Genomic DNA, 60,347 nt, shown 5'->3' on the forward strand with positions numbered 1-60,347 from the left:
TTTCCAAGGAGTAACGATCAGGAACGATCTCCACATTGTAGGCGAATCGTTCGATGAAGTCTTTAGCTAGAGCGTTCCAGCTAGACCACTGTCTCGTTTCATGAGACGTAAACCATTCTAGAGCCTTTCCACTCAGACTTCGGCTAAAAAGTCGCATTAACAAAACTTCGTCTCTCCCAACTCCCACGTGTTGGTCACAGTAGGCCCTCAAGTGTGCTAAGGGGTTCCCCGTTCCTTCGAAGATGTCAAATTTTGGCACCTTGAACCCTTTCGGGAGGTCCAAATTCGAATGAATGCACAGGTCTTCGTAACTCAACCCGGCTACCTCGGGAATGCAGTTCAACTCTTTCATGGTTTTTCTAATTTCCTCCTTCATATTTATCTTAGCGGTCTCTTCCTTTTACCTTCACTCTCTCTCCCTCTCCTCATAGTGGTCGAGCTCTGAACCATGGGCGTCATGTTCGTTGGGGACCGGTATTTGGAAGGTGGCTTTTTGCGGTAGTGGTGGAGCAATAGAGGGACTCTGGCCATTTAAAGTGACTTGGTAATTTTGAGGGAAAGTCTGGGGGTTGGTATGTTGATTTTGGTGATGGAGGGAAATGTGCGGGCGGTTAACATTTTGGCTTTGAGGGGTAGGACAATTTGCTGGTTTGCATTGGGGGAAGGGAGTGGTGCTTGAAGGTTGGTATTTTGAGGAGGGGGTGGTGTTTGATAAGAGGCTGAGGCGTAGTAGGGGTTTTGGGTGGTAACGTCAATGATGGAGGGATTACGAGCAGGACTTGAAGGCGGGTTCTGAGCTTGTTCCACATTAGGAGGGGGAATTTGAGCTGGAGGTCTTCCGTCTGGTTGAGTGTTGACAGAAAAAATTGGAAGAGGCAAATATTATTTTTTCTGCATCTCGACCCTCATCTCATCAATTTGTTGCATCAACTGCAGGATCAGTTCATTCTGATCGGCAAGGACGGGCTGAGCCACCACGACATCAGTAAGGCCGGTTTCTTCGTTGTTATCACCCATTGCTGCTTTTCCTTTTTGTGAACTTTGACTAGGGAATGAATCTGTAAGACCTTTATATCTAGTGAAATAAGGATGATCGGCTAGTGTATCAACACAGATCTGTTCTAACTATCTGTAGAGAAAAACAACTCAAAGGCAAATATGCCAGTATTAGTTCTGGATGAATAATGCAAGATATCACATAGAAAGCAGTTAAACACATAAAAGTTGCTTTGTCTGAGAACATGTTAACCCACGAATAATGGGGATTGACTTTTGAACGACTAGGAATTTGCTCATTTTTATGTTGAGGTTGGTGACTCAGAAATGTTAAATTGCGTTGAGCTAAGTTCTTCTTGCTGCATCTCTCGGCATCTGTTGATGTGAATTCAATGTTCCTTGTAGAATGAAAGGGGGAAAAGAAAATTTGAAAAAGATAAGGGTCGGGCCTTGAAAGGCTGCCTACGTATCTCCGAAGAAAAATCCAGGCCCTACGTAGTTCGAATACAAAGGAAAAAATTCATTTCCATTCATTCATTTCTGGTGATTACAAGGAAACTGAAAAACAAATAGTAAAGCTCCTAAAGATAGATGGTGTCTTCACCGAAGCTTCTTCCTCTGACTGTCGTATTATCCACGGGGGACAAACTCAACTTGAATCTTTCCTATGTTGACTAGGGTTTCCACGTCATAGCGAAACCTGAGGCACCTTCCAATGTTGTGATCTATGGCATCATGATAAGGGCAGGGTTTCCAGATCTTAATTCCAACGGGATCGATTGCTTTGTCATCCTTTATGATAGAGGCCAAGACTCATTTTTGAACTAACAGACTGTAGATATTCAACAATGTTTTCTTGAAAGGCATAAAGTAGTGACAATAAAACAAAGTGTGCTTAGTGATCGACATACTGGGCTCCGGTTGGTCACAGGTAAGGACGGTGTTCTCACCCCTCATATACGGGATCTCCCCAATGTTGATCAAGTTGCGGATTGCTGCCTTAAGCTCCACACATTCCTCTATAGTGTGTCCTATTTGGTTCGGGTGGTAGGCACATGTCTTTTAAGAGCTTTCATGCCCAAACCTAAAAGTGGTTCCTTCGAGAGGCTTCAGCATACCTGACGCCTTAAGGTGCTCGTAAATGAGAGCACACGACACGACTCTTGCCCCCACGCTACCTGTCCGCTCATAAGCCGGGAGAGTGATCTTTTTGTCTCCTCCTTTCAGACGTCCCAGGAAGGGAGGCATATAGATGATTTCCTCATCGGTATCTTCTTCAGTAGCTCCAAGGTGAGTGTCTTCGGGACCACTATTTGCTTCTTGATTGAAGAAAGAGCGTTTCTCGCGTATCTTCTGAAGTCTCATAGTTATATCATTCTTGAAGACGTCATGTTCCTTCCGCACATCAACTGTCTTTTTACTTATAACATCACATTTTGTCATCTTTGTTGCCAATTCTGCGTCTAGTGCTGCATTTGCTGCTCGTGCGACCGCGCTGACAAACTCCACTTCTATTCTCCTTTCTCTGGTTTCTTGGATCTCTTGCCTGAGCCGCTGCAATTCCATCCTCAATCCTCCTCGGTTAGCTCTATGTCGATACCCTTGCCTTTTTCCATCTTAGCAGCAATTTCACCTTTCCTGAGATAATAGGGTAATATTTTAGGATTTGGTATTAAGATTTTATTTCTGGCTAAAAAACTCAAGACTCGTGGAATTTTGGTCGGACATCTTGGTAGTGACTTGTGTTTGATATTGTAGGAATTTTTTGAAAAGAAGTGGGCTAAGGATGTCCTCATTCAAAGCAACGTACCCCATAAACAATTAAAGAACACAAGTAAACAGACAAATATCGCGTCCTAAACATGCATGTGACCCTTTTGTGTCAAGGGTAAGCCTAGCGAATTGAAGGATGTATATGTCTTTTTAAGCAAATTCATTATCTACAAAATATTTCATTAATAGCATTCAAAAATGTTTGACAAACATAAAATTGGGGAAAAGAGTTCGAAAAATAAATTACAAGACAAAGTACAAATAAAGCAATCCCACGCAGAGGATGATAACAAACTTCAAGCTCATCCTGATCTTTCACTAAGTCTGCTCCTCTTGGCTATACTGACCTCTTCCCACATAGCATATTTGTTTGCCCATAGGTGATCTCTAGCCAACCGAGCCCCTTCTTTATGTCTAAACCTCTCGACCGACTGAATCTGCTGCTCCATGCTATCATCTAATTCTGACATACATTGCCTGGATTTTTGTAGCTCTTGCTTCAACTGAGCTATGACATTAACGTCTTCTGAGTATCGACGTTGATGCTCTAACTCATTCCTATCAAACTTCTGTTGGAGTTGATGAAGTCGGATTTGATGCTTGGCTCCAACATCTGCAATAATATGGGGAATGTTTGGACCGGGTTCAATAGTTCCGGCGAGACTCTTCTTTAACCATTCTTTGTAATCCTTAGAACATTTCGGACGAAACCTATTTGGCACCGGCTCACCCAATACCCTTCGAGTCTTCCATAATTGAAGCATCTTTTTAGTAAAAGTGACTTCGCCATTTTCATGATCCGTCACAAATCTTGTCATGTCTTCGATATAAGAAAGCTCTTGTTTCCCTCCTAGCTGTCTAAGTACTCGAGAAGGAGCATATGGCCGAGTTCCTCTCAACCCAGCAAATATCAAGTAGGGGACCTTTCCACTTAGGATCACAATTTGTTTTGTTACAACCAAGCATTGAATCGACCACTGCACATTTTCCTCTCTCAAACCCTAAAGTCTCGAGTACCAAAACTCTTGGCCTCCAGTCCTGTTGAAATGATTACGTTGCACCCACTAATCGTGACTTTCGAGTCTATTTGGTCTTTCTAAGGGATCTGGTTCTGTTGGATCATGAGCTTTGATCAAGTGTCTCATCATCCACCATTGAAGTATCAGGTTGCACCCTTGAAAGAAACATGCGACACTTTTACATCTATCCAATGCCCTGTAAATGTTGGCAAGGATCATAGGGCCAAATTATAGTACTTTCTTGCAGACCCGTAGCCTACTTCATAAAAAATAGCATGAGTGACCATTACTATGCTTGGATGACTGGTGTAGTTTGGTCCTTGGGGAAACACCATTGTCCTAAATAGGCATATCGCAAAAGCAAATGGGCGTGTTTTTTTCCACTTTTCTTCTGAAACAAACTCTTCTTTGAACTTCTCGTAAGCTCTTGTGCGTCCAAATCAATAATACAACTTTCAAAGTGGAATATGTTATCCGGGAAGCCTATCCATCCATTCAGCTTTGACGAGTGACAATTTTTCTTTGATTTCGGCAAAATCCCATACTTTTGGAAAGAGAAGATTAGTATCAGGTTGGTGTTTCCTCTTGTTGCACATGTCGACACTCTCGTAACTTGCAAGAATTTCATCTATAGTCGGGGTCAACTCTACTTCCCCAAGTTGAAATACCATGTTGTCGCTGTCCCAAAATTTCACCATCATTCCAATCAAGTCGGGGTAAGCCACCATTTCCATTAATGACAGGAGATGCCTTATGTATCTTTGAATTTTCTTCTTATCTTCCTTATTCATGATTTTTCACCAAACATGGAGGTAAGGATCAGGTATAGTCACCATTCGGGTTCTCAACGGCTCATATGTCGGATTCATCCTACAAGAAAACAAACAAAGGTAAGTTAACCCCCACCCCCACTTGATAATTGATTTGTTTAAAAATGACATATGCATCATTCAATTAAAACACATAAGTATGATTGTATTTTATTGACCAAAATGGGTCAAAGAGACACAAGATGGGCTTCTAATGGGCCCAACACGCCTTGGGTGTTGGGTCGACCTAGTTCAAAATGCGCTAAAAATTGGGAGTTGGTTTCGCTCTATGCTAATTGACTAAGAGTGGCTTTGAAAGACCGGGAACCCAAGTGGATAACTTAGGCTGGAATTCACGACAATCATTGGACGCATGACGTACCAATAAATTGCCGATCCTTCTGAAAAAGGGTTGAGTATAAAAAGTTCGATTGCGATTATGCAGAAACCGTCCTTAATATATTATACATATAATAGGAAGATGTCATGAATGCAATGACAGTTATAACAAATTAAACACGTTGAGAGCAGATAAACAATTTAGCAATAAATACAATTAGTCAAATAAGTCAAATCTTATGGTTAGAACTTAATTAGATCCCCAGCAGAGTCGTCATTTCTGTTTTACTCGAAAATAGATGTAAAAGGAAAATGACTGAGTTTTCAGAAAAATCGATTAAATTTATGATTTAAGAAAAATTGAATTTCCAAAAGAACAGAATCACCACTTAATTTCCTGAGATTTCCGCCCTATTTCGAAAGAGGAAAGGGCGAGATGGAGGGCTATGCTCCATTCATCGTCCTTGAGAAGCTACGTGGTTTGATCTCACGCTATGAGGGTAAATTTACGTGTTCTTGCTGCTCTGCTGCGACATATGCTTTTGCCGAAAATCCCAGTTGGACAGTATTGTGGAGAGAGGGATGTGAGGAAGAAGATGGGGCGCGTGAGTTGATTTCCTTGGCTGTTCGCAATTCTGCTCGCTGAGGAAGAGGAAAGCGCGTATGGAAGTGGGTCGAGTATTGTTGTCGTATGATGTATGTAATGTTATGTGTTTGGACTGCTGGGAACGTTTGAGAGGGTTCTGGGTTTCTTTTGAGCAAGATTGGGCCGGGTCGGGAGGAGGAATGGGTTGGGATGGCGAGCTACTGAATTGGGAAGGGGTTGGGTTGATTGCTAGGAATTGGAGAGGAATTTGGGCCGGTTGGGATTGAAGAAATAGGCCCAGAGCTTGGTCTCAATGGGATTAAAACAATTGGTGGGGAATGAATTGGATTTGTAACTTAAGATTTGGCTTAATGAGTTGCAAAATTAATCAACTAAAGTCAAAAAACTTAAACAAATTGAGCTTAACTAATGAATTTGGCAAAAATTTAAATAATACGAATTAGTATAATTAACTAACAAGTTTCTTGATTTCAACAAAATAAAATAATAAACTCAATTAAACTTAAATGACTCAAAATAAAAATCATAATTTAAACTAAACTAATTTAATAAGATACTTACTGAAATTAAAATCTTTTTGAGATGATTCTCGAAATATTTATAAAATATATACTAATTATATACAAAGTTATATAAAACATATATATTTCTAAAAAATTATAAAAAGCGACTAAAATTACTTTAAAATAAGTTGAAAAATGTTTTGAATGTTATAAAAGTAATTATCTCAAATCGTTCAAAATTAAGAGGCTCGAAAGTTAATTTTTATCGGGGAAGGTCAAAATTGGGTGTCAACAGTGACTATAAATTATTTCATTATGAAGAAAATGGGCATTTTAAAATTAAATTATTACCAAATATAGAAATATAACAATCTTATGAAGACCGACTAAAAAGAAAAGTGAGTAGTATAAATTGAAACAGTTAAGCTAACGATCCTAACATTGTTAAGTATAATATTTTTTTCAGTTGGAAATGGTTAGAATATGGGCTTTAAGTAAAGCCAGCCCAATATAGCTTATATCAGTTTCACGTACCCAGAGAAAGTCGACGGCGATTCCCTTTACCGACTCCGGCGACGGCGGAAAACCATCTCTGACGGCAATAATGGGTAAGAAATCATCGAGGAAGAAGGAGTTGGTAAAGCACCTGGTTCAATTACATTAAGAGAAGAAACAGGTGTGAAGAAGAAACAAACTCATGTTAATGCGAAATCGATGCTGAAATTGGAGCATATAAAGGATATTTTTCATATTTTTTATTAATCAATTACTCATTTTTGGGATTTATCATAAAAAATAAAAATTTAAAAAAATTATTGAAATTGTTGAATTTAAGGTTACTATATTTATCTGTGAATTTTTGGCGTTAATTTTCTATTTTTTCATACTTTTCCTATTTTTTATTAATCAATTACTTATTTTCGAAATTTACCAAAAAAAAAAATTAAAACAAAATTGTTGAAAATGGGTCAGGTAGTTTATTTAAAGGGGGGTTGATTTATGGGTCGTATTAGGTGTTTATGAGTTCGAATTTTTAGGGTCATAATTGATCCCTTTCCATTTTCATGTAAATGTCATGTGGTAAGGTCAAAATGACATGGCAATTCCATGTGACATTTAAAGAAATGGAAAATGAGGTGGATATGTCCAGCATACCAACTAACGTCCATAAGGGCATATCTATGCCAAAAGTTGGACGGCGAGGGCCGAGGGCATGAGTGAGCCAAATTTTAAACGGGGGTGTATCTAGACCTTTTCGAATAGTTTAGGGGCATATTTGACCCTTTTCCCATATTTTTTGGAATGCTGGAGAAGAATACAGATGATTCTAGAAATTAGATGCGTCAGTGTAAAATTACTAAAATAGCCTTGGTCGTCCTCATTCTTCATGCTTCTATAGAGTAGAAATAGAAATGTATTAATATATTGATGAATGTATCAATATATATTTCTGATATCAGTGTATCCTAAATACATAAATTATGTTTGAATTTGATATTGGGCATAAAGTACACCTAATTTGACTTGAATGGTATTTGTGATACTTGTATCGTTGTTCAATCAGATATATATATCTTAAATAATATTTTTCAATTTGATATTGGGGATAATATACACCTAGTTTTACTCAAATGGTATCTGTGATACTTATCTTTGTTCACTCAGATATATGTATCTTAAATAATATTTTCTTATCGAAAATGTAACTAGAGAAATAATTATTTTGACATGTAATTAGCATCAATGATATTGTGATTTGTGTTGTTTCTTCTAATTATTATCATAGACTGCTATAAATATTGATAATTATAACTATTACTTCCTCTGTTTTAATTAGTCTATTCTATTTTGACTTGACATAGAGTTTAAGAAAATAAAGAATTTGTTTTGAATATTATGATCTTAAATTAAATATATTCAAATATATCAAAAAATTCTTTAATTTTGTAATCTCAAACACGTTATGTGAAAAGTTGAGATTAAAAAATTGATTTAAAAAAAAAACATTATTTTCAAATGAATTAAAGAGAAAAGCAGGACAAACAAATTGAAACAGATAAGATATTATTATCATCTACTTTTTGTAGAAGAAAAAAGCAGTACAAAAATTGTTACAAAATTTAAAGGACGGGTAAGGTATAATTATAGGGATGGCAATGGGATAGGGCTGGACAATTGCGAAGCAAACCCACATAAACCTAATAAAATTTCAATCCGCCCCGCCCCGCCCTATTCCACATATCACTATTTGCTGTTTTCAACCCTCCCCACTCTAAAGATGGATATAAATTAGGGATCCCTACAAATTATTAGTGTTCCATAAACAATCTAATAACGATGAATATCTCGCTTTGTTTATGTTTTTGAATGATCACTTCATTATATAAGTTTCTTTTATATTAAATGAAATTATGAAATATAAATATGAAAATTATAAAAATAATGGATCAAGTTAGATTATGAACATTGTTTAATTACCAATCGTAACTTAACCCATCTTATATCATCTCAACTTTCAATAGAATATAATAACTCATTTACTTTAACATATTTTGATTCGTTCAAGTTAATTTAAATAATTCATTTGCCACTCTCCTACTCACTTGTTTTGTGATGGATCTTCATTATTATTTTTTGTAGTTATGAAATACTAAATATTTAGAAGTTTTGTAACAGTTTTTTTTTAATTTTATTTTTTTATTTTAAGTTATTCGTCATATTTTGTTTTTAATCTGTTTCAATAAAAGAATGTTTTAAAAAAAAAATTAATTTCAATTTTTTTACTTGATAGTTGAGCATCACCATACCGAAGATAATTTAAGATCATTAATTTTTTTTAAAAAAATATTTTCTTAAATTTTATATCACATGATAGAACAAACAAATTAAAATAAAGCGAATGGTAATTAATAAATATAAAACATATTTTAAATTAAATAATTTTTATGTTAAAATAAGTCAAAATCTATAATCTAAATGGTCCAAGTTCCAACCGTAGGTTAAAATATAGTGTTTTGATAATAATTAAAACATGAAAACGTGAAGGGGTGTGGGGAACACGTGCTAGTTAGCACTTCATTCCTTGTCATGCCCATACTTGCCCTCATGGCTTCACGTGCTCGTTACAGAGACTCGACTAATTCATATTCATTTCAAAAAATTAATTTTAAACGTAAAATATTCTTTAAAATAAAATCAATTTCGTATTCGTTAAAGTTCGTACGAGCTTCAAAATCTTTGATACGTACCATTTGGTCGTAATGTTTACGGAAACACATGCAATTGTTTCTAGTTCAAAGACGAAGTTAGAAACTTAATTACGCGAAATCCTTATTTTCCCACCTTTCTAAAATACCCTAATAGGTCGTAAATTACCCTAGAAACCTGAGAAAGTTATTCCAAGTTGGGAAAAGGAGAAGGGGCTTTCTAACATGGAGATGGTGGAATCTTGCAAGTTCTTGGCCAATTTCACCGTAGCGAATCCGGAAAAGCTGGAAATGGAATCAAAACCTTTTGAAATTGTTTGGCACCCAGGTAGGTTAGGTTTATGCATTGAGTAGTCATAAATCTGTGCTCGCCATGTAATATATGAATGAAATAATAGGAGATATATATAGACCCCTCGTGCACCGAGTAAATTTGGAGAGGAGTTGCTATAAAATCTATATATGTGGGTTAGTGTTAAATTGAGACTTAGTAATTGGTCGAGGCTTTCGTGGCGAGGTTCTTGAATAGATATTCTTTGTTAACCAAGGCATCCGGTAGAAGGGAATAGATGTCAGTATGTGTTATTTTGACCCGTTGTTGTAGTAAATTGATGAATGTTGGTGATTAGTTTAAGGATCCTAGTAACGAACATTAATTAATGAAGAGCTAGGGCTGAATGTGTCTATTTTTGTGATAAGTACGGAGGGAAATTCGTAGGTGATTATGTATTGTGTGATATATGTTGTTCTTGTTTCTTTGTGATACTTGTTTATGCATGGACAATACAATATTCCTAGGGATTTTCCTAGAGATTAATATGAAAATCTGCAGAAAACTTATTTTCCTGCAAATTTTCATACTAATCCCCAGGAAATTTCCCATGTGATTCACCCTTTTCTTATAGTGGAAATTGAAGATATACGATTGTCAATACCATGAAATCATAATTTAAAGGTGCGATCTTGATGTGTTCTTGTGATTGTGATTGGGGATCGGATTGCCACGTTCTGGCAAGCTAACTATTGGATCGGGTTGCCACGTTTCGGCACAACTTTGGGATCGGATTGCCACGTTCCGGCAAGCTAACAGTGTGACTTTGGATTTCATGAGAGAACCATTGATTTGGGTCCCTTGAGAGGACTGGTGATGTGTTAATTCATATGGAAGGTATGGTTGATTGTTTATATTGATAACATTGTGTATGTGATGATTCGCTTGTGAGAATAGGGTGTTTGACTTGTATGTTGTACCAAATGGGAGTGCTATGTGACGATCTAGAATTGGGGTCTTTGAGTATTGTAAGGGCGAGAGTAGAGATAGGGAATGCGGTGAGAATTGCTTAGGTGGATTGTACCTTGGGGAAAAGAGATTAAGTTTAGTGTTATGAAGGCTTGAATTAAAGTGTGACAGACTGTGGTTGGTAGAGGAACGAGGGAGTAAGGTAGGCGTGTGGGGTTAGTTGAGTGCTAATAATTGTGCTTGGGATTTGACTACGGGGTTAGAATGGTTAAGCTATGATCGAACAAAAAAGGGGTAAATGGGTTGACCGAATTAGAGGGAAGGTGGAGAAGCGAGTGGTCCATGCATGACTCTATTATTCTTTTTTATATTATGAGGTGGGCATCGGGTTGACCGCTACCAGTACGTGTGGTTGTACTGATACTACTCTTGCTATGTCATTTTTTACATAGTCTGGATGCAGGATTGGTGATGTTTCATTAGGCAAAGACGAAGAATTCTCTAGCAGCTCCGACTTTTCTTTCCGAATGGTGGAACCTGTCTCTTGGTTATTTAGTTCCGTTGTTACTCTTAGTAGCTCTTGTATTTGTTAGACTAGGTCCTTGGGGGTTGTTAAGTTATTTTAGAAATTTCACAAAGTATGTATGTATTCCGGATGGATTAATCATTAAGTTCGTTAACTTGCCTTTCGTTTTCTTTAATTTTTCCGCATGTTTCCTAGTTATTGGGATATGAAGGTTCTCCTACTTAGGTGTTAGAGTGGATGCCCGCACGACCTGGTGGATTGGGTCGTGACAAAAACTATCTTAGTAGACATATATCATAAGATCATACTATATATTAATTCTATACTTTCAAATAATTATGCATATTACCATCAAATAATAATTTTCTATTATATATTGAGGAAAATATGCTTAGATATATGTATTTTTGCTATCAGATATACTAAAATAGAATGGAGAGAGTGATAGTCGTGTATCCCGTATACATTAGGAGAGTGACGAATGAGATTTGTCTATGTATCCGATACATATAAATCCACTTGAATACAGTGTATCTAGAAGAAGTTACATCTAAATACATATATTTTTGCTACAATGTATGTATCACAAACTAGTGTATATCTAAGTAATTAACTTCTAAATTAATGAAATTTCGGTAAATTTTTCTCCTATTAAATTGCTATGATGGGCGTCTTAAGTTTGAAAGAAGATATTGAGCCTAATGTCATCATTCAGATCCGTCAATATGTTTGAGCCCAATTTAAAACTTTAGTCACTTAGGATTCTTGTTTCAATTTCTTGTAGGAAAATATACTATTTAATTTTATATTTTATTATTATTATTATTATGTATTTATTAATAATGAATTACAGATAAAATTAGTTAGTTACAATAAATTCTTTTATTAGTTCAATATATATAAAAATAAAAAGAATTCACTCGTTCAATAACTAGTGGCAAGAACTCCGTGCTTTGTACGGGCCCAAATTATACATAATTTTGGGTAAATTACATAAATCCCATACTTTTAATATGAAATTACAATTTATCCCTAATAAGTTTCTAATACATTAATTCCTTAAAAATTAAAAAACTCAGATACAATAATTGAAGCTCGGATACATTAATATGTAGCTCGAATACATTAAAAATTAGCTTGAATACATAATATGTAGCTCGGATACATTAAATACTTACTCAAATACATTAATATGTAGCTCAGACACATAATATTTAGCTCAAATACATTAAATACTGGCTCAAATACATTAATATGCAGTTCGGATACATTAAAGAAATAAGAGATTTTGGAGATTTTTAAAAGTAATAGGGGATAATGGAAATAAGTGAAACAAAAGGTGTGTATTTCTGTAATTTCTCCCATAATTTTTAGTAGGACTTACAAAAATTTCATTAGTTTAGGAGCTAATTATTTAGATATACTCTCTCATTTGTAATATTACGAATCTTATTAGATTTTTGTGCGTCCAAATTGTTCAGATACATGTACCTGGAAAACATGAAGTCAAAATTAAGTGTAATTTGTTTTAGATACAATGTATCCAAATGAATTCACATGTATCTGGAATACATAACAAATCTCCCTCGCATCCCTCTCATGTTGCTCGTCACTCTCCCTATTTTAGTATATTTGGTAGTAAAAATAAATGTATCTAGATGTATCTTCATCAATATATGATGGAAAACTCTTAATTAGTGGTAAAATATGTAACTATTTAAAAATATAAGTAGAATTAGTATATATAATATGAATGTATATCTAATAATACACACACATATATATATAAAATCTCTTATTATATAAGAGCGAGTTACTGTTGAAGCAAGCACGTCTTCGTCGACGTGCCTAATTCAGCGTCTTTCTGAAGAAAAAATTTTTAAAATATTTCTTTTGTTCTACTTTAATTTAATTAAGATATTTTTTTGAAATTATGGAATCCTTTTAGTTATGATTTTTAGTTTTAAATTCAAGATTTCACGTTGAAACAGACACGTCTTCGTCGACGTACCTGCTTTAGCGTGTTTCAAAATTATTTTTTTTTAAAAATCACTTTTTTTGTTCTACTATAATTTAATTTGTGTATAATTTTTTCGAAATTATGGAATCCGTTTTAGCTATGACTTTTAGTTTTAAATTCATATTCTTTAGCTATTGCTTTATTATTTTGAATGTCGGTAATATTTGTTTATATCTTGTAACTACTTTGAGTAAAAAATTAAAGGTCGATGACGAAAAATATTTTAATTATAGACATCTTAATGGACCTCTTCACAATAAATTTGCGCAAACAAAAATTAATTAACCACTTATATATCTAAAAATCATATTAAATTTATTCAACCTTTTTAATTCTACATATATCACATAAATTAAAATAAAAAAATATTAAAATATTAAACCCGTGCTAGTACGGACACCTATATCTAGAATATATATATATATATATATATATATATATATATGTTATAATTGATGAAGAAAAAGACAAAGTCACCTCCAATATTAGTTCAAATAAGATATTCCTTACTGCCATATTTGTCATCTTATTTATTATTTATTTTACATACTTAGAGAGATAAGGGAGTAATATAGACCTTTTGTCTAGGAAAGTGCAACCAATGGTGAGAAATATCTCCAATACTAACACAAGTTGTGAAATGCCATTTTAACCATAAGATGGGGCTCAGATTACATATGCTCTCTGTACACATTTCTTCTTCTATTACAAGTAAGTAAGATTTCATACTATTATTCTTGTGTTTTTCGTTATATTTACTTGTTGGAATTCAGTAGCTCCATCAACAATAACATTTACGTACTTTTTATTTTCAATTTCCATTTACAGATTATAATAAATATTACAATAAAAAATGGAGCAAATTGAACCATGAAAATTAAGAATAGCATATTGGGGTAGGGTTATGAGAAATGGGGAGGGGCATTAGACGAATCGAATCCTTACCAATTTAATTTGATGTTATTTACTCCCTCTTTCTAAATTTATGTGTCACAATTTGAGTCAAATTTCTTAATTTAACCATAAATTCGGATTTTGGCTTTTTTATTTTTTTTTGGAATTGAACTTTGAGAAGCACATTTAGCTATAAAATTTTGAAGTTGAATTTTAGCTTTTGAAAAACAACAAAATGGTGTTTTCACTTTTTCCATTCCAAATATTCACAAAAAAAAATAAAAAATTTATCTCCAATTTGTATTCATAGCCGAACTCAAATTTATACTATTTTTTATCATCAAATTTTACTTTTAATGTACTTCCTTTGTTGCTTTCCGTGACTTGCTATTCGATTTTCCTATTCTAACATATTGTCTAGTAGAATTTTTTCCTATAGCTTAACTTGCTTTTAATCTTTGAAGCAACTGGAACATTGAAATCTAGAGATTGCAATGCCTTGTGTACAAGCATTTATCCTTGTGGTTCTACCAAATCAAAAGAACCTGCTAGAAGAGTGCTCAAGGTATCTTCCGCGGTTCTAGAAACAGCAGCATCTATTGCAGTTGCTGCTACTGTTGTTGGGGCTGCAGCAAGTATTCTTGCAAGGAGAAATAAAGCTTCTGAAACAATCGAGGTGTGTTGAAATATAAAAAATAGTTATTTCTTTCGATAGAAATACTTGTTCATATCCTTGAGAATGATATTACACTAAGGGTATTTTCTGATATTGATCTTGAAGTATCGAGAAAGAGTGACCTATCCGACCATGGTTTGCTGACATTTATGTCTTTCAAGAAAAAAAGAGGAAAGATATTTGTTGTTGATGTGTTTTGGTGATCGCACCTTGCTGTTGTTGTTATGGCTCCTTTTGTTGGGTTATGAAGGTGATTAGAACGTCATGCGAAAGTTTATAATTGCAAATCATAAAGTTGATAAATCAGATGATAAATAAAAGCATACTAAAGATATATTATTAATATGGTTTGGTCAAGCGACCTACATATTGAAAACTAATACTAAAAAAAACATAAATATGTTTAGGAGAAAATCTCCGCATAAACAAGACTCTTAAAGGACTACATTATGGATTCTATTGTGTTCTTAGTGTGAGAAGAGGGGTCTTCTATTTATAAGATTTCATACGTTTCCTCTAAGGAAAGAATAAACCAAATATGGAAGTGAATTATATTTACCTTCAGAAAAAGTTTAAGCATTTATGGTAATACTTTAACTTTTCTTTGTAAGGAAAAAATAAACTTCAAATAAGATAAGAAAATCAGAACACAACTCTAACACCTTTCATATATGTTACGCACTACTTTTCTTTGTACTAGCCGTAGTATTGAAGTTTTTTTTGTTATATCTAGCATCGTCAGTTGTTTATTGTGTGTTTCGATTATCACACTTTTTTGTTGTTCTTGTACCTTTCTACACTGTTTTGTTTCTAGCCATTCAGTGAGGTTAACTGTTAGCCTAAGGTACCAATCTGTAGTAGGTTATTTGCTGCTCCTATTTCCTCTATTTCAATCTGTTTGTCTGATTTTGATTTGGCACAAAGTTGAAGGAAGTTTTTCAAACTAACCAGAAAAAAGGAAAATCATTATGGAGAGTTGTGAAGTAGGGGGAAAATCAATAGTTAATTTGTTGCTCAAATGTGCTTGTTTTTATGCTCTTATACAACCCACTTTGATCGTTGTTTTTATCAATAGACAGGCCCCGCTGAGAATCTGTGAGGATTGTGGTGGCTCTGGAGTTTGCGCAGAATGCAGAGGGGAAGGATTTGTGCTAAAAAAGATGTCGGATGAAAATGCTGAAAGAGCAAGACTGATGGCAAAAAATGCAGCTACCAGATATACAGCAGGGTATGTTTCCAATTCCGTTAAGCCTCTCATTCATATGCAACGAGCTCTAGATACACGAATTCATATCATGCATTTCGCAGGCTTCCGAAAAAGTGGGGATACTGTATGAAATGCAATGCTGCCCGATCCTGTAGTTCATGTGGCGGCGTTGGCAAGTTGAACTAAGTGTTCTTCATTAGACAGACATTTGTCACGGACTTAGAGTCTCACTAATGTTCCAAGTGGTGGGACATGACACATTGCCACAACACAAATTCAATTGTGTCTCAGTGTCTTCTTCATCAGAAACATATTGTGGCAATGCACTGGGAAGAGAAATGAAGAATATATAGGCTTAATACATATTCAAATACTTTATCAATCATTCAGGTCTAGTTTGTACTTAATGAAAGTATGAATTCGAATGATTTAGACATTAGATTATTAAGTACATTTGTTTTCATTAAAATTTTAAGCACTTAAGGGTCATTTTGTAGGGTGTATTTGGAGATATAGACCATGGATTATGTATGGTACTATTTAGTACTATGTTTGGTGGAAATTTTGGATCTATGTATAACTAATCCATACATTAGTTATACACCCTACATGGTATTACAGTGTGTATCTATAACTAATACCTTCCATTTGGTGGTATTAGTAATATATACGATTTAATACTATGCGATTAATATATGTAAAGACAAAAATACTCCTCAAATCTTTTTAATCATTTTGTTTATTTAAATAAATTAATTTACAAATTTTATTATTTAGAGAGAGTTGTTTGTTGCTTAATCCAATACAATATTTGAAATGTGCGTTGTTTAATATTTACTATTTAAAAAGGTAAATATATGGCCACATGGCGTATGTGATCTTAATTGAATGTATTATTTGTTGATATATATGCAATTTTCTGATTATTTATATTAATTTATAAAATTGCATACAAAGTAAATTTAGCAAAGAAGTTGCTTGCACAGTATGAATCCCATGTTTCTCTAGTTATATATACATAATAAGCACCTAATTATTGATAATTGATGATGTATACAATAGCGCCAATCACTATCTGTGAATTATTGAGGAAATAATGAAATCACAAAGTAAAATAAACAGTTCTTTGCTTTTTAAAAATTTAATCAAAGTTTATTAGAATTTAAACGTAATTAGTCAAAATTAATAACCTGAAAAACCAAAATATTTTCACTAATACAAATTAAAGAGCTTAAGCTACCATTTGTCAATCTTCTTAATTTCCCCCTTAACAGGAGGACAACCAACACATATTTTCTACGAAAAATATTTTCCCTGGTACCAAACACACCCTTAATTGTAATGCTTGTTGATAAGCTTTTGTTGTTTCTCTTTTCATTTTATATTTCTAAAATTTTGCTATTAATTAAGATAGGCATAATACATAAACGTACTTTTTAACTTAGTTTTATTTTGTATTTATGCTCTGTAATTTTGGGATGTGCATAAATAGACACTCAAACTTGTCTAAAGCTGAACAGGTAAATACACACACACATCCTACTTGGCGTCCTACATGACAATTCACGTCTGACGTGGCATCATATATGACGTCCTATGTGTATTATGTCATGTAGAATGTGTGATTCTACTTATTAATTATATACAAGTTTAAGTGTTTACTTGTGCACATCCAAAATTGGAGGGCATAGTTATGAACTGAAGTTAAGTTAAAAGACATATTTATATATTATATTATTAAGTCAACTAGAGCCCGTGTGAGATATTCAAAATCAATTATTTAGGTAAAAGTAATAACAAGGGTAAAAATATAAAATTAGCTTTTAATATTTAAATTGGACAAGTAAAAAAATAAATATATTTTTAATATAGTGAATAAGTAAAAATAAACAGAGTAAATATTTTAAATTAGTGATTTTTTTTAGTAAATACCACTACCATTAGTTCATGCAGTGCCATCTTTCTATTTCTCCATAAATTTTTTATGTGTAAAAATAAAAATCTCTCGAAGCCATTTCAAATAATTCGAGTTCCTTAAAATTTATTTTCAGAATATTTTAACTATGGAAAAATTGGACTGCGTACCAAATATACCCTACATGTAGTATTGACATAAATCATTAATTTCCACTAGGATGAGTGGATCAAATCATTCATCATGCCACCAACTACACATATATCATTAATTATTATTGACATAATAGTCACTTTTAATATAGAAAAAAAATTATTTTTTTCATATTTCACTCACAGCATTAATTACTTATGCTTCTCAAATCATTTTTCAAGGTCTTTTCATCCATATAATTACTTATTCTTCTCAAATCATTTTTCAAGGTCTTTTCATCCATATAATTACTTATTCTTCTCAAATCATTTTTCAAGGTCTTTTCATCCATAAATAAATTAGGTGGAGTTCAACGCTCTCCACATGCTCAAAATCAGACATTTGGAGGGTTGATAACGTAAAAATAGAGGTTCAACATCGATAAATATATTGGGTTGGACTTAACTTTAATTGATAATAAACTGAGATGAATTTAACTCTAATATCATGATAAATATTAATTTTAAGCTTATATCAACCTTAAAATCAACTTATAAAGAGAGGATTGTCCAAAATACAACAAATAATATTATTCTCTCTGTTCCAATTTATATTAGTTAAATTTATTTGACACAGAGTTTAAGAAATAAATAAAAAAAATTGAAATATGTGGTTTAAAATTAGTGATTGATATTTGTGTTACTAGAAATCATTTAATTAAGGGTAACATGAACATTTTAAAATTAAATTATTACTTCCTCCGTCCCAATTTATGTGACACATTTCAGATTTCGAAATTCAAACTAATCTATTTTTTACCGTAAATTTTTCATATATCTTTTAAATATTATGGATTGTCAATTATTGTGACTTATAGTACTTTTTACGTAGTTTACAAATATATAAATTTCATTTCAAAAAAATTGATACGCAAATTCCCGATCAAACTTAAACTGTTTGACTTTCGAAAAATGAAATATGTCACATAAATTAAAACAGAGGGGATACTAAATATTGAAATGTGTCATTTTTGTTGGGATCGACTAAATAAAAAGTCAGCCATGTAAATTGAAACAGATAGAGTAATATTTTTCTCCCTTTTGGCAATTATTAATTCTTTTTAAAAAAAAAAAAAAAAAAAAAGAGGAAAAGGATTCTATAAATCAATTGGATGCTTCATTAAAAACTTGTCTAAAACCCATTTTTCAAGTCTTGTGCACTAGTAGTTATGGCAGCAGGAAGATGGAATCTTGAAGGCTGCACTGCCCTTGTTACCGGTGGTTCTAGAGGCATAGGGTCAGTTTTTTATTTATTTATTTAAATGATTATTTATGAGATTCTTGATTTATTCAACAAAATTTTGCAATTTAAATTAATTTCATCTATATAGTAATAATATGTATATACGTTGTTCAGACTTTTCAAAAATATTGTCGTGAGGAATTTCTGTACATATAATGCATTTTTAGAGAATTTTAAGTAGAAATATTTTTGAAGAATCTGAACAACCTAAAGAACGAAAAATATTTTACTTAAAGTTAAAATATCCTTTTTTCGAGAAAGGAATATAGAAATGAAGTTTGAGAAAAAAATCTAATTGCAATAGCAAAAAGGAAGGATATATGTCTTTTTTTTCTCTACGAGCACAAAGTATGATGAAAGTTGTGAGTTGTGTTAGAGCAAGGGTTATTGTTAGGAGACTTGAGAGGGGTAGTTTACCCTACTGGATGTTAGTGGTTCGAGTCTGTTTATCTCCAATTCGTGAACTTAATTGATACAAAACTTTATTATAGCACTTAATTTTTTTGATTCGATGATTTGATCTTTGGGATGATGAAATTGATGATTAATTTAGGTATGGGATAGTAGAGGAACTAGCAAGTCTTGGTGCATCAGTTTATACATGTTCACGTAATCAAAAGGAGCTTAATGAGTGTTTGATTCAATGGAGAAGTAAAGGTTTTAAAGTTGAAGCTTCTGTTTGTGATTTATCATCAAGATCTGAAAGAGAGGAGTTTATCAAGACTGTTGCTAATCATTTTGATGGAAAACTCAATATTTTGGTAAGTTTAATACACATTTCTAAGATGAGAATCGTAACGATCCAACCCGCTAGTGATATTGTCCACTCTGAATCTAGGCCCATATGGCTTTAAAATGCGTCACTAGTTGGTAAGGTCTGCTTATTTATATACCCAACATCTCTTTTGTGTTTTTATCGATGTGAGACTTCTAATCTTAAGTTGGGGCGTCACAAAAATATTTAATTACTTTATAACCCCTTTATTCCCGTTTATGTGATTTTTATTCCGATTCCAAAAGAATATTGGGGATATTGAACCCCTTTTGTGTTTGCTTGATCAGGGAAGGCGGTTCTGAGACGTTAGTGTGATAACCTAATTGATTATTTTGAAGAAAAGGCTTATCCCTATTTATGTTATTTTTATTCTGACTCAAAAAGAATGTAGTGGATGAACACTTTCATGTCTGCTCAATAAGGAAAGTGCTAAAGTCTTTTCTAAATGTGTGCAGGATGTTAACCTAATTTATTATTCCGAAGAAAAGGCTTATCCCCATTTATGTAAGAATGTGATTGATCTTATTATGTTTGAAAATAATTTAACTTTAAACTTTCTATTTAACTTTTAATCACAAAAATATCTATACCACATTTTAGATTACAAATTTCAAAAGTCATTTTCTGTTAAACTATGCAACCTCAATTGAGATGGAGGAAACATCAAGTTCTATATGCTTTTCTTAATGCTTCTCAAGCCAAATGGCATCTTAAATTGAACAAATGATCTACTAGAAATTATAATGTTAGCGATTCTTCATCCACCGATAGAATAAATATTTTCGAGTTTTATTTATAACATATCAACACAAAATGTTGTTCAAACATGAGACGATCACTCGTTATCGAAACATGTACTCTTCTTTTAGAGAAAGATGACATTTTGAACCATTTCTTTTTTTCTCCCTAGGTTAATAATGCTGGAATTGTCATATACAAAGAAGCTAAAGATTACACTATGGAAGATTACTCTCTAATTATGAGTATCAACTTTGAGGCTGCTTACCACTTATCTGTACTTGCACACCCCTTTTTGAAAGCATCACAAAGGGGCAATGTTGTCTTTATTTCTTCTATTTCTGGGGCTTCAGCATTACCATATGAAGCTGTTTATGGAGCAACCAAAGGTAAAACGTTCTCAGAAATTTCGTTAAGGGTGTTCAAGAAATACAAAAGTTATACAGTATAATTTTCTGACGAAGAATGTTCAACTGACTACCTTTATTGTCAATAGGAGCAATGGATCAACTCACAAGATGTTTGGCGTTTGAATGGGCAAAGGACAACATTCGTGTCAATGGCGTTGCACCGGGGGTTATTGCATCTTCTATGGTCGAAATGACTATTGTAAATATCGTCTTTACTATCTCAGTTGAACACTTCAAATAACAAAATGATCATAATACCTCCAAAAAAACATGTGTCACATCAACGTTGACTATCCATAGGACACAATTGAGCTGAGTTAGATGTGTTCAGTTGTCAGTTGAGATGTCTGAATGTTTACATGTCAGCTAAAGCTGAATTTGAATGTTTTCTTTATGTATTATGTCTAGAAGTTATTTATGCTGTCAGTGTATATAAGTTAAAGCGTTCTAATTTTCATTTTTTGATGTGTTTTTTGCAGCAAGATCCAGAACAAAAAGAAAATTTGGACAAGTTGATTGATAGATGTGCTCTACATAGAATGGGAGAGCCTAAAGAACTTGCAGCAGTTGTTGCATTTCTCTGTTTTCCTGCTGCTTCATATGTCACTGGCCAAATTATATATGTTGATGGTGGATTTATGGCTAATGGTGGCTTTTAATCATCCTTTAATTAATTTGTCTATGGTTTTGTAAGTTTATCAAATAATTATTTAGAGTAATCTTTTTTATAAAGGATTATTATGTCGGGTGAATTGCCTAAGTCCATATAATTCTAGAAGAATTTTAAATTCGACTTTTTGCTAGTATATGTAAGAATTTTAAGTGTGACTTTTTGCTAGTATATGTGTTTCTTAATTATGATTATTGTTGTATGATCCCTTTCAAGGGGATTAGTATATTTAGAGGGGTTTGAACCTACACCACTAGTGTGAAAGGTATTTTCGGCCCCCTTTTTAATACTGAGTTGTCAATCAATTTTATAAGGGGTTCACAAGTTAATATTACATATATATTTATTCAATTTTTTAATGTATATACAGGATCTACGAAAAAAGTAATGAATTTATTCAAATCCACGAACCCCTAGCTCCGCCTCTAAGTATATTACTTTTGTTCCTTCTAGCATTTGATCAAGCAAAGAAAACATATTTTAATTGCCAAAAACCATATCTTATAATCTTATGCAATATTTTAATGTAACCTATAACCGAAGGACGTTGATGGCTTTAGACGACCTTTGGCAAATGAAAAATAAATAAATTATATTGTATAGTCGTTCATCATAATAATAATAGTTGAAATATTTTATATATATATATATATATATATATATATATATATATATATATATATTATACAAAAATATGATTACGTAGGTGCTTTATATGACTACTAGATACAACGTCATGTGTCAGTACGAGCTCAACAAATAATATTAAGAGTAGTATTAATGTGTTTTTTCTACTTTAATTTATGTGACATATTTTCATTTTTATTAATAAAGGACACAATTCTTTATTTGATAAATAATTAGTGAGTTAATCAAACATTTTACTCGTATTGAATCTCACTTATTCTGTCGGCAAATCTTTTTTATTAATGTGAAATCAAACTATCAGTAGAAAAACATATGTAAAACACCTTTAAAGTATAGATATTGAAATTTTAATAATATTCTTAAGTACGATACAAATACGTCAATAAAAAGATTTAAAATTCAAAAAAACACACTCAACATAAATCATACACGTCAATAAAGAGGTATCTACTTCTAGTACGATATCTAGTTCCTCAATCATTGAAAACATGATTACGTTGGTCCTTGAAAAATGTATAAAAAGACAAAAGGAAAAGATACGATATTTTTTAACTTGTTTTTTTGTTTCTTATATATTTATAAAAAAATCTATCAAGAGCAATATAAATAATTTTTAAAACCAGAAAGCAAGCGGCAGTATTCACATAGAATCTTTAAACTTCAAAAAAGAAAGGGGCATGATCAGATTTGATGACTGAGCCTTTATCATGTATTGACAAAAACATATGTTTGGAAATAATAATCTAGGATAATGATATATATATATCGGTGTAGTGTACGTATTTTGCATGTGTCACACGTCAATTAATAAAATTATATACAATATGCAGTTTGATATATATTGATGTACAAGAGGATATACAGATTATATAGTGGAGATAGATTAGAGTCATTTTCATCCTCAAAAATTTTAATCTAAAATTCAGTTCGATTTAGCTTCAAATCATCTTCAAACACCTCCAAAATTCATATCTAAACTTATTAGGATGTTCCTAACAAAATGAAATATCATTCAATCGAGACAAATTATAGATGTGCAGATAAAAAGATTGAATCAAGCTTTAATGATCTTGGATGGTACTTTTACTAAAAAATCGATGGAGAATTCGAAAAATAAAAAAATATTTCAACTCAACAACAAAATCGATGAGAAAATATTGATATTGCGACACTAACATAAAATCTTTTTTTTGAGACCAACATAAAATCAATGAAGAATTAATGAAGATTTTATTAGTCAAAAAATAAAGTACAGAGATTTGATAGAAAATATTGAAATTTTTTGGTTGAATACTAAATACTTTTTATTATTTTTATGACAAATAAGTCATTAGATGAAAAATGTTTTAGATAAATATTGAATTTGGGATACCGAATATCATATTGTAATGAAAGTATGGATTTATTTATTTCAATTATTACACACAATTATAATTTATCACTGTGCTAATTTCTCATTTTGGAAAACCATATACATATTTAAATTATATCATTAATTTAATTATATTAGCATATAATATTTATTGAGATCGATATATCTTGAATTAAAATATAATTAAGATTTTTTAATGAATTTAAATTTAATAGTACTATTGGAATCCATTGGTCTAAAAGTTCTTTTTATTCTTAATTCAGCATTTAAAAGTACTTTTGAAAAGTTCGGTACACAAATTACAGTACAAAAGTCCTTTTGAATTGAGGTTCAACCATGATTTGTTTATTTTCAAACGCATTTTCCTAAAAAAATAAAAATCAAAATAAGTTGATATTAAAAGTTACTGACTAGATAAATTATATGTCTGTGACACATATATTTGAGCAGTATTTTAAAAGACGAGGTATGAAGCAGTGTTGGTATTACTATTTATCATACGGTAAAGTGTAAGCTCTGAGGCATAGAATATACGATTTATCGATAGTTAAATTTTTAGTTTTTTGACATAACAAAATATATATGTCCAAAGTTTTAAAATTGCCTTTTAAAACACTCAGTTTGAGTTGAGGATTCACTTTGACAACATTATTGACTTGGTCATCAATTAAGGTTTGTTTCTTTCTATTATAGTCTTTGAAATTGATAAATGATTTATTGGAAATGTTTGTTGCCCATTTGACAATCTTTTAATACTCTCTTTTGACCAGAAAAAAATAATAATACAAAAGTCAACTTTAAAACATTAACATGTGCAGGACCAAAAAGCTTTACACACTATCTTGCTTGGAAGTTTGAACATTCAATAAATTATTTGTTCTTTAGGTCAATCGTAATTCTTAGTTTCTATGGTTTAAAATAAGATTATTCAAAAATTATAATTTCACCTCTAATATGAGACAGATAACATCTAATTTTGATATCAAATTTAGGCATCATACATAAATACGCTCTTTTATTTAGCTCTAATTTACATTTATGCACTCTAACTTTGGGTATGTATAAGTAGAAACTTAAACTTGTACAAAGTTAAACAAATAGATACATGTGTTGTCCTACGTGACATTCGATCTATACAACAATTTGCATCCAACATGGTGTCCTACGTATATTATGTCACGTAGGACTCATGTACTTATTCAACTTTCAACAAGTTAAATGTCTACTTATACACATTCTAAATTGATGAATATAAATATAAAACGAGATCAAGTTAAAAGGCATACAGAATTAGGACCCAAATTTAACACATGAAGAAGCAAATTCTAAAGACTCCTCCATATTATGAAGTCTCTTGAATAAACAATTAGCGCTTACCTTATTAACGTCAATGACAATATTTCCATTTATTAATAATATTATTATTTTTCTTTTAGACGAACATTAACTTAGTCATGAACACTATATCAAAAATGATTTTTAGCGATAATTAATTAATGGCAATAACTTAATTACCGCTAAATACTATGCATTTTTATCGGCGATTAGCACTTTTTGTATATGTCCCTAAAGCCTTTAACGACATTGAATCTAATGACACTTAACTAATGTTGATAAAGACTTTATCACTTTTTATTAATGTGTATATTTATTATCACTAAAAGTTATTTTTATTATAGTGAAACATGATTTTGAGATGTGATCTAATGAGTTGATCGATCTATTCATAGAGCGCGGAGCTATAAGCTTGTCTATATATCGACAAAACTTAATAATTTTGGGTTCAAACTTTATATTTGTACAAAATACGGAGAGAATTTGATAATATTTGTTTCATAAATTCTCCTCCTAAACGAGACTTTCAAATGTCTTAAAGCTACATTGTAGATACGGCCAAGTTAAAAAAAAATTGAGTCTCAATTTATAAATATCTTAAAAAGAATTTTCTCCAAGAAAAAGAATTAGCCACCTAAAAAAATATTGTATTTTTCTTTTAAAAAATAAATCAATTATGATAAAAAATAAATCAGTGCAAAAATTGTCAAAACCTAACATCATATTCATACTTGTCTATTATCAAGTTCATTGAATGATATGAACACCATATTTATTGAGGAGTTGAAAAGTCTAGTGAAACTCTACTCCAACAGTCCCATGCTAAAAAGATCACTATTTTTCTATTTAGAAATTAGATTTTTCACTAAAAAATATTTAGTCACTATTTGATCTATTTCTATAAATATTTTTTGATTGAATTATAAGAAAAGAAAAAAAATAGTACTAGTATTTTCATATGCAAAAATTAAGAATTTCTCAATATTTTAATAAAAATTTATTTTTTACTATGCTTTTTTTCGATAAGCTGATTCAATGGGTAATGAATGGAAATATATATTTTATAACACAAATTTATCATATATAATTGAGTATACTTCTCTACACATTTGTTGATGTACTGGCCCAAATTGTGTGGGTCTTTTAACTTTTTTTCCTTCGTCTTATTCATAATACATGACTATGTTCTTTAACTAATTAACCTCAACTGATATCTATATCCTTCAATTTTAAGTGTATATAATTAGACACTTAAATGTGAATAAAATTAAATAAATAGACACACATATAATACATGTAGGACGAGGCTACGTAGAATGAGGTGCAGGATGTTCATTGTCATGTAAAATATCAAGTAGGATGTGTATATTTACTTGTTCAACTCTATACAAATTTGAACACCTACATATGTATAATAAAAATTGAAAGACATAAATATCATATAAGTCCAGATTAAAAAACACGTTTATATATTATCTCTTTAAATTTAACAAATTTTGTTGATGGTCGAAAATTCAAGATGGTCCATCTTCAAAGTCATTGGATGCACTGAGGACTCTCTTTCAAGTAATGTTTGATTTCATTTCCCTATTATTTATAGGTACTGACTTCCAGCACATTTTCTGGAAGTTTTACTTTAATTTAATCAAACTTTTACCATTTTTTGTATAATATTATTTTGAATATATTCTCTTCCCACTCTATTATAGATGGAAAACGAAGACAATTTTCTTGAAAAAATTGTTTAATCTTCCGTTTACAAAAGGTAAGCATCATATCGTAAATTGCAGGGAGGTTAAGGAGATAAAGAAATATTAGAAGGCTAAGGGGGACTCTCTGAAATCATCCTATTATTTTGAGTTAACATTCTGATATTTTATAAAGTATGTTAGATTGAAAACTAATATCAATTTTAAATGAAAATATGTTGATATAAGTTTAATTTTTTTTTCATATTGATATTCATTTAATTTCTTTTATATTAAACTTTAAAATGAGAAGTGACATTAATTGATTATGCTAGCCCCATTCATTTCTTTGACTATGTCATACAAATTTTCGAACATTTAAAATCCGGGGGGAAAAGTGTATTTCATAAAATATGGGGCAAATAGAAAGGCAAATTTGACTTAATTTGGGCAGGTTGAGTTATAACTTGTCATTTAATCCATATTAACTCAAGGAAACTTTAGATAGTCTGAGTCGTAACTCAATTATTGACTGAACTTATTTTGATCTGTTCAATTTTGATTCAACATGCTCATTGATCACATCTAGTCAAGCAATAAAGTGTCAATCTTTATACCCTTATCCTTACATAATACAAAACAAATGAAGTTCTTTCAATAGTACTACTTGTGTATCACATTGCTCCCTTACATAGTACTACTTGTGTATCACATTGCTCCCTTGCCAAAATTAAGATTGATAACCTTAAAGTGTTTACTAGGTATAGTTTAATGATACTCTAGTTTCTGTGTCACATGATTTGTGTGTAACATTTCTCCCTCTTCAAATTAGATTGAAAACATGAAAGTGACTACATGATACTCTAATATTTAAGTTTTAAGCCAAACTTTTAGGTGACATTTGGTGGTTGGCTAAAGTTATGTGAGTATTAATAATATAGAGTTCAAATAAACATGATATATATAATTATTATTAGTTATCATTTTCTACTATGTATAAAATAATATATTATAAATTCCGCTAATTTTAAAGAGAGAGAAACACGAAAGAGACTGCAATATTTAGGAGAATTGTCATGTGTCCTTGACCAGTCTAATATATATGCTAGTTAGATTATGATCTATTTTTGTTTAATATAATCCATCTTTAACTTGTCTGCATTATGTGCCTTGTTTCTTCCACCCATTGGGATTATAACACAAGGTATATATTATTTATACAACTATAAACCAAGAAGTTTTGGCCTTTGTGAATTATCTACCCATCTTTCCATTGCTTCTCCAACTTTGATGATCATAAATTGACAAAACAAACACAACTTGATGGTGGGGCACAAAACAGCCACTTGAGAAATTTAGGCTAAATTTCATAAATAATCACTAAATCATTTTAGGAAAAATTACCTAAATACACATCTTATTTTACCATAATCTCTAAAAAAAATTATCATTTAAATTTTTTTCAAAAATCCCCTCATGATACATCACTCCCCTCTCACTGATACATCCCTATCTCCCTCTCGGATACATCCCTCCCCTCTCTGATACATTCCTTCCCTCACAGATACATCTCTCTCCTCTTTGATACATTCCTCCCCTATGTATCTGGATGTTCTATCCCCTCTTTGATACATCCCTCCCCATTCGGATACATCCCTCCCCTTTCGGATACATCCCTCTCGTATGTATCATAATGTCGGCTGATGTATCCGGAAGTCAAGTGATGTATACGAATTTCATTAATTTTAAGGGATTCTTGTAATTTAGAAAATAGTTGGGAAATAATGTAATTAGCTCTTAACACTATGTGATTTATGTTAATTATACATTATTTTATTTTCACTATTTAATTTAATTTAATTTTCTCATACGAAAATCATAATAAAATTACGATGACTAAAATTGTTACACTAGCACAATATTTTTTTAAAAAAAAACTAATTGGTTACTTCACCGGTCGATAAAAAATGTTTATTTTTAATATTTTTTATTCAATAGGAGAACAAGAGAGGGAAATAATGAGAATTTAAATCATATCTAATTTGTGGGAGACTCCTACTAGTATCACTAGATTGTAACAACCTGTTTGGCCAAACTCCTCGTAGTCAAAAGTGCTTACTCTATTTCTATCAATTTATAAGAACCGTTAGGTCATGAAAATAAAAAGGAAACCTTTAATTATTTGAATTTATCAAAATTGAAGTTGGAGTTAAAATTATGTTTGGTTATACTTTTTGTAATAAATATTTAAAATTAAAATTTATGTTTTTAAAAAAATACATAAAATATTATTAAAACATGAAAAACTATTTAAATGAGGTTATTTTATAAAAGGAAAAGGGTCTGATATACTCCTCAACTTTGCCATTTGGAGATGCTATGCTCTTTATTATGAAAGTGGCTCATAGCCTCATATATACCCTTATACCCCTACCGTTACAAAAATGAGCTCACATATACCCTTCATTTAACGGAAGTGAAAAAATTAGTTTTAAATTTATATTTTTGACTTTTAATTTTCTTAAAAATTATTTAGGGGAATATATGATTCTTCTAGCAAAGTTCAAGGTATATTTTAATCTTTTTCATACATAAATTATTTTTTTTCTTCTTTTATTATAATTATTTGAGTTTCTTTTTCTTATTTTATTTTTTTTCTTTCATTCCTTAGTGTAAAGAAAAAAATTTAAAACTATTTTTTTTGTCTATATTGTAATTTAATTTTTGTATTTGAAGAAAAAAATTTGGTCATCTATAATAAGTTTTACAAGAATATTAGTGAAACATAAATAAATTTGACCATCAAAATAATAAATCTAAATTAGTCATTGAAACAAAAAAAAAGTCAAAAAAAATATGTTTGAGGAGTAGGGGTGTGCACTATTTGGATTAAACCGAAAAACCAAACCAAATCAAACCGAATTGTAATTTGGATGGGTTTTTTGAATTTTTGGTTTGGTTTTGGATCTATAAGTTACTTTGTTTGGTTTATTGGTTTGGTTTCGGATTTAGAAAAATGAAAACCGAAAAACCAAAAAAAACCAAATTATATATATATATATATATATATATAAATTAATAATTACACATATAATATTTAGGTTTACTATGTAGGCCGTAGGGTACTAGTAATTCAGAATTACCGTAATATTTAGGCCCATATCAAATTAATGCCATCCTATTTCACTAAATTTTAGGCATTAGGTTTTACATTATAACTATAAATATCACATATTACTTGCACTTTCATGAAAAAAAATTTAGCTGAACTAGAATTAGCGGCGCTAGTCAACTTTTTTACTTTTGCAGTTTGCTCTTTTTTCTTGCTTTAATTTATTTGTGTGCTATTTGCTTTTGAAATTTTTATCTATTTCTTTCTAAAAAGTTTTTTCATCATATTTAAGGTTTAAGAGATCTTAATTGAAGACATGAGTTGAATTGTTGGTTCAACCTCGATGCGATTTGTGTTTAGTGATAGTACTTTAGAGTTTAGAGTTAGTTTCATTGAAATTATTGATAGTATTGTGTTTTAATGTTTTACTCGTGATTATAATGGAAAAGATATTTAAGAGATTCAATATTATTACTTTTCCTTATATGGAATTTTTATTTTTTAAGCATGCAAATATAACTTTGATTATGTTATTAATTAGTTATGAAATAAGTTATAACCGAATAGCCAAACCGAAAAAAACCAAACCGAAAAGAGAAAAACCGAACCGAACCAAATTTTTTTGATTCGGATTGGGTTATACTTTTTCAAAACCGAAAAATCCAAACCGAATAACACAAAACCGAACCGAAAAACTGAATGCACACCCCTATTGAGGAGGATTAAATATACTGGGATTATATATATATTTTTTAAAATATAATAAAAAATTAAACTAAAATTAATTTTTTTCATTTCCGTTAGAGGAAAAGGGTATATGTGAGTCATTTGTATATAAGTAGGGGTATATATGAGCCACTTTCATAACGAGAGGTATATCAACTCTAAATGACAACGTTGAGAGGTATATTAGACCTTTTTTAGATAAATTTGAAAAAGAATAAATTTATAAAGTAAAAACAGGATTTTGGGTGTATCGCCAAATGAGTCCTTATAAGTGTCTTGTTAGAAAAGTGAAACTTTGAATTTTGTGATATTAAACTAATGATGTATGTAGTGATAAATTGTACACAAATTTTATCAGTATCTCATAAAATTAATCAAATATACACCAACACAAAGTTTTTTTAAACAAAAAAAAAACTCAATCTTTTAACTTCCGTTAGACGAAAATGATAATTCTACATCATCTATATAACGATAAGAATATACACGACGAGTCGGTGTTATATATAATATAACTCTACAAATATTTGTCAAACTTTCGCTCGTCTCTATCTCTCTTTGTAATTCAAGAGAGAAGACAAACTCAATAGTGATTCTCCTTTTTCTCTTCCAAAACACATAGAAAGAGATGGCTATAGACTTTTGCAAAAAAAATTTTAGAATAATGTCAAAACAAAATGTTGAAAAGTCTTAAAATGTCTAGTCAAATGTACAAAAGTCGGTGATGTCTTTCAGTTTTTCAGCCCTCCTTTTTGATTCTTTCTTAAAGTAGTCATAACAGTTCAAAATTCCAAGTCAACTAACGTGTTAAACGGATAAATATACATACAAATATGTGGTGCTAAAAAAAAAAACTATACATAAATGCAAAAGAAAAAAAAAACTATAGTATAGTATACAATATCTTTTTGAGTATGGTATCATTAAATTCTTTGTCAATTCTCTTGATTTCGTATCAAATGGTGATGTTTGGTTCAGTTGTAGCGCAGAATCAAATTCAAAATAATAGTAGTTGTGTCGATGGATTCGAGTGTGGGAATCTTGGAAATGTGAGTTTTCCATTTTCTGTATCTTCACAACCTGATTGTGGATTGTACACTATAGCTTGTGATGTTACTCCCAATCCAACAATTCATCTCGGGGAAAATGTTTATAGTGTTGTGAGACAACGAAGCTTTGATAGTTTTCGAGTTTTAGACCATAGGCTTGAGGAATTATTGACGAGAAACAGTTGTAAAACTTTCGATGGAAGTATATCGTTTCCAAATTCTCCTTCTGTCTCGTTTAGAATCAATGAACGAAATCTTACTTTGTTTAGATGCAATGGCAGTTTAGATATCAACAGAAGCATGAGTGATCATTATTTTCGCGAATATCTGAATTATACTAAATGTAGTGGCTTTAGTATATACTACAAGTATCCTAGTAGAGGACGGGGAAATTCCTCTGATACATCAGAAGAAGATATTCCGGATAACTGTTCTCCGATTCAATTGCCAATTACATGGAATTCAGGATCAAACGTTTCGAAAAGTAGCTTGTTTGATCTCTTAACTGGGAATTTTTCAATTCAGTGGAGCCTGTCTGATGATTGTAGTAGATGTCACTATCAAGGAGGTCGATGTTTAACCGATATCAACAATAGATTTCTTTGTTCCACAGCCACAGGTAATATTTTATTTGTAATATGCTAATTGCCATACAATACTCTGAGCTTTGTCTAATTCTACTTCCAAATAGTTGCTTCTAGTTTTTGTACTTCGAAAAAATGGACTGCATTCTTGAAATTCTGTGATTTTAACTGTATAGCTTGTGAATTCATGACACGGGAAAGAAATTTTAGAAAAGCCGTAATACATAAACAGACACTCAAAACTTAGCTTCAGCTGAGAGGTAAGTACTCCAGCTTCGAGAGTGCACATCTACACACCTCAACTTGGTCTCAACTGGGAACTAAACACTCCAATTCGTCCCTAGTGTGTCTCGTGGGGACTTGATGCTGACATGGCACATAAATATTGGAGATGTGTAGATGATCATTTTGTAAGTTGGAGTTGAACGGAGGAGACGAGTTGAGGTGTCTAGATATGCATACTCAAAGTTGGAGTGTTTACTTGCCAGCTGAGGCCAAGTTTGAGTGTCTGTTTTATGTATTATGCTGATTGAAAATAATGAGACACAAATATTCTGCTTGTTTCCATTGTGTAACGTGGGACAAATCGCCTGCAGGATTTATGTCTGTAGCTTCATCATATTGATCTTGTTCTGAATTTAGTATAGCAGCATAAGCTTGTCATACTTAACTCTCAGTTCCTCCTCCGCGTGCAACAATTATCTAACTTTTTCGCGATTTGGTTTGGTTGCAGTAACAAGAAAGTCGAGACGAGTTCTAATTGTAGGTAACAATCTATAACTTCAAATCTTTTTCATATAACCACATGTTCTCAAGTATGTTCCTTACTTTGAAATGCCAGCTTTCGTCGAATTCTGTCTACTTTTCTGTAGCCATTTTTCAAACAAATTCTGATTAGTTTCTCTGCATTTGCTTCAGTCTTACCTGTGGTGATTGGCTTGACCTTTTCAATCTGTCTTGGTATTGTTATCTGGCATTTCAAGAAAGGAAAAGGCGGTCGTTCTCACTCTTTCACAGGAAATACATTTTCTGATCCTTCAAGAAAAGATCTGGAAGGGGATAGCAAGTACTTTGGAGTCCCCGTCTTCTCCTACTCTACTCTCGACGAAGCCACCAATAATTTTGATCCCTCCCAAGAGCTTGGAGACGGAGGTTTTGGAACTGTATACTATGGTAATAAGCCACGTAAATCAAGTCATGACATTTCGAATCATATTTGGAAAAGCATTAGGCAGAGTTTTGCATTACTGTATTAAGAATGCAATGGTTTGGTAACATGATTCAGCAGCTAACAATGTACTTGTTTTATTAGGTAAACTTCGTGATGGACGAGAAGTTGCAGTGAAACGCCTCTATGAGCAAAGTTCCAAGAGGATGGTGCAATTTAAGAATGAAATTGAAATTCTTACTCGCTTAAGGCACCAGAATCTTGTTATGCTCTATGGTTGCACGTCAAGGCATAGTCGTGAACTCCTCCTGGTTTATGAATACATCCCGAATGGAACAGTTGCTGATCATCTCCATGGAGAGAAAGCTAAGAACGGAGCCCTTATATGGCCTATACGCATGAAGATTGCCATAGAAACTGCTAGTGCTTTAGCTTATCTCCATGCTTCTGACATAATACACCGCGATGTCAAGACTTGTAACATTCTACTTGACAACAATTTCTGTGTCAAAGTTGCAGATTTTGGGCTTTCGCGACTTTTTCCAAATGATGTGACTCATATCTCAACTGCTCCACAGGGGACACCAGGATATGTTGATCCGGATTATCATGCATGCTATCAGCTAACTAGTAAAAGTGATGTGTATAGCTTTGGAGTTGTCCTTATTGAGCTCATATCGTCGCTCCTTGCTGTGGATATAAGAAGGCATAGGGATGAAATTAGTTTGGCTAACTTTGCAGTAAGCAAGATTTTGAAATGTGCATTCGAGGAGTTGATTGATCCATCTCTTGGTTACGAGTCCAATGCTGAAGTTAGGAGAATGACTACTTCAGTTGCAGAGCTAGCTTTTCAATGTCTCCAACTCGAGAAGGAAATGAGACCAACAATGGATGAAGTGTTGGAAATTCTAAAGGCAATTCAGAGTGGTGAGTTTGAAAACCAGAAGAAAGAAGAGATTAACGTCGTTGATAATGTAGAAGTCCCTCAGGACCCTGAATCAGAAAATGATGATGCACAATTGATGAAATCTAAATTACCTGTTTCGACGAATTCTGTGAATGATAAGTGGTTTAGTTGCTCTACCACAGTTAGTATTAGCGGGTGAAATTCCTTCGATATTAAAGCTAACTTCATTACTTTTTAGCTTTCACTCTCTTCTCATTCTTTTTTCGCTCTCTGCTTGTTTATGAGTTCAATACCTAATTGTATCAGAGATGTATTAAAAATAGAGATGCCTTTTTTGTAAGCAAGCCATCACCTTAACGATGTGGGGGGTTAGGCTTGACCCGTAATGTCTATAAACATCCAAAAAGTTATGAAAGAAAAGGGGAAATTTATACTATAAGTCTAATAGAGAACAATGAGGATAAACTAAACAATCTACAGAACGGCTAAAATGACTTAGACTTTCATACTATAAGCAAAATACAATGGTTCAACTAACAAAAACAATTACATTTGTTGTATCTTCTCCTTATGCTAGGGATCGTTGCCACTTATCTAGTAGAAATAGTCCCTTCACCTCTTTAGTGAATTGATGAAAAGAATAGTAGAAGGTACCACTTCCAGTCGAAGAGACCTGTTTAGCAAAGAAGTCAGTTATTTGGTTGGCTTCTCTACAGCAGTGGAAAATATTTACTTCTGTTTCATCCGTGGCCTGGTTAATGTCTCGAATGATTCCTTTCAACTTCAGGTTTCTTGGTTAACTTGTCTTTGATCATGTTGGCCACTACCATAGAATCTAGTTCCAAGTTAACAGATGGGAAACCAGATGATATGATTGCAAAATTGAAGAAAACTTTCAAGATAAGTTAAGTCTCTTTTTAAAAGGCTTCTTTTGCCTTTTATAAAGTAAACTTTGGTGTATAAAAATAGTTTGGGAACATGCCTTGAGAATATAATGAATCCAAAAGTATAATAACGTTTATGGATGCATGATGAAGTCCTCGTTACTTACGAGTACATTACCAAAGAGACAGTAGTTGATCACATTTCATGAAAATGCAGCAAAGTCACTTCCTGACCTGTCTGAATTATAAGACTTGCTATTGAAACTACTAGTCCATTGTCTTATCATTATGCTTTTATTTAAGCCAATCCCGACTAAGCTTATAAGCATCGCTTGGCTTATCTACACATTTGGTAACACTAAAAGTCTGTATTTGGACAGGACTGCAGCAAGGGTGAGGTCCTGGACATCAGTTCACTCTTTGGTTAGCTCTATATAGAAGACTAACAACAGTTGATCGATTGACAAAACGCATATATCAAAGTGTTATTCACTTTAGAGTGCTCTATAATTCTAGTAACAATGGAACTAATTTACCAAAAGTAGTTTATGTGATATCTTAATTAATTCAAAATAATACATACATAATTTGACAAGTCTAGATCATCAAACTTGATCTTTCGAGTCTTGAATCATATAGGTGGTAGTAGGCATGTCACTGTCTGACACTGAAGAAGAATACAAGAAAGGCTTCGGAGGCATTTGCAAAGATTCGAGTTCACCTTGTAACATCTCTATGACCATATTGATAGAAGGCCTGCTGGACGGATCGGTTTGGATGCACCACAGGCTCACTAGTATCATCTTTTCTGCAAGTTTTTTATCCTCTTCCTCCACAATGCCAGTTAATCCAAGCTCTTTCTTTTGTTCAATTTGTTTGTAAATCCAGTGTGGAAAGTATATTTCACTAGTACAATCAACGACAACGTCAGCATTTTTCCTTCCTCCAACCATCTCGAGTACCATCATACCATAGCTGTACACATCTGACTTGTGAGAAACTCCTCCAATGTTTTTATACACAATTTCTGGTGCAATGTAGCCAATAGTCCCTCTTGCACCCAATAAAGACACAATGCTTTCCTTATTGTTACATAGTTTTGCAAGGCCAAAATCGGATATTTTTGGACAAAAGTCTTCATCAAGAAGAATGTTGTGAGGCTTAATATCAAAATGCAGGATTCTAGTATTGCAACCGCGATGCAGATATTCCAATCCTCTAGCAATGCCAAGTGAAATATTGTACAATGTTTGCCATCCTAGTTGACGATTTGTCCCACATTTTGCATCATAAATGAACTTCTCAAGGGATCCATTGGGCATGAAATCATAAATGAGAGCTCTGTGTTGACCTTCAAAACAAAATCCCACAAGTGATACAATATTAATATGAGAAGTCCTACTGATACTTGCTACCTCATTGATAAACTCTTCTCCCCCGCCCTTCGATTCCTTCAAGACCTTGACTGCCACAAGACTTCCGTTATGTAACTTTCCCTTATACACAGAACCATAGCCTCCTTGACCAAGTTTGTTTTTGAAATACTCAGTCATCTTTTTAACTTCAGAATAGCTGTACTTTCTTGGCGCGAGTGATCCATGGTTCTTCAAGAAGGCTTTTACATTTCTGTAATCCTCTCCTTTTGTCTTCCAGGAAATGAAGGAGCATTTTGTTCTTAAGTAGAGGAGTAGGAGAACTAGTATTGCAATTCCTCCAATAGAAGAAGTAACTGCTGCTATCACAAATTGGAAGATTGTTGTCAGTGTTTGAAGTTGCACCAGTTTTGCAGGATTGTATAGCCGCATAATACATGAACGTGCCTTTTAACTTGGTCTCATTTGGAATCTATGCCCTCTAACTTTGGGTATGCACAAGTAGACACTTGAATTTGTATAGAGTTGAACAAGTAGACAAACTCATCCTACGTGACATTTCATATAGGACACATATGTATGTTTATTGCACTCTATACAAATTAAGTGTTTCTTTGTGCACAACCAAAGTTGGAGGGCATAGATGCCAGCTGAGGCCAAGTTAAAAGGAATATTTATGTATTATGACTACTATACTTATCAGCATAATAACATTCCAGTGAAGAAGGTACTCTTTATCTGTGATATGAAATGGAAATTTGTAGCTATAGATGGTTGGTTACCTGCAACTAGAATTCGTTTCGACTTTGTTTTTGCTGCAGCCAAAGAAAATAACAAAAATATTAGATATATAAATATAGGAGTCCAGGTCCAGTATTTTTGTTTATTAACTGCTGTTTGTAAGTAAAATTTACCTTTGGGAGTGGTGGAACAAAGAAATTTGTTATTACTGTCAGTTAAACATTGACCTCCTCCATAGTAGTAACATTTACTACAATCAGCAGACAGACTCCACTGAATTGTATAATTCCCAGCTAAGAGATCAAACAAGCTACTATTCTGATCATTTGGCTGTGGAGTGTTCCATCTAATTGGCAATTGAATCGGAGAACAGTTATCCGGAATATCTTCTTCTGGTGTATCAGAGGAATTTCCCCGTCCTCTACTAGGATACTTGTAGTATATACTAAAGCCACTACATTTAGTATAATTCAGATATTCGCGAAAATAATGATCACTCATGCTTCTGTTGATATCTAAACTGCCATTGCATCTAAACAAAGTAAGATTTCGTTCATTGATTCTGAACGAGATAGAAGGAGAATTTGGAAACGATATACTTCTATCAAAAGTTTCACAACTGTTTCTCGCCAATAATTCCTCAAGCCTATGGTCTAAAACTCGAAAACCATCATAGTTTCGTTGTCCCAGAACACTATAAACATTTTCTCCGAGACGAATTGTTGGATTGGGAGTAACATCACAATCTATAGTGTACAATCCACAATCAGGTTGTGAAGATACAGAAAATGGAAAATTCACGTTTCCAAGATTCCCACACTCGAATTCATCGACACAACTACTATTATTTTGAATTTGATTCTGCGCTACAACTGAACCAAACATCACCATTTGATACGAAATCAAGAGAAATGACAAAGAATTTAGTGATACCATACTCAAATCTCTTACTATAATAATAATAATATTCAAAACTAATGCAAGGAAAGAAGCAGACACATTCAAAAATTATTAGATACTCCTCTATAATCTCTGTCATTTTGTGCATATTTTCTCTTCTTGCCTTTTTCTACACCTTTTAAGATGCTTGTTGACTTAGAATTTTCAGCTTCGACGAATTGAAGGAGAAAGGAGAGCCAAAAACAAGTGGGATGTTGAAACTATGGTATAATCTTGGTGTATGGTCAGCTTGCTTATGTGTAATTCGACTATTTTACTATTCCATCTATCCATTTTTATTTGTCACGTTGTGCTTTTCGAAGGTAATTTTTAAAGTTAAATTAGATTACATTAGTTATATATTTTAAACAAAAAAATTAGATATTCAAAAATTATACGAAAAGTATTATAAGTTGTAATTTTCTGCATATCAATATGATGAAAAAATACATCGTAAAATGTTAGTCAATTTTTTTATAGTTTGACTCTAAAAAAGAATCTTTGATAATTAAAAGTGAACGGGATAGTAGTAAATTTCATGAAAGGTCACTACTATTTCACTACTAATAAAAGTTCGTAGATAATAACAAAATTAAAATAACAAGAAACTATAATGCTACAACTAGTAGAACAACTAATAATAGTATAGAAGAATAAGTCACACAACACTCAACTATCCAATTAATGTCTTATCCTAATTTGTGTACTCTATAGCTTCCCGTCTATGAACAAAAAATCAAATTTATCCCTGAATTATGTGAAACGAAATAAATTTGTCTTCACCTCTTCGGTTAATAGTTGACATCAAATGTATCTTTAACATTATTAGGTAGGATTTATTCTTGAATTATGCGAAAATGGATAAACTTAATTTTATTTTTAACCCGTTTAAAATGAAGGACAAATTTGAACCGTTCATATAGTACAAGGACAAATCTAACCATTTCGCATAATGTAAGGATAAATTTGATCCTTTCACATAGTTCAAGAGTAAAATTTGATCCTTCCTCCTAGTTTTGAGTTTTTAAATTTTTGTGTTCTTTGAATCAAGAACATATCGAAAACCGTCTATGTACCTCTTCTAAGGCAAAAGTTATCTTATAAGGTAGAAATAAGATTTACATATTTTCTACTCTCTTGTAGCCCACTTTTATGTAGAAATAATTCACAAACTAGAGAAAATAAGCTAAAATTAGCTATTTCATATAAGATTTAAGTACATACTCTCTTCATAGCCCCTTTTTACGTACAAATAATTCACAAACTAGAGAAAATAAGCTAAAGTTAGCTAATTCATATATTCATTCGGAGAAGCGTTTTCTATCAAAGATTTTTTCATACTCTAAATTCGACATCACGTATATAACCAAAAAGGAAGGGTGATAACAAAACATCTTACACCCTATTAAGGAAAAACATGAGTTTAAGAATTGCTTTCTAGACGAGGAAATAACTATCACGGAAAATGAGTTGAAAGCCACTTGACTGTAAGGAGGGGAGGGTATGGAAATTCGACTTTGATGGCACGACTAATCAAAATGGGTACGGAGTAGGGGCATTTCTGATTGCACCTGATAAATTTTATTTCGAAGCAATCTCTAGAGTTTTCTTTTATCTGAACAGGTCCACCGAAAGACAGGAATGATCAAAGCGAGACCTCAACTAGCTTCTTGGGAAGCTCGTTCCCACCGCATTTGCTATTACTGAAGCTTTTAAGAAAAAGACTTCTTTTAGTAGCTAGGAGATCTTTAGTTTTAGACATTTTTTTTCCATACAGGGGAGCAACCCATCCAATGCACCACATCCGTATTGTGATATATTTGTTCAATTTGACCCTTCTATATTTGTATAAAATTCAATTTCTTTCCCAAAATGCCCTTTTGGTAATTGATTTTTCGAATTCAGAAGCAAATCAAAACTTTCTTTTTAAGCTTTAGCGCTCTCCTTCTCTCTCTCTCTCTCTCACACACACACACACCCTTTTGACATCCTGTAAATTTCCTTAAAACCCTAGTTTTCTCCCTTTTCCAACATCAATTATCAATTCAAAATCCTTTAGTTAGATCTCTTGGTCCAATTTCCAACTAATTTTTCCAATTTTTGTTAGCGGTAATCCCAAGAAGATGAAAAGACGATCCAATTCTTTGAATTCCGTGAAAAATCTTCATAATTCCCCTCAATTCCTTCTCAAACTTTGATGGGTTTGTGACTTTTCACAGAAAGTTTGATTTTTTAATTGTTTTGTGTGTGTATAAGTTTCCTCTGCCTGTATATTTGCAGACAAGAAAGCTATTTGAATGATACACTGCAAGTAATTTGAAAAAAAAAGAAGGTTCTAGAATTAGGGGAGGAAGAAATTGTGCTTATGGCTGGTTCGAAAATGGAGGGGTCATCAGCTCCAGCTGTAAGGAGAGACCCATATGAGGTATTGTCTGTAGCGAGGGATTCATCTGATCAAGAGATTAAAAGTGCTTACAGAAAGCTTGCACTCAAGTAAGTCATCCTCATGTTACTCGAAAGAGTTTTGTTTTATGGTTATTGTGGTTGGTTTAATTGGGGTTGATCTGTTTGGACAAATTATTTGGTGTTGGAATGTTATAGACTCAAATTGAGCTCTGAAATGGACTTGAATGGATTGGAATGAGTATGTAGGGGATTTAGATTAGTTTTGGATGGAGGCTTAGTTGATTGTTGATTGAAGTTATCCTATCGCTGTCGTAGTGTTTCATGTATGTACTTAAGTGTGGTTATGAGTGAGGTGTAGTTGATTGGGTAATTGAGTTATTGTTGTGAGAATTGTGCATTATGTTCTTACATGTGGTGTACATAAACCGAAATGTGGCGTATTGCTTTGCTATGTATTTAGTTAGACGTATTAAGCATTTTGAGGATATGCTTAGCTCTAGTATGGAACTCATTATTAATTATCCAAGAATTGAAGCTAGTAGTTTGAAGGTTGAAGTGGTGTGAGAATTGAGTAGTAGATAGATGATAGCTATGCTTGTGTAATAGTTTGTTGAAGTTATTTTATTAGAACCTGGAGTTTCTTACATGGAAAGTTTAATTGTGATGGAATGATAGGTTGGGTCATAGAGGGAAGAATGAGTTTTAAGGCTGAAGGTGTAGGGAAGTTTGTTGATTTCTTGCCTGCCTCTATGCATTAGATAAGCTTTTGTTTGATAAAGAGGGGAATTTCTTGATTTGAGATAGTCTCTTATACATTAGTTACTTTAGAAGAAAAAATCTCTTATACAGTAGCCATACACAATCTAAACTATTGGCAGGTATCATCCTGACAAGAATGCTAACAATCCTGAAGCTTCAGAACTATTCAAAGAGGTTGCATATTCCTATGGTGTTCTATCTGATCCAGAAAAAAGGAGGCAATATGATATGGCAGGTTTTGAGGTACTTTGTCCACATCCATTGTCAATTACATAATTTTCATGCAAAGTGGTTTTACTACCTGATTAATGGCTTTAAGTAAATGTCTTTTTAATTATGTTTTGAGCTACTGTATTATGGATTTTTGTAACTGTCTCAAACAAAAATGAAAATGGGTATCTGTTGTTCGATGTTTGACAGAAAACCTTGTGGGCCATTCAAGAAATCAAATAAGATAAACACTAAATGTCCATTGTATCAAAATCATTTAATGAGAAGTCAAAATTACTAAGTTGCTTCTCTGTAATCTATAGACAAGTCCCAAGTACGTGCATTGCACGAATATTGCAACAACTTTAGAAATTTGGACCACATATTCTAATTGTTTTTTTGTTTAAACTATATACCTTACAATAGGAAATATGTTTGAACTTGATTTTATGTAGCATTGTCCTATTGAGATTTAAATGTAGTTGCGTAGTTGTATGTTATGGGATTACATTAGGAGTCTTTGATTTGTATCGTGTATGGATTAGGAAATCTTAAATGATCTATAAGCTCTCTGGATCCATGAGAAGTAGCTAAAGAACAAAACACAATTGAAGAAAAAAGTACCACTAATTAATCTTTTACCTTGTCAAAAACAAATCCTCTAATTGAATTAAGGCTTAGTCATTGTTAGTCTGTCACATTAGGTCTGGCGTTTGTCAGAAGCTTTAGTTTGGTTAGAGATTTGTATGCCAGTATAGAGATAAGTTTGAGATTTAGAGAACTTTTAGTATTAGAGAGCTCTTAGTTGTAGTTAACCCCAATAGCTTTGGGATTGAGGTATAGTTATTGTATCATATTTTTTTCGAATAAAAGAAGTGGAGCAAATGTTTGGTCTCGACTTTTTGGAGCTGAACAAATCCTCTTTTGGTCTGTTTTTTGTGTGGGTGGGTTGGGGGTCTATAGGAAAACTCAGTGGAAGAATTTTAGAAGGTCAAAGATGGACTCAAGCTAATAAATTTGATGACATTGATTATCTTCCATTGCTATTATGAAATATTACAGTAGTTGGATTCTTGTGTTGGTGGTCTTTTCGCAATGACTTCTTTATGTATGCATGGATTTTAAAAGGTGGTTGCTCACACACTGAGGAGTATACATGTACTCTCTCTAGTGGTACATGCATAGTTTCTTTTTTATGCTTTTTTCAACTTTATCCAAATTGTCGTAGTTAATTGTAATAGGTATGATGGGCATGATTTATGTATTAGACAGACTCCCAATTGACAAATACTTGTGGCAACTTTTAACTGATTATAGTTCCTAGATAACTGCTCACAAGCATGTACTATTCGTCTTTCTCTGACATTTGATCTTGAAAATTCTAAGGCTATTGATGCTGAAGGAACAGATATGGAAATTGATTTGTCTAATCTTGGAACTGTCAACACAATGTTTGCAGCATTGTTCAGGTAATCATCATACCAAACTTTGTATTTCTAGTAGATTGTTGGTGTTTGAATTTCCTTATCTCTCTTATAGCAAGTTGGGCGTTCCCATCAAAACGACTGTGTCTGCTAATGTTCTTGAAGAAGCTTTGAATGGAACTGTCACAATCCGTCCTCTTCCAATCGGGACATCACTTAGTGGAAAGGTAGCATTTGATTTCCTCTTTCAATTAGCAGGATAAAACACATCAGCTGTATTAAGGTTTTTAGCTTGGTTTTGCTGCAGGTTGAAAAGCAAAGTGCCCATTTTTTCGGTGTAACGATTAGCAATGAACAAGCAGAGGCAGGGCTTGTAGTTAGAGTTACTTCAGCAGCTCAAAGCAAGTTTAAGGTACACTCCAGATCAATAGAATTTTTATGGTAGTTATTTGTCCTATTTTATACTTCGTAAGCAGTGCCGGTACATCTCATGTTTTTTGTGTTTTCTACCTTTCCATGACTTGAGATGTTAAAACTAAATTTTGTATAATTTCAGCTACTGTATTTTGAACAAGATGCAAATGGAGGTTATGGCCTGGCTTTGCAGGTACTGCATTTTACAGTTTTTGGTTCCATTATGAATTCAAGATATTTTTAATTGATGTAGAGTTCTGAGTGATTTGAAGTGGCCAGGCAGTTGCTGATTCATCAAGCTTCTAATAAAAGCATTTATTCTGGAATTAAAACCAAATTAAGAAATGTATACTCTTCATTCCATACTTGATTTTGGGCGACATTTCGAGCATGTATAGACACAACTTTCTCTAGGATTGTTGCTTGATTAGTAATCTATGCATTGAGGAAAGAAGCACCTATTCTTTTCTTAAAAGATAAAAAACAAATCAGAAAAGATGTTACCAATTCTCAAAAAAAAAAGAAAAGAATCAGAAAATAACTCTCCTTATATTGTAATGAAGTAACGTTCTTGAATTGCAACTTTAGGTCCTCTTTGTTAAGCGCTTAGCTTGATGTATCTCTATGGCTTGAATGAGATTTTCCTGGGAATTTAAAGCTTAGTCTTGAGGTATTTTTTCTTTTAAACTCAGATTGAGAAATTAAAGCTTAGTCTTGGTTTGCAATTTTTTTTGTTGTAACCAACATAACTTTTAACAACTACTACTAGGCCCTATTTGCTTGCACTTATTAGGGGTCTGAATCTGAATGGCTTAGATTTCAGCCCATTAAGTGGTTTTTTGTTTTGTGTTTTAAAATACTTAAATGGATTTAAATGGGTCTGGATGAATCAGATTTGTAATCAACTCTAACACCATGAAGAACTTAAATTTCACTTTTTTCTTAGCAAAAGTCATGCCCATATTTATATATGTGAAGAACTTTGCATTTCGACGAAATAAAAAAACCTTCATGTCTCTTGCATTTGCCGGAATCTTCAGAGGAACTGGCGACACCAATTCTTGCTCTGGCAGCTATTTCTGGTGAAGTGGGCCACCGATGGAGATGTTCAATTGTTTGTTGAGGTTGAATTCGAAAATATAGAACCAATCAAAGAGGGTGGAAGTAGTTGGGTCATCAGGTGTACTGAGAAAGTATGGAGGAAAGCATCAGGTTATTTCTGAAATGGGTTGGAGCTCCACTTTGTCATGGTGAAGTGGGATTAGGCATTTTCTGTCATAAAGGAGTCCTAGAAATGGTGAGGTTGGTTAGTAGGTCGTAGGGACACCGGGAGGGAGTGAACAGGAGGGCTTTTCACGTAAAAGGAAGGATGAACTTGGATTGTTTGGTGGGGTGGGTTTGAGGAAGAGATGCAGAGTATTTAGGATTAGTGGTGGAAGGGGAGTGGTTGGGTGATAACATGAAGATGAGAGATGTGTATCCACTATCCAGATTCAGGCAACATCTTAGTGTGTATCCAGACTCAAGACATTTTAATCTTAATAAACACAAATGACCTCTAAATCTCAACCAAACAAGTAGGGTTTGCTATATTGCTATACGAATTCTCACTAACCATATTTCTCAATTTAAATTCATCTCAGACCAATATATACAAATAAAAATAAAGGAAGCATGAACAAAGCTTACTTGGTTATCCAAGCTTCTAGCCATATGGCTCACGAGTCATGCCTTATTTGCGGGCGTAGAAAGTTATGGTCAGGAGCCAGTCTAGTAGATGAGGCTGTATGTTTGTAAGATCTCAGTTTACTAAAGTATTGAATTGATAGTATGAATCAACTGCTTTGGAAAACTAGACCTCATTCTTGATGTTCGCTGATTTTGAAGCTCTTCATGGTCTGCAATCTGCATCAGCTGTGAGGATTATATATTCGAGTGAACTCACTTGTACAGAGCAGATACTGGACTTCTTATTCTTTATCTTCAGATATATATGCTCAACGTGCTCGTAACTACATTAAATTTGCCTGCAAACCGTGTTTCTTTTTGTTACAGGTCTCTTTCGAGTATTTCTTTTTGACTGTTAGTTCTGAACACACTGATTTGTGAGCAAGTGTATTGTATTTTAAATGGACATGTTGTTCATCTCTAGTTTATTCTAATCAGGTAATTGACTGATCAAATTTTTCTTAATAAAAGTGTATTGTATTTTAAATGGACATGTTGTGCATGCCTAGTTTATTCTAACCAGGTAATTGACTTGATCAAAATTTTCTTAATGAACCTGATGAATTGTCATTGTATACAGGAAGATAGTGAGAAAACGGGTAAGGTAACGTCAGCAGGAATGTATTTCCTGCACTTTCAGGTGTACAGAATGGATTCAACTGTAAATGCGGTATGTGAATATCAACCAATTGGTCAAGTCCATTAATGCAGTGTAGTCAGAACTAATAAATTATTTGAAATATTGTAGTTAGCAATGGCTAAGGACCCTGAAGCTGCTTTTTTTAAGAAGTTGGAGGGCCTTCAACCTTGTGAGGTCTCAGAACTAAAAGCTGGCACTCACATATTCGCTGTTTATGGTTGGAGCTACTTATATTGCTGAATACTTGTTTTTTGTTGCTGCAAAACACCTTCTAATTCCCAATTGATTGCCCAATACTAAATTCTCAAGGATGAATTTTGATCTGATTTCTGCAGGAGATAATTTCTTTAAGCCAGCTACTTATATAATTGAGGCTCTTTGTGCCAAGTCATATGAGGATACTACTGTTAAGCTCAAGGAAATCGAGGCTCAGATTTTGAGGAAGAGAAATGAGCTTCGGCAGTTTGAAATCGAATATAGAAAGGTTTGCTTCTGGACAATATTTATCATCAATGATAGATTGCTTCAGCTATGCTCATTGTACTACTTTCCATGTGATGTTAACAGGCATTGGCACACTTCCAGGAAGTAACCAACAGATACAGCCAAGAGAAGCTGTCTGTAAGTTTCTGCTGCTAGTCTCATGGTCTAAATATCATTTCCATAAATGTGCTCATATTGAGATGTTATGTCCAACTCATGATTTTCATCTAGTTCCCGATTCCCCTTGAAGTTCTTCAAGTTATTTCTCATGAAATTAGTGACCCGGGAAGTGTTAATTAGAGCCATCATTAATGCATATCTTGATTGTTTAGACGGTACTTCACTTTGTCTCCTCCTATTATCCGATTGATAGTTCCCTTGCACTGATTAAATACTGCTGTTTGTAAAGGTCGAGGAGATGCTGAAACAAAGAGACAGCATCCACTCTTCATTCACAGTTTCAAGGTCAATTGCTAATCTAAGCGGCAGTGGAAGCGGGCATTTCAGTAATGGAAGTAGCAGTAAAGTCCTTGGCGAAGATTATAAAACCGATAGTCCAGGGGAAGATGGAAGCTCAGACTCCAAAGACAAGTCATCAAAGAAAAGATGGTTCAACCTTAACCTTAAAGGATCAGATAAAAAGAACTGAAAAGTCGACGATTATCTATGTTCTATACTTGATCCCAAATCAAACGCCAACGGGGCAGGTATTGCGCTGCCGGAACAAGTCCCTTCATATATTCTTTGTTCTATTTGTTAGTTTGTGCTTTTACCAGATGCATTTTGTCTTTAGGGAAGTGATGTTTGGAATATATATATATAGGTGGTGTTTTTGGTGTTTGTAATGCATGATTCTTGTGATGTACCATAAAACTAGGCTGATCTTCAGCTGTCAATCCATATAAGTAAGATTATAGAATTCAGAAGGTGTTGTAATTTTAGTCTATGGGCATGTTCTTTTTTTTTGGTTGGCATTGTGAAGTTGTAATATTTCAATGGTGGGAATCTCAAATCTTACAACAAGAAAAATTAACTTTTGTGAATTTTTATGCTTCCGTTTTTATATCTCGAGTGCGTACAATATGAACTTTTATGTTAGTGTTGCGTACAAATATACAAAAGCATAAACATGGCATTAACTATGAAAGTTGCGGAGAAATATCATAGAGGTGTGGAAGATCATGGGAAAGGTCATGTAGGTGTGAGAGTTAATTACTAAAATAATGGTAGGAATTACACCTAAGAATTATGTACATTCAATTTACAACAAGATTATGTTACTTCTTGTCCGTTTCAATTCACAATTATATTTTTTCATGTTTATCTTCAGCATTAAATACTCTTTTTTCAAATCATTTTCAAGATTTAATACTAAACATCATTTAATAGGGATAGTTTGATAAAATACCTATATCAATAATTTATTTTTCTAATGGGTGTGCCAAATCAAAATGTGACAAATAAAAGTGAATAAGGAGTAGTTTTGTTATAATTTTAATATACAAAATAACTCTCGTTCTAACCAGCAACCAAACGGCCCATTTACTACATTATTCTACAATCATGTTCTCTATTGTTTCTTCAAATATTTGTGTACAAACTATAAAATGAGAAAGTAATCCATTGCAATTTACATATTTTGAAACAACCAGCTAACAAACTTGTTAAACAGCAACAACATTACAAAAATAAATATAAATAAATAAACAACAATATCTCCACAGCCATTAAAACCAATGTGGAGAAAAATAAATCAAATATAATATCATCACAATCCAACCTAAACCCAAACACCAAAAATTAAATTTAAAAAAAATAAAAATTTAAAACCATCAAAAAGATAAAATAAAATTTAAAAAAAGAAAAGAAAATGGAAAACTCATTCTCTTGTGCTTCTTGAGCTAGCGAGCCGCTTAAAGGTTTGACAGAATTTAATAGCTTTACGTTTTGATTGAAAAATCATTTAGAAACCCAATAACCTTTTTCCCTTAGAATTTAAAGCTCCTAAATTTAAAATTCTAATTCCGACTTTGATTATACTCTCATCAATTCTCAACCATTGCATTAAACTTCTCCAAAAATGATTCTTGTCTTTGCAATTTAATTTCTTCATAAAACCTTTCAATAAACTTCTCAGCTCTCTCATCAACCGAATCATCATCATCATCATCGTCATTATCATCATCGTTGCCATGAAAATCTGTAAATTCTTCCATGGAACCTAATCTCTCCAACTCCAACACTGGGTACCTTCTCTTTTTTTCTTCTTCTTCGACTTTCGCCATTCCCAAACATCTCGAAATAAAGAAAACAGACCATATATCTCTGTAACTCCTCTGTTTTCTGAATGATTTTTTTCTGTTATAGTAATGAATCAATGGTGTATTTGAAGGAGAAAATTGGTATTCTTGAATATACCCATAATTGTAATGCTTAAGAAGACTAAATTTCTTCATTTTCTTCGCATTTTTCAGAGAAATTAACCTTGTAATGATGGGTTTTCTCATTTTTGCTAAGAAAATTGACATGTTTAGTAGATTAGAAACTTTCTGAAAAACAGGGGAACTTTTTTTGGGCATTTTTTTTTATTTCTAAGTTCAAAATGTGAGAGAAACTTGAGATGAAAGCTCACTCAAGTGACTCTCACTTTTGAATTTGAAGAATGTTTCTTGTTTTGGAATTTATTTGTAGTGTTTTCTTGGGTACTGTGTAGAGCAATTTATTGGTGAAAAAAGGTGTTTTTTTTTCAAAGAGGGAATGACAAAAATGGTCCCTTATATTTGAGGTTTGGTTCAAAATAGTCCCTTAAGTATACGCTAAATAATTTCAATCCTTTATGTTTTAATGTTTTAACTCTGTTTTCTAATATATTGAACTCCGTGGGTTAGATTCGATGGAAATTAGCAGGAACTCATCTTTAGAGATACAATTTTTATTGTTTTTACTATTATTTTTAGAGAATTTTATGCAAATCACGTAGTGAACTAATTATATCATATTTCTATTATTTTTTAAATTACAAAAATCCCTTAAATTTGGTGGAATTCGAATACATCATTCAATGTCCCACTACATCACATATGTCCTGATACATACAATAGTGATGTATTGCGTCCTAATACATCGCGTAAAGTGATGTATCTAAGAATAGTAGAGAGTAGGGATTTTTGTAATTTTTTCAAATGATAGAAAATTTTAGAAAATATAGTAAAATATATTGTGTACTTAGGTTATTTTTCCTTATTTTTATTCTTTCTAGAGTTTTATGTGCAAGTTTTTAAGGTATAATTTATGTTATTTAGAGTCTAGTATTTGATACAGTCTTTTATATTGTATATTTTAGGATGATGTTGATCATTCAATAGGATGGATCAATATTTATTTTTCATGTTTGAAAACAGATTATTAACTATCTTCATTTGAAAATAGATGATTAATCATTTACTTTCCACATTTTCAAATCATCGTAATTTAAAAATAGATGATTAATCATTTACTTTTCACGTTTGATAAATAGCTAAAAGGGCATTACCCTTAAACATAAAGGACTAATTTTGTCAAGTTTGTTTTTGAAGAATGTGAAAATATGTGGAAAGCTAGGCTGGAAAAAGGTTTGTGGTCGGTGTCAATTTGGATTTTATTATAGTGAAGTAGCCGTTAAAGAGCGGGTTCTCTCTCAGTTCCACTTTATTTTAAAATGGGGTTTACGCGATAACAATCTAGATTAATCATGTTTCGCAAAAATAAGATAAATATAATAAAAAATTAAAGAAATTTTGATTCTTTAGAAAATATATTTGGATCAAGTTAAAAAAAATAATTTATTTTTCATGATTCTGATTTTAAATCAAGTGATTAAGAATATTTTAATATTTTACTTTAATGCAATACTATAAAAATACTTAAAAACTAATTTGGCTTTAAAATACTTAAAATAAATCAATTCAAATGGACTCATAGTTGCTATAATTTCCATTTTCAAATCTAGACTAATAAGAGTTATCGCGGAAATGATAGAATCTCTTTGCTCTTAACCGAATTTTGGAGTTTGAACGTATGAAAAATATTTGTGACTAGAGAACATCTATTTTTCAAATGGACCTTACGCGGTAGTAGCGGAGTTATGATTTTACTAATGAAAGTTTTCATTAAGAGGGCTCAAAACTTGAAAAAGTAGACACATGAACTGATCGAAGGAGGTTCGACATCTACAATGCATATATAAATATTATTTTAATCATATATAAAGGGTTCAAATGAATCCCTGACCACAAGGTGCTCCTCCCTATTACGCCAACACCAATCTTAATTAGTCGGATTCCAAATACTATCGGACACGGAAAGAAAAAAAGAAAAAAAAAAGGGGGGAAAGATTTCCAAATCTGGGACAGAAAAATATAATTTAAAATTAAAAGAAATTTCGATTTCCAAATCGGCAGCAGAAACAATAGAATATAAAATTAAAAGAAATTTCGATTCCTTTCTGATATTATTAATTGGTTATGTTTAGTACATGGAACAGAACAATTAAATACAGTTGTTTTACCTTCTAATCAAAGTTTTCTATTGCATTATTCTGCAAGAGATTCGTTTCAGATCCCAAATAAAATTACAATTTAATTATTTTTTCCTTGAATAATATTTTTCTACAAAAATTATGACTTTATTAATGATAAATATTAATCATTTTAATTAGAACTGTCAATATGAATAGACGTAATTTAGTTGGGCTTAGCTTATGGAGATTTTGATATTTAACGATTTGAGTTGGGTCGGCCTACTGTGACCACATGCCTTCAAATGACTAGCCCAGCTTAATAGGTTGTGGGTCGGGCCAACACCTTTTCTAAAATATATTTTTTCATGATTTTTAAGAAAATTGTATTTTGATATGAAAATGCTTAACATAAATATTTTAGTAATGTTGGTCACGTAGTGAATTTTTGTATTGGATTGTTGGTTAATACGATATCAAAATCATTACTATCATTAATGGCGTTAACTACGACTATCACCATTGGCAATTACTATTGTCAGTCGTTGATATATCTGTCACCTTCATCATTGTAATTATATCCACTACCACCATCACCATTGTCGACGAACATTAGCGTCACCAACCGCCAGATGCGACCACCAACCACCTCTTTCTTTACAATCACATTGATAACCAGTTGCCAACCACTACAGTTAGTAGCTATAATATCTATCACCTCCATCATTATAATTATATTCACGATCACCATCAACATCATCATCCCTGCCACCTCCACCATCACTATCAATTATCTATCACCATGAGATCAATCCCTACTACCTACCACCTCCACCATCATAACTAGCACTGGTGCTAACTGCTAACTATCACCCAACACATCGTCAAACACCTTACATATTCTTCAACTAGCCACCACCATCATATATCGCCAACAACCAGAGGCGGAATTTTTCTAGTTGGCCAAGCGGTCCCGTCTTCCATAGCCAGGGATTAGTCATTTAAGGATCAGTTGATGCGCTGGGATGAAAGAAAGTTATCAGGATTAGGAGTTTGGGGTTCACAAGTTAATATATATATATATATATATATATATATATATATATATATATATATATATATTTATTTAATTAATTTTTCAATACAAATATAAGATCTATGGAAAAGCTAGTGAGTTCGCCCGAACCCACGAACCTCCACCCAACTTCGCCTCTACCAACAACTAACATTAATTAACTTCACCATCACAACTATCAACCGTCACCGTCACGTTAGTCGCTACGACACCAATTAAATTATACAAACAAATATCTAAGAATATATATTTAATTTAGTAAAGGCTAGCTATATATAGGGATTAGGTTTTTTCTAACTTTCTTTATCTTCAAACATTCTAAACTTTATAAGTCGTTTTCATTTGGGTAAGCAGTCTGTTGAAAAAATCGTTTCTAAAGAACTAATCACTTCATCATTAAACAATGATTAAAGATTTTTTTTTTTAATACATAGAGTACTATTTTTTACCTTTCTGAATTTGTGGTCAATTTTGGGTGTGTTTGGTATGAAGGAAAATATTTTTCCGGAAAATGTTTTCCAATTTTTTCATGTTTGGTTGGGTTAAATGTTTTGGAAAATGTTTTCCAAATCAATTCATTTTCCTCAAATTCAAGGAAAATGACTTCCCTTCAAAAATCAAGGAAAACATTTTCCAAAACTTTCCACCAATTTCAAATTACAACTTTTTTGTTGAAAAAATAAATAAATAAAAAAAGTTGAAAAAGTAAATTTAAAGCTTATTTTTAAAAAATATTTTTCAACTTCAATTTTTTTATCCGACCCACCCCCCTCCCTCCTGCCCCCTACCACCCCCCACCCCCACCCCTAAAAATAAATAAATTAAAGTTTGTTTTTAGAAAATATTTCCAATTCCAAAATTTTATTTTCACCCACCCCACCCTCGACCACCCCCAACCACCAGCCCCACACTCCCCCCCTCCCCCCAAAAAAAATAATTAAAAGTTTGTTTTTAAAAAATATTTTCAATTTCAAAATTTTATTTTTTCACCTCTACCCTCGACCCCCCACTCACCCACCCTAAAAAAAATAATTTAAGTTTGTTTTTTAAAAATATTTTCAGCTTCAAAATTTTATTTTTTCAGCCCAACCCTTGACCCCCCCACCCCCCAAAAAAAATTTAAGTTTGTTTTTTAAAAAATATTTTCAACTTCTAAATTTCAATTTTTCACCCCTACCCTCGACCTCCCCTCACCCACCCCCTACCACCCCCCACGCCCCAAAAAAATTAAGTTTGTTTTTAAAAAATATTTTCAATTTCAAAATTATTTTCTACTCTAGTAAAAATAAAAGATATTTCTCAAAAATATTTTTTCATTCATAAATCAAACACTAAAAATCTTTTTCGGAAAATATTTTCTACTCACCAACCAAACATGAGAAAATAAGTCAAAAATCAACTTGTTTTCCAGGAAAACATTTTCTAGGAAAACATTTTCCATGAAAAACATTTTCCTTCGTACCAAACACACCCTTTATATAACATACTTTTCCTTCGAGGGAAATTAGGTCTTTTATACACCAAACGTTTTACCAAATGTATTTTATAATATATGCACATTACTTTTGTGTTTGACCATTTAATTTGTAATTGAGTATATTTTATTTTATTATATTAATGCACACTACTTTTGTGTTTGATCAATATTGTTTCTAAATATGTCTATATCATGCACTATAAGATCGTAACTCGTGTCATTAATTTTTTTTTAAAAATATATTAAATTACAATTCTACCATTGATATCTAAAAAGAAAAAAATTCTTTATGTTCTTCAGGATTTTGTGAAGAGTAAATTATTTTTCACTGCAAAAATATGATATTCTTTTTAAATAAATCAACAAAGAAAGTATGTCTGATAAATTGAAATGAAGAGTAATATTTATAATTGTTAATAACTTGCTTTGAAAATCAGCGTCAAATTCCTCAGCTATAAGATCAACTTAGCAAGTTTTTATGAGATCTTGACTTTTTAAAGAATTACATTTTCTATATCGTTACATTTTTAGCTTGAAAAACTACCAAATGACTTTTTGTTATTCTTTTAATTGTAATATAGCGATTCAAAGATACGAGATGTATGTTGTTGGGGGAGAGGAAAGGGCACGGTTCCCTAGATTCCAATTAATTTCAGATCGAGATATATTGATAAGTAGATATTTATTTACCTATATATGACTTGTTTTTCATAACGTATGTAGTACATGTGGTTGGACATATAAACTAATTAAATTACACTTTATTTCGTAAAAAACTTTCCACATTTATATCTAATTCAATTCAATTTTTGAAACGTGTCGTACTTTATTTGAGTTATTCAAACATAAGGTAAAAAGAATATAAGCTAAGGAAATAAATTGAGGCAGTTTAGTTATAATTAAAATGAGATAGAAAAGTCATCCAAAAGCTTAAGGGTTTGACTATTAACAAATTTTTTTTAACAGTTTCAAACAAATCATAAGTTAAAATTATATAATGGAGAGTAATGTAGCGTTCTCTAACAAAGGCGACTTCGTACTCAGGGGGATTACTTGAGCCCGAATTTCTGGTTAAAGATAAATAAGTACTTACCACTCCACCACAATCCTTATTGTTATCATGTTTAGTCTTGAACCAACATCTAAATGATATAATATCAGAATCGATCTTGATCATCTATACTATATAAACTATTAATTTAAAATTTGAGTGACTTTATTGATACAAAACTAACTTACAGTGATTTTACTAATAATTTTACTTGAAAAACTAAGCTGATTTTTTTTTGTCATGTATAGCCCTGAACCAACACTAAATAATACAATACCAAAAGATTCATATCAAAATAATCCGATCCGATAATCAAAATCGATTTTGAGCATCTACTATATAAATATTGATATTAAAAATTAAGCAATTTTAGTGATATAAAACTAACTATAAATATTTTAAACCGCACTAGGCAAGCCTTATGCGACATGCTCGACTCAAAAGGCATTGAGGGGGATCGATCCCGGGTCATTCATGTGGATAATACCCTCCAAAACCAACTGAGCCATCCCAAAGAACTACCTCTATCTTATGGTGTTCATTTTATGAAATATGTTGGATCTTAGAGACCCAATTTGCTCTCATATTTATTTTAAATTTGTATTCACTAATCGCATATTTTAAATTGCCATGTGATTTGATCGATTATATAAATACAATTGCTTATTTCAATTTTAAGTAATTTAATTTAGAAAATGATAAATCCTCTTTCATGTCGTACACTTGACTATTTTCTATTTTAACGTATGTTACAATAATATTAATTTTTTTTATCCCTTAATTATTATTTTTTGATAATTAAGTAACTTTTCATTAATCACTAAAGTGATCAGATCAACACTATCTGCTCAGTCACACTCATTTATCTCTTAAATAAACTACAAACGACAAAACTGATTAAAATAATATGTATTACAAAATCTCCATAACTAATATTTACACTAAGCAAAACTTTAATATTGCCTTCTTTTAATCCAAATAGTATGGATTAATACAGCATATATTAATTTGAGTAATTTACACCGGTGACTCCTTCCTTTGGTATTTGGTATGCATTCACCTATCAAATATTAAGGACGGATATATAGTACGATAGATATTGAATATTATATTGAAATCGATATTTTTGATTTTATAGTTTCGATATTATAATGTTTGTTATACATTCTTAAAAAAGTTTGAAATACTGAGTATCCAATTGAATTATATAGTTACATATAAATTCATACTACTAGCAAATAAATAAAATGATATTAGTTCAAAAATACAATTATTTAGACATTTGAACTTTGACTATTCTATTTATCTTAATTGAAATATCTTTTTGAAATGATTGATTAGTCGAAGGGAATTGCTTAGAGTTTCTTCTCAATAATTATATATGTGTGTAAGGCTACATACGATATAATTGAGAAATCCCAACTTCCATAAATTAAAGAATCATTTTCTCTATACAGGATCAAAATGAATTTCGTGTAATGATTTGTGGATTGAAAATACAAATTTCAGAAAACAAAAATAAAAATAAAAATTGCGCGTATAGCCTAGTGGGATTACAATTTGGCAAAAAAAAAGATTACATATTTGCCCAAAAAAATAAAAGGATTTAAATTTGACACAAATTATTTGTTTCGTTTTTGAACTAGCTAGTGATAGTCTTAAAAATATTCATCAACTATATTAACAAAACATAGATCGACCCTTGATTAGCCACATGTTCCAACAAGTGATCTCAAACTCTTATAGGAGTATAAGACTCTTAATAAAACGCCGAGAGAAAGTGTTGAAAACACTCCTAAACTTAGCGAGAATTTAGTAATCGGTAGGATGACAATGGGAAGGGCGGGGCGAGGCGGGTTTAAGATTGTGCGGGGTGGGAGGGATGCATGATGGGTTTAAGTGAGTTTTTTAAAATATTAATGTAGGGTGGGGGCGGGTTGCGGATATATGCGATTTTATGTGAATTCAAACTTAATTTTAACTTTTTACATGTTATAAGAGTGATAGCAAGATAGTAAATGAAAATGGTTCAATAAAAATAATAGGGAAAAGGTACAAGTATACCCCCAAACTATGACCGAAATCTCAGAGACACATTTTAACTAAACTAAGGTCCTATTACCCCTCTAAACCCATTTTTTTTGGTAATTTTGTGCACCTTTTTGGCTTACGTGGTATCCAAATATCTTCCCCGCGCCTCAATTGCGTGGAGTCACGAAGTGTGCCACGTAAGACAAAAGGTGTACAAAATTACAAAAAAAATAAGTTCAGGGGTAATAGGACCTTAGTTTTGTTAAGGTGTGTCTCGGGGATTTCGATTATAGCCTAGGGGGGTACTTGTGCCTTTTCCCAAAATAATATAATTTCTTACATGTTTTCCAATTGACCTCTAAAAACTAAATTTCAAGTCACTATCTATTCAATTAATACAACTTAATGAAAAAATAAACTTTTTTTAATGAATTTTTTTTTTAGCAAAAAAATTGCGGGTTAAGCTCAATCCGTCCCGCACCGCGTCATTGTCATCCCTTGTAATCGGGGTGTATTTAAGTTCAGTTTGTCAACTAAATAAATATTTTTAAGGCTGTCAATAGTTCGAAGGTAAAACTAATAATTTTAGTAGAATTAAAAAAAAAAAAGGGACAAAAACGACGTCGTAATATGGGTAACCCTCGAAATATAAATTGCAGACGTCACTCCACCGTGCACTTTAGCACCTACAGTTTTTCAGAACCTGAACGTTAAAATCGCCTCTTCTCTCTCTACCTCTCTCCCGTTTGGCCGATATATATATTTACATTCCCGGCGATTTCACGTAAACTCAGCTAAACACAACACACAAAGAAGAAAAAAGTTCAAATCTTGAATTTTTTTTCGAAGAATATGAACCCCATTTGCTTTAATATTGAGCAGAGTACAGAATTATAAGGAAAAGAAACAAAGATTTGATTTTTAGCTTGTGGGTGTTGTGATTTTGATGGTTTTAAACTGATATTGAAGATTTGGAAGTGTTTATATGGCGATGGGACCTGAAAGATCGAAACCTTTACATAATTTTTCTTTACCATGTGGGTTGAAGTGGGGTAATCAGAAGTTCTTAAGGTGCGTTAAGGAAGATTCCGATGAAGAAATGTCAAGGTCGGAATTGATCGGACGGAGGAGGGAAACAGGGGTGGTGGAACGGCACCGAACGAAATTCAGATCGGTGAACGGAGATAGTGGTGAGGGAATTGAAGCTGTGAGAGAGAAACTGATGATTGATCTTCAAACGGAAGCTGATAAGATGAAAGACGCGATTTTACGGGAAGGATTAGATTCTCCGGCACCGGCGCCGGCGACGACGATGAATGTGAAGGTAGATGTATCTGATGCAGCCGCCGTCGGAGACTTATCCAGACCATGGAGCTTGAGGACTCGGCGTGCGGCTTGTAACGAGCCGAACGGGGTCCTCGCCGGCGCCGGAGCTGGTGGAAGTGGTGGATCGAAGGAAATGAACGGTTTGCCGCCATTAAAGACGGAGAATAACAAATCTTCAAGATTTCGAAGTGAATTTTCCGGTGGAGTGACCGCCGGAGCTTCTTGTAGCGGCGAGAAGAGACAGAGGGTGAAATATTCCGTTCCCCTTTCACGAAAAGAGATCGAAGAAGATTTCATGGCGATGATCGGACATAGACCCCCTCGTAGACCCAGAAAACGAGCTAAATTTGTTCAAAAAAATTTGGACGTAAGTTTTGATTTATGATAAATCTCTTAAATTCGTATAGTCGATCACAACTAATTTTGAATTAAATATATGATTGTACAGCAATTCACCTGTGAAATTATACTGAATATGTTATTTGATTGGTCGTACTTTTGCAGACGCTATTTCCGGGGTTATGGTTGACGGAAATTACAGCTGACTTATACAAAGTGCCTGAAGATCAGTAGATTTGAAGAAAAGATCATTTTTTTGTGATATCAATGGTAAGTTTTATTATGATGGAACAACTGTTGTTTGGAAATTTGATGAAATTATTGAATTTCTTGTATAACAGAAAAGGGTGTAAAAAAAAATGCAATTTTGTTATTTATTCTAATTTTTTGTGTTTATGTTCATTGGTTTAAGTTTATAACATAGTTGTTGATATTATTGGATTGCACTGAATTAGTTGTTCAAAGTTACATTTTGATTTTTTATTTTTATTTTATATTTGTCAAGTAAGTTGGCTGCTTTTGCTTTCTTCTTTTCTTGATAACAAAGACAAAATTTTCTCTGGGCATTGTCTTTCTAAGTGCAGTGTGTACTGTGTAGTGTTCTTTCTGTTTGCCAATATTTCTCCTATGGGAAGTAGCGGAGCTGGGCCAAATAGGATCGAGGAGTTCATATGAGTCTTTTCATAGAAAACTACATTGTTTATATATATAGTTAAAAGTAATAGATATTGAATTTTATCTGACTTCTCTTTGTATTTACTTTTATATTTTGAATCCTTGCTGAAAATTTTAGCCCGACACGGTGTTAGAGCATGTCATATTCAAAGGACTCGTGTTCAAGATGTGGGTATGAAGAATTCTTGATAGAGAACATTTTCTTTCATATGGGTCCTATGGTGCACAAACTTCAATACAAATATCAACTATTGAATAAAAAAATAATAAATTAAAACCTTTCGCTAGTAGTTGGGTCTTACCATCCGAGCATATTGTCTTGCAATTTCTTTAGATAACTCGTTGTAACATGTTCAACATCAATTCACGACTCCCTTGTTTTCATATGAATGATTCTCTTATTACTCCATCCGTTTCATTTTATATAAATATACATATTTGAGCAGGCACTAAACTTAATTAATTAAAATAAAATTTTGATATAACCAACAAATATAGATAAATTATCTGTTTAGACAAGTGAGTTTTTTAATCGTCTCTATTTATAAATATAATATAACTATAATAAATTTTGGGTTTCGATACCAAGAAAAATATCTTCCAAAAAAAAAAAAAGATCTTTCATTTCTCTACTCTTTATATGTAATGAATTTTGAGTGTGTTCGATACGAAAGAAAAACATTTTTTTTAAAAATAATTGAAATTATCTTTTAATGTTCAATAAGTAATTAAAAATATATTATTATCTCAAAAACATTTAAATATAATGTAGCCGTCGATATTGTCTAGGCACATTGGACATGTTGACGGTTCTAATCAAATTTTAAAAATCTATATGAGTTAGCCTGAATGAAGTGGGTCAATCTATGTTGACAATTCTAAGGGATCGTTTGGTTTGAATTCAATTTATGATGAGATTAATTATGATGAGATTATTTTTTATTGAGTGTTTGGTTTGTTGTATTCAAAATAATAAATTTTAAGAACAATTTATTTGTTTACAAAAATACCCTTCATGAATGTAAAAAGTGATGTAACAAAAAGGTTGAAAGAGACATTTTTGTCATGTACTTATTTTATCCCAGATAAATTATCCCGTAATTACTATACCACCCAAAGGGAGGGATAACTTATCCCGGTACTAATTATTAATCCCGGGATAAGTTATCCCGAACTTGCTAACCAAACAACAAATTAAGTGGTACTATAATTTAATCTCAGAACTATTTGGTATTATTCTTCACACCAAACAACCCCTAATAGAATACATCCTTTATGTATTAAATGAACCCCAATAAATGATGCATTTAAGGGTAAAATAGGCAATGGTAATTTAATTAGTTTTAAAAGTAAGAAAGATACAAAAAGAATACTATCTTTGAAAATATCAATATTACTCATTAGTCATTGCTCTATTATAAGATCCAGTAATACACATACCTTGAGGTTGGTGTAATTTTAGATCAAGTCCCTACAATTATAAACTTTATACCAAGTGTAATCTGGTAATAAACGAATTAAACTTTTTTTT

The 60,347-nt window shown here is 32.3% G+C and overlaps 9 protein-coding genes across 10 annotated transcripts; 6 read left to right on the forward strand and 3 right to left on the reverse strand.

Annotated features, from left to right (window-relative positions):
* The first annotated feature begins 13,697 nt into the window (after positions 1–13,697).
* Positions 13,698–14,617, forward strand: LOC125813426 (uncharacterized). The gene is made up of 2 exons (XM_049492931.1): positions 13,698–13,749; positions 14,397–14,617. The coding sequence occupies exons 1-2, from the start codon at positions 13,698–13,700 to the stop codon at positions 14,615–14,617; spliced, it is 273 nt and encodes a 90-aa protein (XP_049348888.1).
* A 4,440-nt stretch (positions 14,618–19,057) lies between these two features.
* LOC125813404 (tropinone reductase 2) lies at positions 19,058–21,776 on the forward strand (the record flags this gene model as incomplete). The annotated part of the gene is made up of 5 exons (XM_049492907.1): positions 19,058–19,158; positions 19,718–19,925; positions 20,850–21,066; positions 21,174–21,286; positions 21,567–21,776. Coding segments are annotated over 5 exons (819 nt in total), but the record flags the coding sequence as incomplete, so codon positions are not given.
* A 9,775-nt stretch (positions 21,777–31,551) lies between these two features.
* LOC125813428 (LEAF RUST 10 DISEASE-RESISTANCE LOCUS RECEPTOR-LIKE PROTEIN KINASE-like 1.1) lies at positions 31,552–33,527 on the forward strand. Its single transcript, XM_049492932.1, has 2 exons — positions 31,552–32,306; positions 33,190–33,527. The coding sequence occupies exons 1-2, from the start codon at positions 31,553–31,555 to the stop codon at positions 33,525–33,527; spliced, it is 1,092 nt and encodes a 363-aa protein (XP_049348889.1). The 5' UTR covers position 31,552.
* On the forward strand, positions 32,929–34,566 carry LOC125813389 (LEAF RUST 10 DISEASE-RESISTANCE LOCUS RECEPTOR-LIKE PROTEIN KINASE-like 1.1). 2 transcript variants are annotated; one of them, XM_049492893.1, is made up of 3 exons: positions 32,929–33,033; positions 33,190–33,444; positions 33,584–34,566. In XM_049492893.1, the coding sequence occupies exon 3, from the start codon at positions 33,646–33,648 to the stop codon at positions 34,543–34,545; it is 900 nt and encodes a 299-aa protein (XP_049348850.1). In that variant the 5' UTR covers positions 32,929–33,033; positions 33,190–33,444; positions 33,584–33,645; the 3' UTR covers positions 34,546–34,566. The 2 variants fall into 2 exon arrangements, with proteins under 2 accessions (XP_049348850.1, XP_049348849.1); XM_049492892.1 differs by having other exon boundaries at positions 32,934–33,037.
* Positions 34,567–35,781: 1,215 nt separating this feature from the next.
* On the reverse strand, positions 35,782–37,035 carry LOC125813429 (rust resistance kinase Lr10-like). The gene has a single exon (XM_049492933.1). The coding sequence runs from the start codon at positions 37,033–37,035 to the stop codon at positions 35,836–35,838; it is 1,200 nt and encodes a 399-aa protein (XP_049348890.1). The 3' UTR covers positions 35,782–35,835.
* Positions 37,036–37,302: 267 nt separating this feature from the next.
* LOC125813430 (uncharacterized) lies at positions 37,303–38,235 on the reverse strand. Its single transcript, XM_049492934.1, has 2 exons — positions 37,518–38,235; positions 37,303–37,418 (listed from the first exon to the last, which is right to left on the reverse strand). The coding sequence occupies exons 1-2, from the start codon at positions 38,233–38,235 to the stop codon at positions 37,303–37,305; spliced, it is 834 nt and encodes a 277-aa protein (XP_049348891.1).
* Positions 38,236–40,223: 1,988 nt separating this feature from the next.
* Positions 40,224–47,348, forward strand: LOC125813374 (chaperone protein dnaJ 15-like). The gene is made up of 11 exons (XM_049492872.1): positions 40,224–40,776; positions 41,568–41,691; positions 43,045–43,127; positions 43,198–43,309; positions 43,390–43,494; positions 43,639–43,689; positions 45,805–45,894; positions 45,973–46,081; positions 46,200–46,348; positions 46,432–46,485; positions 46,757–47,348. Exons 1-11 carry the CDS (start codon positions 40,649–40,651, stop codon positions 46,994–46,996), a joined length of 1,245 nt encoding a protein of 414 aa, XP_049348829.1. The 5' UTR covers positions 40,224–40,648; the 3' UTR covers positions 46,997–47,348.
* A 1,044-nt stretch (positions 47,349–48,392) lies between these two features.
* On the reverse strand, positions 48,393–48,926 carry LOC125813397 (uncharacterized). The gene has a single exon (XM_049492901.1). It carries the CDS (start codon positions 48,924–48,926, stop codon positions 48,393–48,395), a length of 534 nt encoding a protein of 177 aa, XP_049348858.1.
* Positions 48,927–57,159: 8,233 nt separating this feature from the next.
* LOC125813387 (uncharacterized) lies at positions 57,160–58,587 on the forward strand. The gene is made up of 2 exons (XM_049492890.1): positions 57,160–58,169; positions 58,307–58,587. The coding sequence occupies exons 1-2, from the start codon at positions 57,462–57,464 to the stop codon at positions 58,373–58,375; spliced, it is 777 nt and encodes a 258-aa protein (XP_049348847.1). The 5' UTR covers positions 57,160–57,461; the 3' UTR covers positions 58,376–58,587.
* The last annotated feature ends 1,760 nt before the right edge of the window (positions 58,588–60,347 follow it).

This window comes from Solanum verrucosum, unplaced genomic scaffold (assembly GCF_900185275.1).
Source record: "Solanum verrucosum unplaced genomic scaffold, falcon-dt-bn FXZP01000203.1, whole genome shotgun sequence".
Taxonomy (NCBI): domain Eukaryota; kingdom Viridiplantae; phylum Streptophyta; class Magnoliopsida; order Solanales; family Solanaceae; genus Solanum; species Solanum verrucosum.

Coding starts and splice junctions, on each gene's coding strand:
- LOC125813387 (XM_049492890.1), top strand. CDS start 57,462: ATGGCGATGGGACCTGAAAGATCGAAACCTTTACATAATTTTTCTTTA. Junction 58,170..58,306: donor TTGTTCAAAAAAATTTGGAC/GTAAGTTTTGAT, acceptor GTACTTTTGCAG/ACGCTATTTCCGGGGTTATG.
- LOC125813426 (XM_049492931.1), top strand. CDS start 13,698: ATGGGGCTCAGATTACATATGCTCTCTGTACACATTTCTTCTTCTATT. Junction 13,750..14,396: donor CATTTCTTCTTCTATTACAA/GTAAGTAAGATT, acceptor TAATCTTTGAAG/CAACTGGAACATTGAAATCT.
- LOC125813389 (XM_049492893.1), top strand. CDS start 33,646: ATGGTGCAATTTAAGAATGAAATTGAAATTCTTACTCGCTTAAGGCAC.
- LOC125813374 (XM_049492872.1), top strand. CDS start 40,649: ATGGCTGGTTCGAAAATGGAGGGGTCATCAGCTCCAGCTGTAAGGAGA. Junction 43,690..45,804: donor GTTATGGCCTGGCTTTGCAG/GTACTGCATTTT, acceptor CATTGTATACAG/GAAGATAGTGAGAAAACGGG. Junction 46,486..46,756: donor ACAGCCAAGAGAAGCTGTCT/GTAAGTTTCTGC, acceptor CTGTTTGTAAAG/GTCGAGGAGATGCTGAAACA.
- LOC125813430 (XM_049492934.1), bottom strand. CDS start 38,235: ATGGTGATGTTTGGTTCAGTTGTAGCGCAGAATCAAATTCAAAATAAT. Junction 37,419..37,517: donor TTGTTCCACCACTCCCAAAG/GTAAATTTTACT, acceptor CTTTGGCTGCAG/CAAAAACAAAGTCGAAACGA.
- LOC125813397 (XM_049492901.1), bottom strand. CDS start 48,926: ATGCCCAAAAAAAGTTCCCCTGTTTTTCAGAAAGTTTCTAATCTACTA.
- LOC125813429 (XM_049492933.1), bottom strand. CDS start 37,035: ATGCGGCTATACAATCCTGCAAAACTGGTGCAACTTCAAACACTGACA.
- LOC125813428 (XM_049492932.1), top strand. CDS start 31,553: ATGGTATCATTAAATTCTTTGTCAATTCTCTTGATTTCGTATCAAATG. Junction 32,307..33,189: donor TCTTTGTTCCACAGCCACAG/GTAATATTTTAT, acceptor CATTTGCTTCAG/TCTTACCTGTGGTGATTGGC.